Raw genomic sequence first — 64,272 nt, 5'->3', positions numbered from 1 at the left:
TGTTTATCATCAGTGTGAGTCCAATTGAATTCAAGTTTTGTCCATTTATGAACAACACTAGCTTCTTTACTAGACTCTAGCTGGCAGCCACTTTTATCGACCAATCAAGATAGCAGCCACTTTTTTCCAGCAGCCAATTTTGACGATATGTCTAAAAATCAAAAAACTACATAAGACTCAAACGTTCCAAAAATCGCTAAATGTTTGTTAAATATAATTTAACAGCGGAATTCGATAATTTCGCGGCTTGTACTGATTTTAAAAGCATTTCATTACGTTTTAAATATGTATGTGAAGTTATTCGATATTCGATATACAATATCCAACTGGTTGCTAGCAGTCGATTAAATATTAAAATTTAGTTGAAAATCATTGAAAAGTATATTAAGAATATAAACCCTTATATAAGTTGCATATTTGTCTTTATGTAAGAAAGATTTTTCTCTAATTCTTCGTCAATTTATCCCTTTTTGCACCCATTGTATAAAAAAAATTTAATCAGCGTGTGGTGCGTTTGATCTCAGTACTTCATTGGTTAAAATCCGATTGTGACGTCGAATTTTCTTGCTGTCCTCTGAATTTCTTATTGTGACGGCATGAAAAAAGGCGACCATGTCTGACGACGTCACATAGAAAGAACACATCTTTTTGCAGATCATTCGAAAAGAAGGAATAAGTTTGCCAGCATAATGTTAGAAAATCATTAGAGAAACAGATTCCATCACCAAATCTCGTGTAATACGATATTTATCCACTCTCGACAGTTAAATTATCAATTTTAAAGTCCTCGCCGAGGCGGCTCGGACTTTAAATTTGAAAATTTAACTGTCTCGAGTAGATAAATATCATATAACACTCGATGCAGTGGTAGAATCTATATTTATCAATAAAACGACATCAAAGATTCATCACAACATATTAAATCAATGTGGGTAATGCGACAATGAGACAACAAGCAAACTCGAGATCCTGACAATACTTTTAAATCTTACACATTTAAAGATAACATAGATATAGGAAGATGTGGTGTGAGTGCCAATGAGACAACTCTCCATTCAAATAACAATTTTAAAAAAGTAAACCATCATAGGTCAATGTACGGTCTTCAACATGGAGCCTTGGCTTACACCGAACAACAAGCTATAAAGAGCCCCAAAAGTGTTAAACCATTCAAACGGGAAAAACAGCGGTTCAATTTATATAAAAAAAAAACGAGAAACATACCTATTACATATCAGTTTGAAAAAGTCCTTATAAAAGTCGTTGTTTGCCTGTTTTCTCATGTTGGTGTTGAATTCTATGTAGGTTTTAAGCCATGCCTTTTGTTGAAATCCTAATACTCTATGAATTTTAGTTATTTTCATTCCAAGTTCTGTATAAAGTTGTAAATTCTGACAATGCACCACATACATGTAGTTTGTCTTTTTCTTCAGAGTTGGAATTAATTTTCGGGTTTAAATCCTAGGTATCACTTTTTCCACACCATTTGCATTCTTCACAGAATTTAACTTTCCCCATAAATCAGTACTGTATTTCGATAGATCTTTGTCTTCAATGAGTAGATGTTCGGTTGCCAGAGGATAATCGTTATGTTTGTTGTATAGATGTTCAGGATATTCTATGTCTACTTCTAAAATGTAGCCTTCTCTTGCGTCTGACTCGACTTTCTGTAACTCAAAATGACTAATTTCATCTTCATTTAAAAAATGGAAAAAAAAACATTAGGCAATGGTTGAGACATTGCCCAACCGTACAAATTGTTAGCATCTAGATACATGATGTGTTTTTTTCACATCTGAATCATTAATGTCTTCAACATATTGATGATTAGCTCGACTGTATTTTTTGGTAACCATACTGACCCCACCTCGTGTTTCTAGCTCTATCATGTTGTACATGACGGGATCAGTAATTAAATCCAGGCAGACACCGCTTATTTTCAATGCTGCTTGCCATGCTAAACCTGGACTCGTGAAAAAGTGACTAGCATCCAACTTGCAATATTCAAGAGTCATGTCACGGAATCGTTCGAAAACGTTCTAGTTACATAGCTGCTCTACCTGCTCTACCTGCTCTACTGTTTTCTTATCCCTATTCTACTACTACTGTTGCTTTTACCATTGAGGCCATCTATTTTTATTGTGGGGTTTCACATATTTAAATCGGAATTGTAGAAAAAATGGAATGTTGTTAGCAGAAGCAAAAGAGTAAATAATGAACACTTGATTATTTTCAGCAATACATAAATTGGATTGAGGGGATATGTATCCACATAAGTTGTAAAACTCTCCTTATTCATGTGAAGCGTGTGCTTACATCGAGGCTTGCTATGCTTTACATTGACGCAACAGTACTTCAACCAATCAGGGAATGTTTATTTGGGGCATTCGACCTATTGAACTCAGATTTTGCCACATTTTAATCGAAATTGTAGAAAAATGGAATAGTGTTAGTACAAATTAAATAGAAAAAGATAAATATTTATAGCTAAAGAAAATTTGGATGGGGGTTCTGTGTATTCACATTATTTGTACAACTCTCCTTACTGATGCCATATTTTGGAATTTCCGTGACCTAAATGGTTCGCGAAAATTAATATTTTTATATATAGTATAGTAATCAGTGTAGTAAACCACACATAAACCCTCAAATTTATATGAACAAAAGAAAGATCATGGCAGGTCATAAAAGTTGTCAATGAAAAGTCTTATCCTGCGATTTTCAAAAGGATGTTCCCTCCTAGGATAAAGGTGAGAGGGTTAAAAATATATGTCCCCATTCAAAAGTATATATCTTAAAAAAAAATAAAAAATTCCAAACCTCCAACCCCAGGTTTGGTTTTTTATGAATGCTTTTAAACTTTGACTTTGGATCAAATATGTCGGTTTTTTTTGGTCATACAATTGAGAATGGGAATGGGTAATGTGTATAATAGACAACAACCGGTCAAAGAGCAGCTGACAAAAGCCGAAGGTCACTAATGGGTCTTCAATGCAACGAGAGATTCACGCACCCGGAGGTGAGCTGCAGCTGGCCCCGAAACAAAATTGTATACTAGTTCAGTGAGAATTGACGTCATACACACAAAAAATCCAAAAATTAATCATACAAAACTAACCAAAGACAGAGGTTGCTGACTTGGGACAAGCGCAAAAATACGGCGGGGATATACATGTGTTTTTGTATCTCAAGCATCCCCTATACCTTTAGCCAATGTAGAAAAACAAACACACAACAATACGAACAGTAAAACTCAGTTCAAAAGAAGTCAAGAGTCTGATGTTAGAATAGGTAACAAAAGAAACTAAACAGAATGACAATGATACATAAATTAAACTAGAGACTCTTAAGAGCCTGTGTCGCTCACCTTGGTTCATGTGCATATTAATCGAAGGAAACAGATGGATTCATGACAAAATTGTGTTTTGGTGATGGTAATGTGTTTTTATATCATACATTACTGATAAGTCTTGCTACTTACAAGTTTCTCTATCTGTAATGAACTTGGCCCTTTAGTTACAGAGGAAAATATTTTGTAAAAACTTGTTCCAAATTAATAAAAATTGTTAAAAATTGACTATAAGGGCAATTACTCCTTTAGACCATAATTTGCTGAACATTATCGCTGTTTACAGTTGATCTCTATCTATAATAGTATTCAAGATAATAACCATGAACGGCTAAATTTCTATCAAAATTACCAATGTGGGGGGGGGGGGGGGGGGGCAGCAACCCAGCAACCAGTTGTCCAATACATCTGACAATTTTAGGGCAGATAGATATTTACTATATTAACAAGTTAACCCCTTGTAAGATTTGCCTACCGACCGTGCAAGGGCTGTATAGCCAGTCAAGGTCGTTAAAAACTTCATTTTGTTTGTTGTAAGATTTGCATTAAATGCTTTGGTTTCAGAGATGTAAGCCAAAATCTACATTTTACCCCCATGTTCTATTTTTAGCCATGGCTGCCATCTTGTTTGTTGGCTGGGTCACCGCACACATTTTTTAAACTAGAAACCCTTATAATGATTGTAGCTAAGTTTGATTAAATTTGGTCCTGTAGTTTCAGAAGAGAAGAATTTTGTAAAAGATTACAAAAATTTACGAAAAATTGGAAAAAAATGACTATTAAGGGCAATAACTCCTTAAGGGGTCAACTGACCATTTTGGTCATGTTGACTTATTTGTAGATCTTACTTTTCTGATCATTATTGATGTTTACAGTTTATCTCTATTTATAATAATGTTCAAGAGATAATAACCGAAAACGGACAAAATGTTCTTAAAGTTACCAATTCGGGGGCAGCAACCAAACAACGGTTTGTCCGGTTCATCTGCAAATTTCAGGGCAGATAATGTAGATCTTGACTGATAAACAATTTTACCCTGTCAGATTTGCTCTAAATGCTTTGGTTTTAGGAATATAATCCAAAATCTACATGTTACCCCCTATGTTCTATTTTATGCCATGGCGGCCATCTTGGTTGGTAAGCCGGGTCACTGGACACATTTTTGAAACTAGATACCCTAATTAGGATTGTGGCCAAGTTTGGTTTAATTTTGCCAGTAGTTTTAGAGTAGTTAACAGACGACGACGACGACGACGGACGCAAAGTGATGAGAAAAGCTCACTTGGCCCTTCGGGCCAGGTGAGCTAAAAAGGACTACTAGCAGTTACTGACATGCCTGCTCCAGACCTCAATTAAACTGATTGAAAGATTACGTTTTTATCATATGAATGCAAACATTTGTTATCTTGCATTTTAAAACCTCGTCTGTGGTGAATGCAGTGTTTATCTCATTTGCTACGGCCATGAAGCCATTTTTCTTTCCGTTTTTATTCATGACAGTAAATTAGATTACCTGTTTGGGGTGCCTACCCATAGCGTGTAAGGATAAAAGTCAGAACCCAAAAAAAAATGAAAGATAGAAATTTGAAATATCTAAAACATTCAATACGGAATCTTAAACACACAGGCAAAGAAAAAAAAGATAGGTCCATGTTCACATCATCTGATACATCTTTGCTAGGAGGGGATGGGATCGAAAATGCGTCGAATGATGTACATGTATATGGAAACTCTGCATGATGGTCTGTATGGGGTCCCATATGTCGGTACTACTATTGTTTTAAGCTGTTGGGTTCAATTCTTATATTCCCCCGTCGTAACGGAGTGGCCATTACGTTTTACCATCTTCCGTCTGTATGTTTGTACATCTAATGGACGTCCCGAAGTTGGTTTCCGTTCTCTAGACTTATTTTAGTTTGCTTCCACCAAATGGTAGGAAAACAATACACAATGGTTATTACTACAAAACCCATATCAAGTTTGAATTTTGTGTGTCGTCACTTTAACGGTTTTAGAGCTGTGCTCATTTGAAAATGGCTAATTTTTTTTATATTCGTACTCTATGAACGAAGTCGCCGTCCTTTTCAAATTTTTGTCCAACGATTATTGAGAAGAAGAAAACCCTTGTTTGCACAAATGATGACCTTAAATCGTCTCAAACATTTGTTCGGGTTAGTATTGCGCATACTCCCGTGTTATTGGACATTGCTTTCGTCGTTTCTTTTTCGATCATATAAAGCGCTGCTTGTTTTCATTTCGTTTTTTGAGGGTTTTTTTTTCGTTTTTATTTACATAACACCTGTTACACATCTGAAAGTTTATTGTGGCTTTTGTTGAAATTATACATGCAATATTAAATTTTAACATTTAAACTGATTCAGTGTGCTAACATTTTATTGAGTTTACAACAAGAGCGGGGAAAATACGGCAATATTTGCAGCTACATGTATTTATAAACAACGTTTGCATTTGATACTTTCATAACATATTTATTTTCCTTCCAAAATTGCGAGTCTCTAGCGCCGTCAATGCGTTTTTGTATATACATGTATAGACGAAAAACGTGTCATATCAGTTAATATTTACAATCTTTCAACTTGACCTATATTTTGAGGTTACTATATATGTATTTCTTAACAGTTAATGTTTATGATGCATTGTAAATTGGGAAGATATAATGTACTTGCTGTTTTTATTTTACTGTTTTTTAAATCTGTTGATGGCAAGGATCCAAATTGTTCTAATGACGACAGTGTCGAATCGTTTAGGGAAGAATTCACTGGAAGAAAAGGAGAGGCCTTTCAAGTGGTTAACACAGACACAGAAAGGGAAAGCCTACAGACAGACGCCAAATATCAAGCCCTACTGGAAAGGATACTTTCGATCGAAAAGCAACTTCAGACCTGTCAACATAACAACGGTGCCATGGAAGAAAGGATTCGTAAACTAGAGGACAATACATTTGGTAGATATTTAGTTACTCTAAAGATCGGTCAAAGATGTTAAAAAAATATTACTGAAATATCAAAACATAAACAAAGAGTTAATGTTTTAAATCTTAACAAAAACAGCAAATACATAAAGATAAAAATGCTGGTTGCATGCAATCACTTTGTTATAGTCAATTATTGTACGGGTTCTCAACGCGAATATTGAGTTATCGCATAACACTGGTTCTCCGTTAGGGACGTCATCAAAAGATCGATGTAGGATTAAAAAAAACTTAAATCAAATAGTTTTTTTTTGGGGGGAGGGGGTTAAAATTCTGCAAGTTTTGTATATCTAAAATCGATTTTTACATATATATCCCTATTGGTAAATCATTTTTTCCCAAATTAAGTTAAGAGGGGGTGTGGGGGTCAGTGAAAAAACTATGTGAATTAAGTTTTTTATGCTACATTGAACTTTTGATGTTGTCCCTTAAAGCGCCCATTTTATGATGTTATTTTGTCCCAGCGTAAGAAAGCAAACCTAACGACTTCCAGTTATATACCCGTACATGTAGCTTTTTATACTTATATCTGAGAATTTTAGATTTCTTTATTATCTTATTTTTTATTTTTATAAAGTTTAGTACATATTGAACAATGATTGTGATCGTACCGGCCGTCCATACTATTTTCTTCGAAAGCTGAAATTTCTGTTGATGGATAACAAGCATGACAAAATATTTAGTACACTATAGAGTGTAATAAGAGTTAAATTTGATCATAAGGTTACCCTCAATAATTTTCTTTATAACAATGGTCGTTGGTTCTAAGTTACATCAGTCTGAAAAACGAAGCAAAGTTGAAAACTATAGAGATTTGTTAAGGTAGCAACCATTTGATTTTCTGGGGGAGGCTAACCATGTTATCTCCGTGGAATGGCCAATTCTTAAAAAAACATCAATTTTGAAAAAAAAATCAACATCCAACAGATCGATATCGGTGTCAACATTAAATGTTAGTACAACTTCGATCTTCAGATATATATAGTATGGTTCATAAATGACGAAATTGTCGAAATGTAACATCCGTGAAATGTAATCTCCGTTTCAAGACATTTTGGTAAAGAGTGTTTTCTATCACGTCCGCACTTTTATCGAGTATGGCATGCCAAATAAACATGTTAGATAGTTATATTGGATGGCAGATACAATGTATATCATTTACTTATTAATAAAATAATATAATGCAGATGACATAAGATTACATCATGTAACAATTTGTATAAAAAAATGTTTGAGTGTTACATAGTTGCTTCTTTCTCAAATCTAGAAGAAGAAGAAAAACGAACCGGATGTTTGTAAATCAATTGTAATAAATTAGACCTGTTTTCAATATTCAAGATATGAAGCTTCTATGATTAATATAAATTTGATACCGAATTCAATACGATTTAACAATTATGCAATCGCAAGAAGCCATACAAATTGCTCTTTTTTTTCGTGTTGCACAAGGAGAGAAGCTTTTAATTTCTTTCATCGAAATTAGGACGTCGGTTGAAAGGGCATGATATATTGTCCGCTACATTTATTAACAACACCTTGTACAGCATTCGTTATGAGGAGCTGAATGTTCAATTTTATAACAGTGACAGGACCGGTAGCTAACCAACATTAAGAGAAATCTGAAATCGGATAAAAATAAAAAAAAATGATCAGTTCTTTATCAACGACAACGCATGTGACATCTTATTTATTTTTTGAATATTCTTCTCCCGGTCATAAATCTGCATGAAATATATGCCACTGTACGTTCAGAAAACATAAATCAATAAATAATATCTACTCTAAAATTGTAGTAGTATACTAACTGTAAACATTATCAAATACGTGATTCGTTTACATTTTAGTCAGATATTATCAGTTACACAGTGTGTAAGTGACCTAATACGATTAATTCGGGGTTGGTAAATACCATAAGGGGTTTGCGCGAAAGTTGAACCTCATATGGAATTTACTGACCCTGTGTATATCGTATTAGGTCACTACCACACTGTGTAACGAATTTATCTTGCCGACTATCTTTATTAGTTGAATTTTAGACTTGAGTCTCATTTGAAATCATACCACATCTTTTTATTGTTATATTAAAGTGTTCAAGTGTTCAATTTTAAGAAACATACTCCCATTGGTCTGCTAAAAAAACTAATAGGCACTTTTCCTCTCTCTCCTACTTTTTTCTTTCAAATGTCCGATACAATGAACAAAAAGGTATTCAGGAATATCAAAGAAAGTAACCCACCAACGATACAATATTATACAAGGGTTGTGCTTCGGCTTCGAAAGTATTTTCCAAAACAGTTCAAAGCAAGAAATTCATGCGTTATACGCCATACTTGTAGATGTTCTGTGTTCTTGATGAACAAGTTTCGCTGCAATTTATATTTTATCATTTTTTACTCTGACGTTTGGCGCTTTAACGGAGAACTAGTTACTGGTGTACAATATGATAATATAATGCCGTATCGTAAGTCAGTGCGCTATGCTTTACAAATTCTACACAGTGTTACATTGTTAATTCAATGAGCAAATATACACATACTACCAAATATAGTTATCACTGAATCGTAATTAAGAGCAAAACACAGGGATGCGGGATAAATTTCAGGGAAAGAATTTATCAAATAAGACAACAAGAGGAACGATTAAAAACTTTAAAAAACATCGTATTTATTCTTGTAAATTTCTTTTCATTTCCTCTTTTTATGTCTCATTAAACACATATACTGCATGACCTTAACACTTGTACATGTATATCCATATTGACAGATTCGAAGAGAGGCCTTAACCTTCGTGTTCGTGCAACAACTCAAGTTGCTTTCCATGCCAGACTAAAGAACGACCTAACCTCCATCGGTACGAACCAACCAATTGTCTTCAATGACGTAACACTTAACAATGGAAACGCCTATAATTCAGGAGATGGAATTTTCATCACTCCGGTAGCTGGAATTTATGTTTTTGCATTGAGCGTTATGGTGGTTCGCGAACATCATATCAGTATAACTTTAAAATCAACAGACGGTGTGATTGGTGTCATATACGTAGATGATGGACAATTTACCTTTAACTCAGCGTCAAATGTCTTCCTGGCCAGGTTAAATAAAGGTGTCCATGTCTGGGCAAGGAAAGAAGGTGCTAATGGAAACTTTCTTCATGGTGGATATTCCACAATTTCCGGATTTTTGTTGTTTGAATAAATGAAATCGGTCTTTGTTTTATTTTACTAAAAAGACTAAAATGATATGTTGATGTTCCTCAGCATTTTGTTTGTTTGTTCGTACATACAAACCAATCATTTGAAATAGGGTTAACTTCTTATATTTGAAATGAAAATGTACGTAGATCATTTAAACACAACAACACTACTTTACCAAAAAAGGATGATAAATACCAAAGGGATAATCGACCTCAAATTCATTAGTCGAAAAAAACTGATTTCACAATGGTAAAAAGAAATAATAGAAACGAGAATATTACACAAAACACAACATAGAAAACCAATGACTGAGCAACACGAAGGTTTAAACAGATCTATCAGTATAATAAAACTGTTATCACAGAGATAAGTGTCACCTTTTTATCATTTTGATAATGCAAATGCTGAAATTAAAATAGGAATACTTTAACATGTAAGTTATGCAAATTTTCAAAGTCGATGATTTTTCAATGAAGGTACAGGGCTAAACAATCTCCATGGAATGAGATGTGCCAATGCCAATACAACTGCATACCAAATACCATTGACTCAGTATAAGTCGTTCCCTTTAAATAAACCTAAACACAAACATTAACTTGTAAACTATGTAAAAGTTTCAAAGTCAATGAACCATGATCAGGGGTGCATGGGGCTATATAATCTCCATGGACACGATACTTTCAAATTCCAATACATTTGCATACCACAAACTAATACATGTTAACTTAGCAACATTTTCAAAGTCTATAGACCATGAATAAGGGGGCGGCGTAAAAAAAAATTCCATGGAAATGAGATATTCCAATGCTTATACAACTGCACACCAAATATCATTGACCTACCACTAGAGGTTCCGCATAAATTGACCTAATCACAAACTAATATATACATGTAAACTATGAAACGTTTCAAAGTCAAAAGACCTTGACTAAGGTGGAGAGGCCAAATAATCTCCATGGTAATGAGATGTGCCAATGATAATACAACTTCATACCAAATATCATTGACCTACCACTAGTGGTTCCCCCTGAACTAGAACTAATCAAAAACTCATACATTGTTGACGCCGTCGCCGCCGCCAGAAACAGCATACCTATGTCTCGCTTTTTGACTCCGTCAAGGCGAGACAAAAAAGTGGAGATATAGTATGATTGCCAATAACACACTTACCGACTGGAAATCGAGATCATTATTCTATATGAGAAAAGGTACAAAGTTATATTCATAGATATCTTAGATATGGTCATGATTTCTTAAAATTTGGTATGTCTTAAACCACCAAACAAACTGTTATTTTCAACTTCAGTGGACTAGGTTATGGTTATATTTTTTTGCTGAGTTTTCTCTCTTTATTTTGTTTCTGTAAAAGACTTTTATTTTATTTTTATTTTTAATGTTTCACGATTGAAAGAGCAAAGGAGAGGCTTTCTGTGTCGTCACTTTAACGGGTTTAGAGCTGTGCTCATTTGAAAATGGCTAAATTTTTTATATCCGTACTTTATGAACCAAGTCGCCGTCCTTTTCATATTTTTGTCCAACGATTATGGAGAAATAATTACATTAGATGTAAGTTTCATTATAATACGTTATTCTGATTGGCTTACATGTTATTCCGTAAACAATTGCATCAGACAATAACATTTATCATGCATGATGACACGAGGTCCCACAAAAAAGTGCACAGGTGAATTAAATAAAAGTGGATAAAAATCGTGTTTTCATGATTTTAGCTAAAAAAAATGTAATTATAAGTATTGGATACTTCTTTTTGAAACTTTATAGGGTTGTAAAAGCGTTGACCGTGCGTACATTTTTAGAATGAAGCGCTTCCGCGCTTCATACAAAATGTACTTCGGTCAACGCTTTTTACTTCCAATAAATTTACAAAAAGAAGCATTCAATTCTTAAGAAGAAAAACCTTGTTTGCACAAATGATGACCTTAAATCGTCTCAAACATTTGTTCGGGTTAGTATTGCGCATACTCCCGTGTTATTGGACATTGCTTTCATCGTTTCTCTTTCGATCATATAAAGCGCTGCTTGTTTTCATTCTGTTTTTTTAGGTTTTTTTTTTCGTTCTTATTTACATAACATCTTTCATACATCTGAAAGTTTATTGTTGCATTTGTTGAAATTATACATGCAATATTAAATTTTAACATTTAAACTGATTCAGTGTGCTAACATTTTATTGAGTTTACAACGAGAGCAGGGAAAAAACGACAATATTTGCAATTACATGTATGTATATAAACAAGGATCGTATTTGATACTTACAAAAATATTTATTTTATTTTCAAAATTGCGAGTCTAGTGCCTTTAATGCGTTTTTTTGTATATAGACGAAAAACGTGTCATATCAGTTACATGTACAGAATGTTGACAATCTTTCAACTTGACCTATATTTTGATGTTACTCTATAAGTATTTCTTTTTTCATTTAACAGTTAATTTTCATGATGCATTGTAAATTTGAAAAAGTTACTGTTTTAATTTTACTGGTTTTTAGTTCTGTTGTTAGCAAGGATCCAAACTGTTCTGATGATGACACTGTCGAATCGTTTAAGGACGAATTCATTGGAAGAAAAGGAAATGCCTTCCAGGTGATTAACACAGACCCAGAAATGGAAGACGTACAGACAGACGCCAAACACAAAGCCTTACTGGAAAGAATACTGTCGATCGAAAAGCAACCTGTCAACATAACAACGCCGCCATGGAAGAAAGGATTCGTAAAATAGAGGACAATACATATGGTAGATATTTAGTTACTCTAAAGATCGGTCAAACCCCGCCACATTATTTATGTATGTTCCTGTCCCAAGTCAGGAGCCTGTAATTCAGTGGTTGTCGTTTGTTAATGTGTCACATATTTGTTTTTCGTCCTATTTTTTTTACATAAATAAGGCCGTTAGTATTCTCGTTTGAATTGTTTTACATTGTCTTATCGGGGCTTTTTATAGCTGACTATGCGGTATGGGCTTTGCTCTTTGTTGAAGGCCGTACGGTTACCTATAGTTGTCAATGTTCGTGGGATTTTGGTCTTTTGTGGATAGTTGTCTCATTGGCAATCATCTTTTTTTATATTAAATTTTTTTTTATATTAAAAAAAAAATATTACTGAAATATCAGAACATAAACAAAGAGTTAATGTTTTAAATCATATCAAAAACAGCAAATAAATAAAGATAAAAATGTTGGTTGCATGCAATCACTTTGTTATAGTCAATTAGTGTACGGGTTCTCAAAGCGAATACGGAGTTATCGTATAAGGGTTGAAATTTGCTCTTTTATTTAATTTATATTATCGTTTATCACCAAACAATTAAAGTTGAACCCATCACCGTTTACTTGAGCAGCATAAAAACACATGTATTCCAATGCGAAAACTAGTGTACAATATGATAATATAATGCCGTATCGTAAGTCAGTGCGCTATGCTTTACAAATTCTACACAGTGTTACATTGTTAATTCAATGAGCAAATATACACATACTACCAAATATAGTTATCACTGAATCACAATTAAAAGCAAAACACAGGGATGCGGGATAAATTTCAGGGAAAGAATTTATCAAATAAGACAACAAAAGGAACGATTAAAACAACTTTAAACATTCGTATTTATTCTTGTAAATTTCTGTTCCTTTCCGCCAGACATGTCTCATTAAACACATATACTGCATGACCTTAACACTTGTACATGTATATCCATATTGACAGATTCTAAGAGAGGCTTTAACCGTCCTGTTCGCAAAAACTCAAGTTGCTTTCCATGCCAGACTAAAGAACGACCTAACCTCCATCGGTACGAACCAACCAATTGTCTTTGATGACGTAACACTTAACAGTGGAAACGCGTATAATTCGGGAGATGGAATTTTCATCACTCCGGTAGCTGGAGTTTATGTTTTTGCATTGAGCGTTATGGTGGTTCGCGAACATCATATCAGTATAACTTTAAAATCAACAGACGGCGTGATTGGAAGCATATACGTAGATGATGGTCAATTTACCTACAACTCGGCGTCAAATGTCTTCCTGGCCAGGTTAAATAAAGGTGTTCATGTATGGGCGAGGAAAGAAGGTGCAAACGGAAACTTTCTTCATGGAGGCTATTCGACAATTTCAGGATTTTTGTTGTTTGAATAAATCGGTTGATTTTTATAATACTAGTTCTTAAAAGACTTATTAAAAATACAATATTGATGATATTCTACAGCCAATCTTGTGTTTTGTTTGTAAATAAAGAGTTCAAACCCGCTGCATTTGTTTGCCCCTATCTTTATGTCAGAAACATGATGTTCAGTGGTTTTCCTGTTTGAATGGTTTTCTATGGATTTTTTTGGAGAAAAAAAGTTTTGTTTCCTGTTGTTCTTGACCCTGAGAAAAAAAAATTGTTTGTTTCACCCTCAGCTGCCACTATATGTAATGCTAAAAATTGAAAGAAAAAAAATCTTTTCGACTTGCCGCGAAAAAAAAGATTGTTTTTCGCCGAAGGCCAAAAAAAACAAATCAATAGCCCCCCCCCCCCCTCCCCGAAAATCAAATGGTTGCTGCCTAAGCCAACAAAAAATGACAACGCAGTCGCAAAAACAAAAACATTCCAGCAGCACCTGCATACGGGGTATATATCTCCCAATTGATACGATATTCCCGTGCTTGCATTTCCTATCAAGATTTTCTTGATAGAGGGTTGCTGCTCACAAGGAAGCTATTAAACCAGGAGTTCCAAAGGGTGAAGTTGAAATCATCCCTTCGTAAATTTTACGGAAGCCATCACGAGTTGGTTGACCGTTATGGAACGTTTCACAAATGATATCGGATATGTTCTTTACGTCGCAACTACAATCCCCGGGTTCCCTTCCCTTTCATGAATGTGACCTACCGAATTAGACTATTTGCCGGATTTGTAATCACATAAGCAACACGACGGGTGCCACATGTGGAGCAGGATCTGCTTACCCTTCCGGAGCACCTGAGATCACCCCTAGTTTTTGGTGGGGTTCGTGTTGTTTATTCTTTGGTTTTCTATGTTGTGTCATGTGTGCTGTTGTTTTTCTGTTTGTCTTTTTTTCATTTTTAGCCATGGCGTTGTCAGTTTGTTTTAGATTTATGAGTTTGACTGTCCCTTTGGTATCTTTCGTCCCTCTTTCTAAGTTTTTTGTATATACTATAAGTATCATGGTGAAATTATAATTTTCGTTCTCCCACTTCTAACGTGGACGCTGTCTATTCCGCCATTTTTTTTACTTCTTTTAACGATTGAAAAAGATAAGGAGAGGCTTTCTGCTATGGAAATTAGTTAGCCGATTGTTGGAGTAGTATATAACAAAAAAACAGCCCGTCAACTTCAAAGTAGATTACATACAATTAAATTCAACATGGAGATTTATCTTAGATTAAATAAGCAAGCAGTTAATATTGTGTGTGCTTCGTATCGATCTGAACATTTAAGTCCTGTCAAACTGACCACATGAAAGGCCCCTCAACTCCTGCTTGAACCTGTCCAATTTCATTTCAGAGCTATTATGAATTTATTTACTTTCGTTGGTAGCAATTTTCGTGGATTGAGGAAAACTGAAAAATTGTGAATGGAAATTAATGTATCAAAGAGACAACAACCCGACAATAGAAAAAACAGCAGCAGAAGGTCACCAACAGGTCTTCAATGTAACGAGAAATTCCTGCTTGAATGTTCGTGGATATTTAATTTCGTGGTTTTGGCCAAGTCTGCGTTCACGCCATTAGAAAATTGGTAGTTCGTTGATTATTTAAATTCGTGGTTCAATTATACCCACGAATTCCACGAAAATTGGTATCCAACGAACATGAATGAACCCACCGTAACCAATTTGGCAAGTACAGATTCATAAATACAATAAGAATTAAATATATTTTCAATATAATTAAAAGTTCATACTTATAAAGCAAAGACATGAAAAACAACAAAGTCCAAACAAATTATTCTACTTTACCAAGCTCACTGGCAGTTTCCCGTAACCATATAGCTATTTCAGCAGACTGGTCGTATTTGTCAATTGGTTCAAAGTCTTTATCGAACAGCCCGCTTTCTGTTTGTATTGACAATAAAAATTCACAAATTATGATAGCCATTTGTTTATATTTCTCCTCTTTTGTTACCGTTGCCACAAGAGCTGCAGCATACGCTACTTTATGACTGAAACTAAAAGAGAATATGCTTTCGTGACAAGTCAAAGCAAAGTCTAAAATTTGTACAGCACTGTCAAGAAATCGTGAATCCGGTGTTGCTTGATATAACTTAGTCATAAAAATACCATGGTAACCAAGAAAGAAATAAAGTTGATTGGGACTATCCTTTTTTATCTTATAAAAGGCTCCATATTGTCAGGAACTGATGTGAGCAAGCAACAAGATTCAGCAGACATGCGTAGTAATAATTCTTTTTCAATGTTAGGATGTGCTTTAATGAAATTAAGTAAAGTTTCTCCACAATCTTTGGCAGTATTAATATCTGATATATAAATTTTAAGTTAGTTAATTGATTCAGAAAGATATGTTACTGTGATGTTAAAACATTATATAAAATGAAGAAAATCTCTCTTTATCCTCACCATTAACCTTTGACCTTCTACATTATGCCCACTGATAAGCAGAAGTGTGGCCAGTTTGTATTGAGAACACAGGTCACCGTTAACATTTTGGTCCAATAAAACACCATCTGGACCAACCTGGCTAGCAAGATAGCTGGCGGCTTGGTCACTAGCGTGCAGAAACTTTTCTAAACTCATGATCTTTTTTATCTATATAAACAATCTTAGGTGTGTACAGAATCAGTTAACTCCAATGACAAGATGCTTTGCTATAAATTCTCTATTGTATCTGTCATTTGACAATTGTGTTACAAAGATGTCTTTTTGAGACCTAATTTTAAACTTAGCACGATAGATGATTCTAAAACATAAATTCAACTTATAAAATTCCCTTTAGATTAACTGAGATAAGAATAATTACCAGTGTACATATGCAGCTCGCAGATATTTTTGTTTACCAATGCATTGTAGCAGCAACATATGCTCTCAGTGTTTGCTGACATATTGTACATTGTTGTCTGCTCTTTGGTCGGGTTGTTGTCTCTTTCACCTATTCCCCATATTCATTCTCAAGTTTATGTATAAAACCTGGTAGCAGTATATCTAACGTTAATATAATTTCCTGATAAAAATGGAAAAGACTAATTTGATAACTTCTATAATGTGTGAACAAGTTTGAACCGTGGTATACCTTTGCAAACTTCTTAAAAGAAACCAGTAATTGTTGTAGGATGATATAAACTAGTCTACTGCAATTTAGAAGAAGTTGTGTGTTCTTTAAGTTGTTCAGTATATTTTCATGCCCCATTTCATGTGTATTTAAGGTTCATCATAAGGAATTGAAAAATATGGCCTTGTTTACACCTCAAAAATTACTATGAGTACAGACAAACTGGTACATCCAGGAAAGTTTTAAGGCATGGCAGGAACTAGATATATAAAAGTTATATGAAGTCTACGTTTCAGAAAATTAAAAACTTACCTGCATTTTGATGTGCATTTTTTTCCAGTCTGCAAAAGATAGCAAAATAAACAAACACCCGAGTTTCATTTGATACGGTCCACTCAGCTACACAGTTTAAACCTGTTAAATCACCTATTTTGTACAGGTGTCTATTGTCTATCTATTGTCCATTTAAATCAATACTACTCACAACATTGATTATATGAGGGGAGCTTCTCAATCGTTTTCACTACTTAGTTAATTTTTGCACCTTCTGCAGGAACAAAAAAAAATGGATAGCAAAATCTAGAAAAGTTTATAATTTTCTGAAACATAAAATGCATTTAAAATGTATATATCTAGTTCCTGCCATCCCTTAAAACTGTTGCAGGTGTATAGGTTAGTCTGTACTCAGAGTAAAATTTGTAGTGTAAATACGGCCATTTTAGCCAAAAGGTTATGATGAACCTTAATTTTAATATATTGCATGTATGTTTATATTCTGTATCTCATTCTGTATATTGTATGCATACTATACCTTGTTTATCGATGAACAGTTCGATTTTTCTAATGTTGTGACATTGTTTTATAAACCATGCCTACTCTAAATATAAAGTTATATTTATTTATTTTCTTACTTCGTCACAGTTGGTCAAATCCGTGTATACAAACAAAAATCTATACCGGACTGGAGAAATGGACAATCTCGAAACTACCTTAATATTTAAAATCTAAGTTGATATTTTTTTTGTATAAATCTGATATTTATTTGAAATCTCATATTTTATAGTCTTATACTGCAACCAGTGTGGGTATAGATATCAATTTATAACATGTAAAACTCAGTTGCGAATACAGAAATATTATTGAGAGGGGGCACTCTTCGGTCATGCTTCAGTGATTCCCTATCTAATCAACAAAATCTTTCCAAAAAGGAGGGCTCCCCCTACCCTCCTCAATCAGCCTTTGTAAATCTTTCTATATTTTGAATTAATTGATGGTTGAACAGCTTTAAAACCTTTCCATTATCACTTATGAAAAGTAGTTCCGCAATTAAAGTAGTTCCGCAATTAAAGTAGCTTAAGTAGGGGATAAGTATATTAAATTTATCTGTGTTGTGCGGATATATCAAATGAAATTGAATTTTAAGTGATTTGATTTAAACAATAATGTCCGGCACTTATCAAAATTAATATCTATCATTGAAAAAAATAAGTATTCTTGAAAAAAAAAAACAAGTATGTCCGTATATCAATGGAACAATTAAATAAATATATGATTATGAACTTGAAAGGTCGATAACGTTTTTGATCAATAAAACGTTTACCACTTATATCAATGATGTGTACCACGTACGTGTTCTGAAGGATGAACTTACATGTAGGTCAAGTTCATACATTTTTATGAGATGTTCGGACTCATTGTTTTTTCCCCACAATTAATAGTACAAATGTAACATATTTTGCTTCATAACACCATTTTTTTTCTTTTCCTATAAGACTTTAAAAAGGCAAACGACAATTTAATCATCTCACGTGCTGTAGAATCTATTTCTGCTCCTTTAGGGTGACTGTTGTGTAATCGTTGCTCAGGCAACCAAAATAAGAGTGGTAAGTCGAATTCGAACACTGTGTGTCTTTCTATGTTGTGATGTTACACCACTGTTTTAGATAAGGGTGAAGGTTGGTACTGTACCTATTAACATGTTTAAAACGCTGCATTTGTCCTAAGTCAGAAATATGATGTTTAGTAGTTGTGATTCGTTGATGTGGTTCATAAGTGTGTCTTGTTTCTCGTTTTTTATATAGATTAGAACGTTAGTGTTCCCGTCTGAATGGTTTCACACTATTTGTATATAGCTTAGAACGTCTGAATGGTTTCACACTAGTCATTTTAGGGGGCCTTTTTGGCTTGCTGGTCGGTGTAAGCCAAGGCCCCGTCTTGAAGACCGTGCTTTGACCTATACTGGATTTACTTTTACAATTTGTGACTTGGATAGAGAGTGGTCTCATTGGCACTCATAAAACATCTTCTTTGTTCTATTCACTAGGACAAAACGACAGGATTGGGTGTAAACGGAGAAATATATTATATCTCTGTTGTCAAAATAAGCGAAGATCACCAAATATCATATTTTATTTCCGTATAGAAAACAACAGCTTTGTTTGCACGCGATATACTTGATAAATTCAATAGCAATTTAATTAACCAATGAAATAATTTCGGTATCAAGCGCTTCATGATATCAAACGTTTTGATAATTCCTTTATTGTAAAATATGATGAACCAATAATTCTACATTGATGTGTACGCAGGAGTTATCGTACAGGTTCCATTAATGGACAGACGAAGTAGTGTATGGATAGACACCTCGCTATTACATATAGGTAAGTTTTGTTAACTATGCGACGTTGAAGATTTAAAATGGTGATATGGCCCGAGAACACAGTTATTTCGTAGTGCATTTCTTTTAGACAATAAATTCAAATTAAAAAAATCGCACCTGCTCTTTCTCAAAAATATTTTTACACCAGTGAGACAAATAATATCAAAATTATAGAAACTTCTCCCAGCTCTAACTCAAAATATTGACAATTCTGTGTTAAGGGGGTGTAATATTCAGTTTGACAGCTTCAGACGTGATAAAATTTGACCTTTTAGAACTGGACCAATTCACTACTTGACATAAAGTTTCAGCACCCAAATTTTTTTGACATGTAATTACATCCCCCTACTTAATATTTCATGCATTTAATATAAAGAAATAAATTGGGAAAGTGTATTAAATAAAACATGCAAGTTATACACTGTTTACACTAGGGACTATATTGACAACGAAAACCAAAGGACGATAACTGTGTCCTTGGACCATATATGAATTTAACAAATATTGTATGCGGGTTTGTAATTATACCTAGCAACCATGGCAACTATCAACTAACTGTAAAACATAAACTTGCAGAAGAACAATTAAACTTTTTTTTTATGTCAGTTGTTAAGAATTGAATGCTTCGTTTTGTAAATTTGTTTGAATGTAAAAGTATTGACCGAAGTACATTGTTTATAAAGCGTTGAACCTCCTCATTCTAAACATATGCGCACGGTCAAAAGATTTTACAACCCTTATGATATATAATTTTTAAAAGAAGACTTTAATACGTATAGTTTTACTTTTTAAAAGGCTTCTCTATTTCTTCCTTCTTTGATTTATTTGCCAATTGTTCTCTAATCGTTATAAATTTCGCTATAAAGTACTCACTTTGGCAGTACAAATACAGTCATGGGACAAAAGTGAGTTCTCACTCAAAATTTGTCCTATCATTTCAACCAAAATCGATATTTTTCAAAACAATATTACCAAGTAACTGTAATAGCGATTTTTATAAAATAGATACCAAAAAATGTAAACATGTCTAAAGTTTTATTGTTTATATAGTTATAATTTTATTGTTTTCATCATCTGATGAGTTAAACACAAATGCAATTTTTTTTGCATTGTTATTCACACATTAAGACAACTCTTTTCATTGATATAAATATCTAGTTTGTTTTTTGATAATTACCTTTCAGCACCAAATGAAAACCTAAAATGGAAAACTGTATTTCTAATTGATTTCTGAATGAAAATGGTGAGTAATGACTTTATTATTATGATCCGTCTTTTATTCTATTTTATTTTATGTTATTCTATTTCTTTATAATTTTATATTGTTGAACTACTTGCTTAGGGGACAACCATTTGATATTCGTGGGGGGGGGGGGGGGGGGGCGGGGGGCGGGATTTTAAAAATAAATAACTCATCCTTGATAATCCCAAAAATAAAGGTTTTTTTCTGTGGAAGTTTGAACACAAATTACCTGACTTGCAATGTATTTAAAATAAATAACTCAGCAGGTCTAATCGATTTTATTTTTAGAGGGCAGTAAAAACATTGAGGCAAACAGCTCATGTAGGAAATTTCGAAACCAAACGCTTGTCTCCATCAAATTGTGTTCACGGTCAGTGCCTTGCAAGAAGCAAGTTCTGTTTTCTTTCAGAAGTAGCCCTGATTTTTCGGGATCAATGTTTCATATTTTTTTGTCTTTTGTTCATTGATTGCCCTTCTGTATTCTGTTAGTGTTGCATTCCTTTTGTAATCTAGTAATTGTGCTATAAACTTGATCATGAGTTTAAAAAAACGCAGCCACAGACTTTAAAAAATATGTTAATTCCATTTTTGCTTTATCATGCACATTGTTTTTTTGATGATGTCCCTAGAAACTTAAGTTGAAATTAAAATATTGTCAAAAAATTATTAAAACAAAACAAGCATTTTAAATTAAAAAGGGTCTTCGGAACACCCAGAAAGAATGATTTGTTCTATAGCTTCTTGGCCTTCAGGGGCTCCAAAACCCTTAAAAAAAATAACTCTCAACAATTTTTTTCTTTTGATTTTGGCATTACATATAGTGGCAGCTGAGGGTGAAACAAACAAATTTTTTTTCTCAGAATCAAAAACAAATTATTTTTTTCTCCAAAAACTGGAAACCAACTTTTTTCCCCAAAAAAACCATAGCCCCCCAGAAAATCAAATGGTTGCTGCCTTACAAACACACTTTAATACTATGTATGTATGTTCCGGACCATATGAGTATTTGGACCATACGCGTATGGTCTTGACCATATGCGTATACTCATATGGTCCGACCATACGCGTATGGTCCGACCGTACGCGTATGGTCGGACCATATGAGTATAATACTCGTTTGGTTATTAACGGGCCGGACCATATGAGTATTTGGACCATATAGGTATATATATTTTTTTCAAATTACATTATAAACGTTTCAATAATACAAAAACTGTATCTAAAAAAACAGTGATGGTTTAAAACATGACAATTTTTTTTAATTTTATAATAAAAAAAACTACGTAAAAATTTAATATTGATGCCATAGTTAGTTTTCATCGCTAGTTACATTCCTGCATTTAGGTTTGGATGACATTCACTTCCACACGGTATCATAGCTTTTTTGCATTTGCAAGAAATTTGTGCACGATCTTTTTCATTTACACATTTTGTTTGCGAGTGAAAAACAAGCCTTTTTTGCAGCTGCGTTCAGTGATACCGAGGTCTTTGGCAATTCTGATGTCTACGGTGTTTTTAAGAAGCTCTAGATCTCAAATATCGTAAAATGACTGCAATACACCATCTTCACAACACAACTTATATAAATTAATAGTATGCTACTTTCCAGTGACTTCTTATGTAACAGTTCATTAAGAAATTTTTGGAATTTAATTTTTTAGTCGACATATTGCCATTACTCGTAATAACAAATCGGTAATGACCATCGGTATAAAATGTGTTGACTTTAAATTTGACAATTAAGTAAAATTAAGTAACTATATGAAACTTATTATTATTATTTAGCTTATCTTTTTATTATAATATAATGATAAAATTACCTATATGATAGCGTATTTTGAATGAACGGTCATACCATATGAAGAGTTTAGAAGTATGAAAAGTAAACTGTAACAGAGTGTTAATTACCCCGACCATACGCGTATGGTCCGACCATACGCGTATGGTCGGACCATATGAGTATATACCCATATGGTCATGACCATACGCGTATGGTCCAAATACTCATATGGTCCGGAACATGTGTATGCAGTTGGGAAAATAAAAGATTCATTTCTGCAGAGCATTGTGATTAATTACTTAATGACTTGACTATACATGTATTGTTTATAACAAAACAATTCCTCCTGCCCCCCTCCCCAGAATATCAAATGGTCTCCTTTCTAGTTTTTGAACGAGAAGAATGTAATTCAAAATATGTCTCTTTTATCCATACATTTTCGAACAAACACTTTTTATATTGATCTTCCACTTATTGAGATATTCAAGCTCCGTAGTTGTTTAGCTGATAATCTACTTATAAAAATAAGTCGAAAAAACTTATTTTGAAATCGGTCTCACGCATGTTAGTACGACAATGATTGAATGTTTATTTCTTTCATTTTATATCTGATTAATTATAAAATCACAAATGCATCAAATAACTGAATGTTATAATAAAAAAAGACAATAATGAATAACCAAAGCAACCAAAAGGATTTATCTGAGAAAAGTTTTTAAAATAATGATGTATATTCTGTAGAATAAATTTTCGTTACAATTCTTTGTAAAACTTTTTTTTTCAGGGTACAACAGAAATATTTCTTATTTTATTCATTTTCCTGAATGGTAAGTTTAAATTAAATTACGAATATCATATTCAGACCATTGACTGTTTTCCATAATTCTTTTGATTTCTCCCAAAGTGCGAACCTACTAAATCCATTCAATATATCATAAAAATCAAAAGATGTGGTATGATTGCGAAAGAGGTCAATTGTCACAGATATTGACAACTAAAGGTCACCATATAACTTTCAACACTAAGTTTAACACATAGTCACGTATAACAGCCCCTAAAATGACAAATGTAAGGCCGTGTTCACATTGACCTAAATTCGGTGTTGTGTTAGTGTAACTCACACGTAAACTTAACACAATTGCGTTCCCATTGATAAAACTCAATGTTTAAATGTAGTTTAAATCATGGTTTATCTACACACAGTCGATAGTCAATGTAGGCCTTGTGTAGGTTAAGTGTACACAAAACTAGGCATTTCGGACATTAGTTTTACCGTGTATACATTTAAGGAGGAAACTATTTTTGAGTAAAATTGATATTTTTGATAGGGGGGGCTATTATAGTTGAGTATAAAACATAAAAGCAAGGGGGTGTGGAGTTTAGCTATGGATTTGGTTTTGGAAACAAAACATGTTTCCAGTTTTTGGCCCTGAATTTTTTTTTGTTTGTTTCACCCTCAGCTGCCACTATATATAATGCTAAAATTGATTTCGAGTAGTCACCAAAATTTGTCCTGAAAAAAATCAATCGCCCACGCCCCCTACCTCCGCTCCTCCTCCCCCTCCACAAAATTTGAAGTTAATAGTTGCTGCCTAATTCATTTGAAAAGGTCTTCCCGAATCGACTTGACGTACACAGAAATATTCGCCACTGGTCTTTACTCAAACAACAATTCACGCATAAATGAATGACTAAAAAAAGTGTGAGGTGAATGATATGTTTGTCTAGTATCTCAGATCCGTTAAATAACACTTAAAATAGATAAAAAAAAAAAAAAACGTTACCATTTTCCTTTGCCAAATACTCCTTGGAGAAGAAATGCCTTTTGAAACGAACAGAAAAGATAAAAATGTAGTGATCCCTAATATCTCAATCCATTTTCTCGGCTGTAAGCACGCTGCTGCAGCTAACGTTTTCTAATGCGTAATCGAGACATCTCTAGTATATTCAAACTAACTACTGCAAATTATAAAAATGGCTTTCATAAAGTACCAACCACTTAACTTAAAAAGGGGAAGGTTATTTTTTTTATCTGGGTCAGATTTATTTTCGCGATTACGTTTTTATTCCTTTTTTTTTATGCTGGTGATCAAATACTTTTTTTTCAATATTAAACACTATAATGTGGGGAAACTCTTGATTCAGAATATTTTTTTTATCATCTGTATGACCATTTTTTTTTTTTTTATCAAATTTGGGATCGGATTATTTCCATCCCCACCCCCTTTTGAAGACAAATGGTTGATCCCTTACCGCTAGAAAAATTGTCCAAAAATTTTGAATTCAGTTCTACGTAATGAACATTTAAATGACATATTGTTTACAAGTGGGAACAAATCTTATGTACAGGTAGCTAAACAAGGTGTATAGATGTGAACAGATGTAATGTGAAACCAGTGTACATTACACTAAACGAATTGTAAACATGTTTACTCTACACGGCGTTTGGTGTGAACACGGCCTAAGACAAATCAAACAACCGGATTGATGTAAAAAATAATGAACAAAAGACAAATATAATATATACAGCAACAAACGACAACAACTGAATTACATATTTCTGATACAATCAGAATGAGGTGGGATTAAACTAGTGTGAAGGTATTAACCCTCCCAAGACATGTGACCGTGATGTTATTTTACAACAATACAAAACAATCAGTTGAAAAAAGCTTTACTCATTCAAATGGTACAACACAGAAATACATCTAACACTTATACAGAGAGTGGACGTGACAGAGTACTTAGGCATCCCCACAAAAAAAGACGTACTTATATGACAACTAGTTAAACGCCAATGTCGACTAAAAGAGTATCATGCATCTAAGACTAAACAAAAATAAGTACGTACCCAATCGCCAAATAGTGTAAAGACGCCATTATTTTTAGAGCAGATAAAAAGATGACCTTGAACGTGGCCAAGATACAGGTATCTACAGATTGCAGAGAAATGCGAGACCCGTTCAACGATTGTTTGAATGAGTGATTGGTTTGTATTTATCCCTACCAGTATTTGTGGTCCATGGTATTGTGTTATAAATTCATAAATTAGATCCAAAATTGATAGTCTACTCTATATTCAAAATTCCATTTACATACAAGACGGTTAATCAGTTTTTTTCTTGTGTTTGTAATTGGTAATTACAGGTGGACAGTGCCTTCCCGGGATTAAAGGTTGGAGAAGACTAGTGTATACCACACCTGGATCATACTTACAAATTAATATTAGTGACTCAGAGCAATCTATCGAATGTAAACTCAATGCCACAGATACACATACAGAGAGTGAAGTAGAAGTTTCACTTGGGAAACATCAATTCATTACAAGTGAGGTAACAACTATGAATATTCAGGCACCACAACAACTAGGAAGTTTTTACCTAACGTTAACAGATCATCAAACGAGAAAACTGATTGATAATGGTAAGACGCTGTTATGGTTGATAAGGTATTATTGTAAACTTATACATAAACTTTGACCTATAATTCGAGAGTCACTGACAAGCCCCTTCGAAGACAAAACGTGCGTCTGGCGTTAATACAAAATTTAATCCTGGTATCTATGACGAGTTAATTTACTTTTGCAAATTGTTACTTGGATCCAGAGTTGTCTCATTGGCACTCATACCACATCTTCTGACATCTATTAAATATGACCAAACGAATAAAGCTCAGTCAGCAAACTGTTCAGGTTCATTAAAGGCATTTCGCGTGTTGTCAAATAAGTACTAAATGTTAACTCGTTGTTTTCAACATAGATCAATTAACAATGATAAATGCTAGTACGTAAATTATCCTCTGCGAACTCCAAAGTATGTTTGTATTAAGGTAGTACCCAACACTTTCACTAGAATTAATTTGGCTCGCTTAATTTTCATAAAATTTTGGCAAAGTATTCACTTTGACCCTTTGACAAATATATAAAAATTTCAAAAATTTTAAACCAACCATTTTGTCAGAAAAAATACACTGGTTATATAGCAGTTTGACACACACTAATTTTTATCACATAGAAGCTTGATATTCCCTTAACAACAGAACGTTATTAAAACGTTTCGCTTATACAGAGTTATCTCCCTGTAGTGTTAGGTATCACCTTAATCATTGATATTCATTTACAGACACACTACTCAAGACAGATGACGATGTTTATAGAATGGACGGGTCAACCATAGATCTGATGTTTACATTTAATGTATCTCTCTGGTCAAAGGAACATGAACTTCCTTCCGTTGACAATTATTATCAATTTCAACTGAGGATAATAAATGCTTCATCAAATGATCTCGGCAATTATACATGCTCTGTAAATGTCCCTATCGAGTTCAGAGTTGCCCGTAAGTACGTTTATTAATAACGACAACTGCAGTATTATAGTTATTAAGCACAATAAGGAAACGTATACAAACAGTAGTTCAATCTGTGACGTATTTTGAAAGAGGAGAAAAATTACCAAAAATATCTTATAAATCCGAAGTAAAAAAAATAGCTCACAATAGAATGAAAAAAATCAACAACAAACAAAACATCCCTCAAAAAACTCAAAACAACAGTTACAAACTACAACATAGACAGTTACTAAAGACTGAGCTACTCAAACCCTACAAAAAAACCTGGGGGTGATATCGGGTGCCTCATATCTGTTATCAGATGCTGTTCCACAGGTGGCGACTTCGATGTTCTCATGTAAGCACAAACCCAGTGATAGGTAGGTTACATTCGATGGCATCTCAAGATACACGAAACTTTCCTTTAAAGATCTTTTTTTTTGTATCTCCATAATGTCCCGTACCTGGGCGTAAAACATTGTCTAAATGACGTATTTGACCTTTTTTTTACAACAATTGAGCACTACTTACACATAACAAAATGAAGACGTATAATTCGCCTTTTCATAATCTAAAGGACTATGGGAAATCTCATTGTTCATACACCAAAATGAAAATAACGTTACGTCATTGTTTTATTTTTATTTTTATTGTTTATCATTAATGCATTAGATTCTAAAACGGCGAATTTCCATGTGATTAACTGATCTGAATATCAAAAGTAGAGTGCCTTAAATGTTTGGTCTGAAATATTTAATATTTCTGTACACATTTTGGAAATTGAAATTCAAAGTTTTAGACATTTATAATGTCATTATTCTCAGTTGAATCATACGCAAACATACATATATAAGTGTATTTAAAAAGTTAAATTACAACAATACTGAACTCCGAGAAAAATTTAAAACAAAAAGTCCTAATCAAATGGCAAAATCAAAAGCTCAAACACGAATGGACAACAACATCTATGAGTCTGTCCATAAAAATGAGAATCAGTTATTTCTTCTTCCGCATATTACATTGGTTGAGGGTTTATATGGCATTTAATTTGAATTTACCATAAATTGCTCATCTTAATGATAAAACAGCAAACTAAATGTAGTCGAAGCTATTATTGTTTTCGATTTATTAACAATCAGGTTCGCTTTCTATCCTCTAAATATAGTGTTTTTTTTATCAGAATGTGCGTGGTATATCTTTCTAGCTAACAATAATGTATTGCAAAAGAAACATATTATTGAGTCAATACACATATTTGGGATACGATCATTGGAAGTGCAAGGATAAAACAGAATAATAACATTAACAGTAATATTGTTCATTCTTGACATTTTAGCAATACAATTTCTCGACCAGAACGATGACAATATCATATATGTACAAGAAGGAAACACAGTTGGTATATCCTGCGCTAGTATAACAGGCTACGAAGTAGAGAAGATGTCAATAGAAGAAAACTTAGTCATATTAGCAGAAAATAACAGTAGCTTGGTGACTTTCTATTTCAAACCGGATAGACAAGATTACTCCAGGGAGTTTGTATGTAAGAGTAAACCAAACTGGTTATATGTCAGGGTTAATGTACTCGTCAACTGTAAGTAGAATAATCGAAGGCAAAATACATTTATCAATAGTCTTGTATTTAGATTTTTTAAACGACGTAACACCAAACGGATTTGAGAATAAGACTAAACTTAAAAAGCTGAACAAAATGTGGTAATTTTTTTATTTTTTATTTTTTCATTTCTTACCTTAGGGATGTCATACTTCTAAGTTACACGCAATGGTAGCATTTACATTTTTATAAAACTGTGCATATTAATTCGGATTCTTGTAAACCGACATATAGTCTTCACGATTTAGTTTCAAATGTGTGATTACCGGGATGAATTATAAATGTAAGTGAAAATCTAATTTGATATTATTTATTTTGAGTGTTCAGATACACAACTTATTTATAACAACGAATTATAATGAAACTAGTGGTGGGGGTATGGTTGTTTCTGAACATTCGGTTATCTTTCCAAATGACGCTACACTTTAGAACTTCTTGATTGACATCTTATTCATAGACATAAGCATAATCAGATCAATATTGTCCTCACTTATTAAGTATATATCTCTTCTCATGAATGTCATTGCATTGTAGATCCACCTGGTGTAAAAATGTTACTCGGAGTAAATAGAATTGACTGTTTTCCTGACGGTTTCCCGGACACGTACATATTTTATAGATGGGAACATCAGTCAGAAATAGGGGAACATATTCGTTTCTTAAACGGCTTAGGAAATGGGACATTGATTCTTCAGACACTTCCACAACGTTATCAGATTAGCGGTATCTATGTTTGCACGGTTAGCAATGGTATAGCTGATACGAATGGTAGCAAGTTTCAAAGAGGTTTTACACGTGTCAATTATCAAGGTGAGACAACTACATGGTTTACAGCAAGACGTTTTGTTTGTTTAACATTATTTGGTGAACATGAAATAATGGGTACGGTGATATCAATTTTCCTTTAATTCCTAATTGTGACAAATAATAGAATAAAAATTCTAAATAATGTGGCAAGTAAGATGTAAAATGTCTCTCTGAAAAGCTTTTACTTTTATAAGGATTTTTACTCTTTTCATTAAATAATAAATGCATCACCTATACTGTTATCGTTTAATCCTTCCGTGTATGTATTCTAAAACATAACTTAAAGCCTGTATCATTTGCAGGTGCGCCAATATTTGTACCTGGACATAGGAATGTCAAGCATGATGAGCCTGGCAAACCTTTATTACTGACATTTCTCCTATACAGTGACCCTTTGTTAGATGACATATGGATTAAAAGCGTCGGAACTGATCGGAACCAAAGTGAAATAAATCATGAGTTTAGAATTTCAAACACAACTTTGTCGTATACGGCTTTTGAAAACAAAGGAAATATCAGTGGATATAAAATTACAATTGAAACAAACATTTTAAACAGTAATGACATCAGCATGTATAAGATATGGGCAAAGAATAAATTGGGAGTAGCTTCTTACATATTCGAAATCATAGCAGTTGGTAATATAAGCTTAACAAGTAACATAGATATAGGAAGATGTGGTGTGAGTGTCAATGAGACAACTCTCCATCTAAGTAACAATTAAAAAAGTAAACATGCTTATATTTTATTAAATGGCAGATCTTTTAATAACATTCTATGGAAAATACATTAAAGAGGTGCAATCTGGTTTAAACACAATGATTCAACAGATTGTTATTAATTTAACGGATTAAAGCAGCTAGCTATCAATGTAAAGCACTTAACAATGAACAAAGCCAATGATGGAAAATATATGTTATGGTTTCTATATATACCGCGTTAAAACGTATTTAACATTTAGTTTCTGCTATTTATTGCAAAATGCGTTTCTCAAAATAACGATACAAATACCCAATAGCAATGTTCAAAGCACCTCCTCATCTAGAAGAGTATTTATTAATATTTGATATCAATATCTTCTATTAGTTGAACATAAATAAATTTGAGAATGGAAACGAGAAATATGTCAAAAAGACAACAACCCTTCAAAGAGCAGACAACTTCCGAAGGCCACCTATTGGTGTTCAATGGAAAATCCCGCACACGGAGGTGGAACTCGACTGGTCCCTAACTAAAATTGTGTACTAGTTCAGTGAAAATGGACGTCACAATGAACTCCAAAACATATAGAATAAAAATTAAGAAAGATACAAGACTTACAAAGTCCGAGGGCTCCTAACTTGTGACAGGCGCAAAAATCCGGCACGGTTTAACATGTTTTGTGAGATCCCCATCCTCCCCTATACCTCTAGGCTATGTAATTATCAATGTCAAAGTTAAGATCTTACATTTTGTCATCAGTTTTCCTTTAGAAAATTCACCAAAGTTGTTGTATCTCGCAAATCTATATTTAAAATTCTAATACTTATAATTGTTATATTAGTTATAATTGATAAGCTATAAAACCTATTTAGCAAAATAAGTCGTTAAATAATTATTGTATGAAATATTGTTATACTTGTTTTTAGAATCTCAGAAAAGGAACGACGTAAACACCAAACACAACGTTAACCAATCAACTCGATCTATAACAATAAGCACCATAGCTACCTGTTTGTTTGTCTATATAGTCGTAAGTCACATCTATGTTTGTGTCCGACAGAGGAATGAACAAACCAGGCGGAGTAATATATCAGAATCCTTGCTCGAAGAGATGTACGATGAAATAGGAACCATTTCTTATCAAGCTGTTAACATAAGTCCGTTAGAAACTGAACAGTCAGAACGGGTTCAGCAATTCAGGGGGATTCGTAGTCTCCAACCTGAATCAGACACAGTAAATGTGAACAATCAGCTTACTACGGACCGTACTTTTAATACATCTTCACGATTATCCGTTCAAGAATATCAGCTTAATGCATTGCACATAAACAATGTATTAGGAGTAACAAGTAATGTTTCGCCTGTGATAGCTACTCATGATATTGTTCACATTCAAAGACGTCAGCATTCGTCAAACAGTAACAGACTCTCAACAATTTTAGTAAGCAGTGACGAATTAAGCAGTGGATCAAGTGGTGCAACACAAGTTGCCTTTGATATCGACGAAGGGTACGAAAATCCGTACCAAATAGTAATTAAAGAAGAACAGGACAGTCATACGTATAGTCAACTTACCAAGCAATCCGAGCAACTTGAGGATTATAACTCATTATTGGCAGTGCGGAAATATCAAGAAATAGTCGATAAAATATTTCATATTCGAAGAAAATAAGAAATGCAAATTCCAAAATAAACGAACAATGCATAACAAAGATATTTTTTAAACAGACGTTTGTGAACAGATGGATTATTGTAGTCTGTTTTTGTTTTTTGGCTTTTTTGTTTCTATGTTTCATTTTCTTTGTTTAAGATTAAATAATCGATTTAAAAAATTCAGCTTGATATTCATTATACGTATTCTTGACGTTTGATACGTCTATTGCTATATAAGAATAATAGGATATTTGATAAATTTTAGATATTTTTTTTCGCTGAATGCATGTGCTATCGAAGCAAATGTGCATTCATCATGTTCATTTTAAAGAAGCATTTGCTTAATATAATTCCGAAAAAAGAGAGATCAATGCATTATCTTTTTGATTTTTAGTTATAGGCCAAAGTTGTATGCCAAATTGTACGTAAGTCTGTGGCAAAGCCTATTTAGTGTTCGATGTCCTTCAACGAGATAGTATGGCGTTGGTGGAGACATCGCAGGAATTTGAATATACATTATAAACTCTTCATCGTTACCAGGTTAAAATTTTGTAATCACGACAGACGCGCGTTTCGTCTTCAAAATACCCATCAGTGACGTTCGAATCCAAAAAAAGTTAAAAATAAAAAAGCCCAAATAGTACGAAGTGGAAGCGCACCGAGGACCAAATTTCCTAAATTGTTTGCCAAAATAACTGAGCTCCTCCTTGTTTTTATCTTCCAAAGGTCTTTATGAATTACAACACGGAATATAGTGCGCTAATTACACCTAGTATTACGATGATACATTATGGTTTTGATCATAGTGAAGTAGCTATCCCATTTATAATCTTTAAACATGTCCTTTTGATTTGTGATTTTTCTTTGCATCACGGTTCATTAGGATTTATTTCAAATACAACTTACCTTTCATTTTGCATCATAAAATGTGCATGTAAAATTACGTGTTTTGTCTATATATATTGTTTTTTTTAAATTAACCAATTGTTTTCTACTGAATAACAAAATATATATACCAACTTTTTTTTATTTTCCTCTTTGCAAAAAAATAAAACTGTTACGAACAAAAATGTTTTTGAAAATACCTATAGAAGTAAAACAAATGTTGCAAATAAACGATATAATCGTCTGCTCATACATCCCGATAGAAAGGGTCAAAGAAAAGGGATAAACCATGGGTTGTATTCTAACTGGTGGGGCTATCCATGAGATAAAAGAAAGAGTATGTTGTACACATTTGATTCACTTCACGCACTGCAGAACAGCAATGATCGATACCAAAGTAAAGAAAGGTTTATCGATGTTCTTTCGTTCATCGTCGTTACATGGGGAAAATATTTAGAACGTTTGATGGAAATGTTTATGCCAAATAAGATGAATTTTAGGGATAAATTACAGTGAATATAAAATAATCGGGACAATGTCAAAGTACTATTTTAACGAATATTTTTATATGTAAAAAAAGACGGACGAAAGATGGCACAGGGATAGTCTAACTCGTAGATTGAAAATAAACTGACCACCCCATGGATGAACATAATAAGACAAACATAAAAATATCAGTACCGAAGATTCAAGATAGAAAACTAAAGACTAAGTAACATGAACCCCACCAAAAACTAGGGGTGATCTCAGGTGCTCCGAAAGAGTAAGCAGATCCTGTTCAACATGTGGCACCCGTCGTGTTTTGTTTTTGTTTTTACAAATCCGGTAAATAGTCAAACTCGGTAGGTCACATTCGTGAAACGGGTATTCCAGAACGGTCAACCAACTGGTGATGGCATCAGTAAAATTTACGAAGGGATGATTTCAACTTCACCATTTGAAACTCTTGGTTTAAGAGCTTCCTTGTGAGGGTATCACACGCCCAGTAGTCAGCACTTAGGTGTTCATGAATATCAATTATGTGGTCATTTTTAATAAATTTCCTGTTTACAAAACTTTATTTTTTTCGAAAAACTAAGGATTTTCTTAACCGATGCATAGATTATCTTAGCCGTATTTGGCACAATTTTTTGGAATTTTGGATTCTGAATGCTCTTCACCTTGGCACTTGTTTGGCTCTAGAACTATTTTGATATGAGCGTCACTGATGAGTCTTATGTAGACAAATCGCGCGTCTGGCGTACTTAACTATAATCCTGGTACTTTTGAACACTTTTTTGTGAGCAGCAACCTTCTATCAACAATAAGTTACGACCTACTGCAAACAAAAATGCAGTAAATAGATTTTGTTAATACATGTATCTTATACAGTTTCCATCGTGAGTAGCGATGCTGAATTTAAGTAATAATATCAACATGACCTTAAATCTGAATACATTAAGTGTCTGCTACGAGTTATCAGTTATATCTCTATACATAGACTTATGTCTAATACAGATGGATGAATATCTTTCATATTGAGTGTTTTATCGCTTCTAACAATATTGAACAAAACAACCTGTAGGATTTAAGAGCAACTTAGAAAATATGTCGATTTCTTTGAAGGTTGCGAATACGTTGTGTACTGAAGATAAACAATGTAAGGAGGGATAACTCTTACAAACAGTATCGCGTAACATGTTTATATTATATACCAATTACCTAAACGTCATCCCGCGAACATGTTTGGCGGAAGAAAACAATTATAAAAAACAGAAGTAAATCAAAAGGTTTTTCAAGGTAAATAAGGAAAGACCAAATGAATCCGTTTAGCATTAGTTTTCAATGTTTTTAGTTTTTTTCAATCTGATCATGTCTGGATGATAAATTAGTGGTTTTTTTTCTCACAAATATCAAACCAATACGTTTCGATGTTAGCAATGTTAGCGTTTTGGTTTGTGGATGCCGTTTGGTTCAAATACATTCATAAAAAAATCCATATTTGTAAAGTACACTAAATACCAAAAACGAAATACGATTTAATCACCACAAAACTATAACAATTGACACCCATATTACATGAACAAACATTTTTTTAGAAAAAGAATGCAAATACCACAACATTGTCCATCGAAATATATTTTGACGTTTTGATTATAGAATGACGTATATTTTTTACAAAAACAAATTTCAAACTAGTAAAAACCATTCTTCGAAAACGATAATGGCATTATATCAATAGAAATGTTTCCTGTAAAACACGGATATCACTTACAAGTACCACTTACAATACGATACATATACAATAATATACTTCATACCATACTCAGGAAGTCCTTGACGAGATAGAGACCGTTAAATATAATCTATAATGAATTTTAGTTTGAAAGATGTTAACTGATGGGAAACTGACAAGAAGGGACATCCAAGCCTTTTTATTTTCTATATTAGAATTTAAAATTGGATATTTTTATATAAAATTTCAGTACAGTGTATTTATTAAAGTTTAAAAAAAAAGTTGAATAAATGAAAAGTTTATCCGTGAACAATAATAAAAAGAATTGCTTTTTAATGTTTAGAAACGTTTATTAATTGTAATCCAAAACATGATACTTGGCAGTAAAATATCTATTTTCAAATATTTGTACAAAACAAGATACAAACAAGCACAAAACAAACACAAAGTAAAATCTATTTACATTTGAAGCATTTACCATTTTGTCACTAAGTGCCTAGTCACAATTGCTCATTAAACAGCAATGAAACAATAATTTAATTTGAGCATAAACATCTTACTGAAGTCTTGAATGATTAATGGAAAGAACATAAAAGTAAAATTAAGAAATTTTATGTTGATTGCTGTAAACAAAAATATTGCTTATTTTATTTGGCACTCACACCACATCTTCCTATATTTAATGATTATTTTATGACTTGTATGCTAACAATTCGATTCTGTGATAAGGTACACTTATACGAAATATAAAACACATGAAGGCATTGAAATTAAATAGGTTTCATTTGGCTTCTCTAGATCACATATGTAAGAGAAAGAAAGAGCTATAACATAATGATATACTAATCATGCATGCTATTGTACAGACAGAAAGAAATCACAAGACAAAGCACCTAACACGATCAAATGATAATATAAAAAATTGTTGAAAAAATAAATAATTCAGGAATGCTTAACACAACGAAATAAATTTACAAAAATAAATAAATAAAGGATTCATTTTAAGTAGTAGTATATTACAAATGCAATTATATAAACAGATAAAAAATATAATAGATAAAAACAAATAATAAAAAATGTTTATCCATAGTATACTAAGCATACTTTTACAATTCAAGTATAGTTGTCAAATCACCAATATGTATCAGCATGCCAATTTTCAATATTTTTTATAAAAAATTACCTTACGGAAGATACGTGCTACTAAACAAGTCTTAAATGAGTATATAATGGAAGGGGACAGCAATCCTCAATTTGTAATGCAAACTCAAGTACTGAATATTGGCTCAAAATGGCCTTAATATATTTTTCATTCACCCAAAAATGTCATTTCTGCAAAGGAGGGACGAAAGATACCAAAAGGGACAGTCAAACTCATAAATCCAATACAAACTGACAACGCCATGGCTAAACGTGAAAAAGACAAACAGAAAAAAAAATAGTACACATGACACAACATAGAAAACTAAAGAATAAACAACACGAACCCAACCATAAACTAGGGGTGATATCAGGTGCTCCAGAAGGGTAAGTAGATCCTACTCAACATGCGGCACCCGTCGTGTTGCTCATGAGATTACAAATCCGGTAAATAGTCTAATTCGGGAGGTCAAATTCATGAAAGGGAAGGGGATTGTAGTCACGACGTAAGGAACATATCCGATATCTTTTGTGAAACGGTTATTCCATAACGGTCAACCAACTCGTGATGGCGTCCGTAAAATTTACGAAGGGATGATTTCAACTTCACCATTTGGAACTCTTCGTTTAATAGCTTCCTTGTGAACAGTAACCCTCTATCAAGAAAATCATGATAGGAAATGCAAGCACGGGAATATCGTATCAATTGGGAGATACATACCCCGTATGCAGGTGCTGCTGGAATGTTGCTACTTAGAAATGGAAAGTTCCCAATTGGAAAGCTGAAATCATCTCTTTTGTCGTAAAGTTTTGTCTTCAACCGACCCTCATTGTCAATTTCTAGATGTAAGTCAAGATATGAAGCCGACTTAACTGTATCTGTAGTATCCTTTATCTCCAATTCGATGGGATAGATGCGTTCCACATAGTCACCAAATTTTGAATTGTTTAGTGAAAGAACGTCATCTATATAGCGGAAAGTAGAGTTAAAGGATATTGCTAACTTCTTATATTTCTTCCTAAAAAGTTCCTGCATGACGTCAGCCTCATAATAATAAAGACACAAGTCAGCAAGTAGAGGGGCATGGTTTGTTCCCATTGGGATGCCGACAGTCTGTTGAAAAACACGTCCTCCGAACGTAACACATATGTTGTCAATCAAGAAATCAAGCATCTTGATAATATCGGTTTCAGGTAATTTTTTGTTTGAATCAGAGTGATTTTTTACAAAGTAGGATTTATCCTTCCCTAAGACTAGATACTTGTATCTACGTTGGCCATTCTTTTTTATGAAGCAAAGTAAAACCAACTCTTTTTATTTGTCTTTTAATTTGTCTTGCAAATGTATTGGTAAGTTAATGTAAACAATGACATCAAAAGTACTATTTTATGTCAGAGTAGGGCTTCTGTTACCGTTATGAATTGGTGGTCTTGTTAAACGTGTACAAAACCGCCATATTTTATTTCGGCTGTCCAAAGCCATAATTTAGTGGTTCATTTTCAGTCATAGTTGTTGTTTTTTTTGTCGTAAATCGGGTTCTTGTTTTTTTTTTCATTTGAATTCAGTCACAATTAATCATGTCGGGGAATTTAATTGCAGACTACGAGGTAAGAGTTTTACTCAAATTGTTGAGGACCGTTATGCGACTCTAAGTTGCTTAGATCTCCCCACCGAGTTGGACCCTGTTGACCAGTTGTTTCATTGGCGATCATACCTCATTATCCTATTGGGTTGAACATCACTGAAGGACCATTTATTGTCGAAAAGTGCATTTCATGTAGAAAATGAATTTTACATTGAAATAGATTCCTGTTCCAAGTCTTCTGTTGACCTTCCTATATGTTGAGCAAATAGTAATATGCAAGTTTATGTTAACGTGAAAGTTAATTTGGGATCTTTTTGAGGTGATTACAATTAATTGGATATTAAAAGTTTGACATTCAATCGAAGGATTGATGAAATTTTCGTAAACTGTTGGTATATATCAATCGAAGCGTATAATGATAATAAAGTACATTGTATAGTTTAATACAGAATTTTAACTACAATTCATAAATGTAGAGGCAGAACATAGAGATAGACATTGAAGAGCACGGTCATGATGAAATTCAAGTCTTATTTACAATGACATTTCTGATTTTGTTGTAAGTGACGGTTATACTTCCCGAATCTTGGTGAATAATTTGTTTCATTTTCATAAATGGATCGTCTGAAAGTGAGGAATCGGAAGATTGTTGGCCATTTAATGATTCAGTAGAATCGCTATCATACGCAGCACTCGCTCGTTTATCATTGGAATCCGGATGATGGCATGTAGAGAGGGAAAACATGCTGACTGATTGTACGTTTTGGAGAGTTGCTTGATGAAATTTTCCAGGATGACATCTATTATCCCTACTATTATAAGTTTTCGGTTTAGGGACGGGATTATTATTTGGAGACGACATGTTCCGTATCGCGCTTGAAGCGTCTTCATATTCTGCGTCAGTTTCCGAATAATTACAACCATTGTCATTCCTGTTGTTTTTTGTTTGGACACCGTTACGTGGATTTTTCTTCTGGGCAAGTTTTTTGTTCATTTCAGTGATGAATTGGTCACGTGCTTTATTTCCTTTCCCATTTTGTCTATCATCTTCATATATGTTAGAAGTTGATTTGTCGCATGACACATTCGAATTGGCATACCTCTTATTTGACATCCCTTTAGATGTGTCGTTTGTTCCGTTATCATCAGCAAATTGTTTGTTGATATAACAACGTTCATTGGAATTCTAAAAATAAATAAAAAGAAAAATATACTGAACCTTAAATATATATATAAACTTGCAATCATTGCAAAATAACAATTTCAAGGCAATTCCAATATAAGTTCCTGAAACGTAAAATTTAACATTTCCTCTTTAACAAATTTTATTTATTTTAGTTTGTTTATCGTGCATTCTGACACATTATTTAACTAGGATGTGTCCAAAGAACACGGATTGTGTGTAACTCGCATTATCATTTTCCATGTTCAATGGATCGTGAAATTGGGTAAAAAATCTAATTTTGCCTTAAAAGTATAAAGATCAACCAATGGGGAACATGTGTACTAAGTTTTAAGTTGATTGGACATTAAATTCGTCAACAACAGATTTAGACAAAAACGTGAATACACAGATGAAGATTAACTTGATCGTCAACTTCAAGCAAATCAGTTGCAGAAATAACATGAGTATTCCGACACCCTGCTTAATCCAATATTTTTCTGGTCCCCCAGAATACACTGTATTAATCTCGTTATATACTAACCCGAACTATTTGTCTTTGTAATTTTCCCTCAATGTCATTAACGTCAACGTAATCATATTCTAAAGATTTCTTCGAAACTGTTTGCTGTAAACAAAAAAGTCATTATGCAAGTACTTAATTAATACACTACACACTTGTAATAGTATATACATGATTGGTTTTCACTAAATTTAATAGTTTTGAGGTTATTATATCATTTTGTACATACAAATGCATGTTCTTACAATCAATCTCTAACTAAATGTCAATGTGTATTACTCAAGAACACAATAAACTGCACACATAACCTGAATGGTAGTTTTGGAAGCTTCTAGTGTCATAAGTTATAGAATAAGACACCTGTAAACTATCATAAATGCTATTTAAACTCCACGACAAAAATGCATGCGTGAAACATATTGACAATTTGAAAGCGAAAGCGATGCGATTTATGCCGTTCCGATTTTTTAAATGTTCGAACAGAACAGATTGTGATATTGCATGACTTTAAAGCCTTTTTTGTAAGCTAAGTGTGCATTATAGCAACACAATTTGGAAATGCCTTAAATACTTAAATCATGTTTCACTCTGGATAGAAGTATATAAAAAATATCAAATTAATACAAATTGTTTCGTTTCAAGTACAAATTGATATTCAAATTGGTGTAGGATTCACCACGTGAAATTCATACAGCGAAATGGGTTTCTAACTCTGTTTTAAAAGATATACTCAAACACTGTTACTGAACGTATATGTATAAGAACATTTGTTGAGAACATATGTGTATCGCCTTAAAACCTAGGAAATGTCTCTTTCTATTAACCGGTATTTTGTTAACTTTCTTGGTTTTGATATATACCGGTATGTTAAATATTATCAACTGAAGGCAACCATAAAAGAGGGACGAAAGATACCAAAGGGACAGTCAAGTGAGGCTATTTTTACCGCGCATATGGTAGATTGCGTTGATGTACCAGTTGTAGAAAACATAAATTGGCTTTACCTTGAATCGAGGATGAATAACACCATCGATTTACACGAGTTGGTTGACCGTTATGAAATAACCGTTTGACAAATGATATCGGATATGTTCCTTACGTCGTAACTACAATCCCCTTCCCTTTCATGAATGTGACTTACCGAATTAGACTTTACCATATTTGTTAACACATAAGCAACAAGACGGGTGCCACAAGTGGAGCAAGATATGCTTGCCCTTCCGGAGCACCTGCTATCACCCCTAGTTGTTTGTGGGGTTCGTGTTGGTTATTCTTTAGTTTTGTATGATGTGTCATGTGTACTATTGTTTGTCTGTTTGTCTTTTTTCATTTTTAGCCATGGCGTTGTCAGTTTGTTTAAGATTTATGAGTTTGACTGCCTCTTTTGTATCGTTTGTCCCTCTTTTACATGAAAATACACATTCTAAAGACTTTAGCTATATCTTGAATTATATAGCAAATAATTGTTTGTATTAAGTATAGACATTTTCGATGAATGTTTTAGATATCAATAAGTAATAGCACAAATGAGCTAGAATTTATAAACATTATTATATACCTGTTTTGTCTGACCACCGCTATGAATACTTATATGACATGATTCAGCATTAGCGTAGGGGGATGATTGAAGTCCCTTTTCTCTCTGAAATAAAAGGATAAGTGTGTCTCTTCAGTGATGCTCGTGGCTAAAACATTTGAAATCCAAAGCATATTAAACAGTTATGAGCTTTAATCCAAAAGGTCCAAACAATATAGGCCTATCCGTTAAAGGAATCAGATATTTGCATGAGGGAGATACATTCCTTAGATATAAATAATGTCTAACATTGGATAACAGCAAATTTAAATAACACAAAAAAATCCGTATTTTCATGCCAGTACCGAAGTACTGGCCACTGGACTGGTTATATCCTCTGGACTAACATCGACCTTAAAGTGTATAAGATGCAACAGTAGTATACCGGTGTTCTAAAGTCATAAATTGATTAAGATAGAAAGTTGATGGCATTGCAATGAGGTAAATAACACCTGCAATAACGACAAACAGCATATACACAAACACAGTGGACAGGGACACTGCAATTACAGTGGAAAGCAATACTGCAATAAAAGATACCACCCTTACTCTAATAGCAGTGGACACCACAACTGCCATAACAGTGGAAAGCAACACCACAACTGTAATAACAATGGACATCAACACCACAACTGCCATAAGAATAGACAGCAACATCACAATAAAATTGGACAAAACCAAAGCATTACACGGAACTACCGTTCCGCAATAACAAGGGAAAGCATTACCGTTATAGCAGAGGCCACACTTACGATGTGGACAAAACCACCGCTAAAACAAAGGACAGCCCATCCGCAATAACAGTAGACGCCATAACCGCAACAACGGCCCCGCAATGTCACAGGAATCATAAACACAAAGAAATGGAAACCCATACCACAATCATAGTGGCAACAGTAGCACTGCAATAACACCAGACCTCATTACCACAACATATGGAACTTTCATACTGCAATGAAAGAGTGTGATCTGATAATAACATTAACAGTGGAGCTCTTACCACAAAAACACAGGACAGAAACGCCCCTTAAAACAACAACACACAAACATAGTAGATATTTATATTTGTAATGACATTGAACTGCAGGATATGGTACTGAAATGAATGTGGTCATCTAATCTTTAATAACAGTGGACAACAGTTCGCACACTTACTTGAACCATCCCACACTTGCTTATGCATTTTTATCATATTCGAAAGCTATTTGAACAATTATAAAACTATTTTTGATTTTTTTTTACCATTAACTCTACAAATATGGAAACAGTATTATCAGAATTAAAAAGTTTCAAGGGTCATGGTTATAAATAAAAATATAAACTTTTGTTAGTCGAAATGAAAAACCCCAAAGTATTTTCCAATATCTAATTATAGAAGTGTAGTGTAGACTAATATATGTTATTTAGATTGACAAAAAATAAAAGTTGCATGTTTTAATTATATTTATTTTATAAAATTTTATAAACAATAGCAATGTTTCACGTACAAATCCGGCAAAATTATATGAACCACTTTCTTATAAAGGCGATTGAATGTAATATTTTATAGACTAGTTCACGTTTTTATTTTATTAACATTATATAAGCTAAGTTTGTTGTGATGTTGTACTGTTATATAAAAAAAAATCAAATCTTTATGAGTGTACAAGTCCAAAGTTAAACTCCTGTAACTCAGTAATTATCATTGGCTGCTGGATATCATATCTGGATTTTGTTATTTGTTATATTCATCAATCAGGCCATTAGTATTCTCATTTGGTTAACATTTGTTTTATCGGCTAGCTAATTGTTGAAGGCCGTACAATGACATGTAGTTCCTTAATTCTACGTCATTAAGTTGCTGGAAGGCATTTGTATAATTCAAAAATATACCTCCTTTCCTAATTTTAAAATACAGCATTTTCTACATAAGAAAATGGCTGTACCAAGAAAGGAAAATGGCAGTTGTCATCCATTCGTATGATGTGTTTGAGCTTTTGATTTTATATATCTTATGTATAAAAACAACTAATTAGTTAATGGAATACTGGGAATGAATATTGAATAATTAAAAGTTGATGGTAATGCAATGACCTGAATAAAGCATGTACAACAGCAGTTAACAACATACACGCTACATTGCAGATTTGTCACAATAATATGGGACTCTCATACTGCAATAAAATTTCTATAATTAAGGAAACTTTTATTGCAATAACAGTGGACACTGATGCTCTAAGAATAGAGGTTACCGTTATCGCATTAACAGTGGACAGCAACACTGAAAAAAAGACAGCTCCAAAGCAATACGAAAGGACACCCATACCTCAATAACAATGGACAGCAACACCAAAATAGCAGACCAAAGCATTACAACAATATTGGTCAATAAATTCATAAAAATAGTAGATATCCAAATTCGAATTGGACATCCGTACCAGCACACCATAATATCATACTACAATGACTGTAGACACTCACTATGTTATGACTGTGGACAACAATGATACATTTACTGTGACAAAACATTTACTGTGACAAACCTACTTTTGTATATCCATTTTTTTACATAGTTCATAACTATTTCAACAATTCTAAAACTTTATCTTTGAAAAACTTTTTAATAAGTAACGCTGCAAATATGGACAAAACGATTCTCAGAATTGAAAGTTTTGAGGGTCATGGTTATAAATATAAGTATAAACTTTTGTCTATCGAAATGGAAATTTAAAATGTATTTTCCAATATCTAATAATAGAAGTTTCGACTGATGTTTCTAATTTAGATGAAGAAAAAGAAAAGTTATACTTTCTACTAAATAGTCATTTAAGGAAGAATTTTAGAACAATAGACATGTTTCCTGTACAAATCCGGCACTATTAATAACTATATACTTTCATGTAAAGGCGATTGATTGAATAGTTTATATATTCCTTTTTATTTGATTGTGAATAAAAGTAACGATATTCTTTGATTAATAAAAATTCTTAAACATTATCTTAGTTTAAACAACTCTCCTTCGCCTCTCGTTTTTACATGACGTATATGTTACATAACATAAATGTAAAATGAGTATAAAGCAATTAAAGAAAACAGGCCATACATGTTAGACTATTTACCGGATTTGTAATCACATAAGCAACACGACGGGTGCCGCATGTGGAGCAGGATCTGCTTACCCTTCCGGAGCACCTGAGATCACCCCTTGTTTTTGGTGGGGTTCGTGTTGTTTATTCTTTAGTTTTCTATGTTGTGTCATGTGTACTATTGTTTTTCTGTTTGTCTTTTTCATTTTTAGCCATGGCGTTGTCAGTTTGTTTTAGATTTACGAGTTTGACTGTCCCTTTGGTGTCTTTCGTCCCTCTTGTATTCTAAGTGCGCGTTCGTCAATTCATCCGGAATGGTAGAATAAGGAAAGCCAAAGGAAACAAAGAAATAAGTTGAAGAGTACTGAAGACCAACAAAATTCGATTAGTTTTCTCCCATACATTTTAAGTTGTATATATCTGGGGCCAATATCATTACTGTTTCGAAAAAAAAAGTCAGCCATCAAAAATATAATAATACAAGTGAATAGTGTAAAGTACTGAAAAGAAAAAGAGGATCATGTTTGTTTGTCTAATAAAAAGAGCAAGGTGTCCTTGATCGAATTCACTATAAAATGATGAATCATATTAAAGACGATACTATTTACAATGTTTGACGTCATAGTAAATTATCGGTATATTTTATTCATATACAAAATGCTGATTATCAGATATCCAGTTTACATCAGTAAAACTTGAAATTAAACATTGAAATATAACTACGGTTCAGAAGCAAGAACAGTTTAAACGCAAATAAACGAAGGTTTAACAGTAATTCACGCAGGTGAAATTTCGACGTATTATAAGCGTTTACAATTCTTTAAGCAAAATAAAGTAAAAGTTATACAAGGTATATTAAATTCCACGTTTTATGGTTATGTTGATTATAAAGTCCGTACGTTTAAGGCACAATCTGTGTAATCTTAACGATCATTCAATAACTTATTCCAAAAGTCTTGTCATTTAACACTTCAATAAGATCAAAAAATGTGATATTTTTGTCCTTCTGGTGAGTTAAACCTTTTTCAACTGATTTATATATTTCGTTCTTGTATTGTACTGTTATACCACTGTCCCAGGTATGGGGAAGGGTTGGGGTCCCCCTAACATATTTAACCCAGCCTCATTATTTAAGTATGTGCCTGTCCCAAGTCAGGAGCCTGTAATTCAGTGGTTGTCGTTTGTTTATGTGTTACATATTTGTTTTACGTGATTTTTTTTATATAAATAAGGCCGTTAGTTTTCTCGTTTGAATTGTTTTACATTCTCATTTTTGGGCTTTTTATAGCTAACTATGCGGTACCACATTTCTTCATTGTTAAAGGCCGTACGATGACCTAAAATTATTAATGTCTGTGTTATGTTGGTCTCTTGTGGACAGTTGTCTCATTGGCAAACATACCACATCTTCTCTTTTTTATACTCATTGTAAAGACATTGATTTTGTTATCAATTAATTAAAACATAAGTACATTGTATTGATTTACCGGTATGAACACTAACTACTCAGCAATTATGTTTTTATTTTGTATTTGTTAAATAGATATATATTTGTATATATAGTGTCTCATAAGCCTTTCTAGGCTGGGTAGTTGTCTTATTTTATTATTGTGCAATGTATATTATATAAACTGTATAAACAATCTGTAGACAAGTATGTGACACTTTAATAAAATAAAATATTATTAATTATTATTATTTGTAATCGTACATTTTGGCATTACACAAAATCATATTTCCCCTGACTGTCAATTACAGCTTAGAACATAATCCATTATATGTGTATACAGATTGCAATCTAAGTCATGATAATTATACTATATAGTTTCTTGTAATTTGTGTTGCATTACATTACAATAACAATAAAACTCAATGGCACCTTTTTTATTTTTTTTTAGGTTAGTTGTTTGTATGACTGTGTGCGTTGTAATGATTTGATGTCAAGCCCTTTCGACCGATATTTAGGATGTTTACGTATGTATTACCCTAATACCACTATCTAGTTCTAATAGAGGGTTTGGTGAACTAGAACTTTTAAACACAGAAGTCAAGCTCCTGTAATTCAGTCATTGACGTTTGTTTCTTTTGTATTTCTTTTGTCCAATTAATCATGACCTTATATTTTTTATTTGATTTGGTTAACATTTGTTGTGTCGGACCTTGCTATGCGGTTTTCATTTAACTCATTTTTGAAGGCCGTACAATGACCTTTAGTTAAAAACTACTACGTCATTGTTTTTTGTGGGATTTTTTATCATTTGAAATTATACTTCCTTTTCTTATTTCAAGTAGGTAACAATATCTACAATTAATCGGAAAATTAACACTATAAGTTAAAAGTTAAAAGTTGATAAATATATTAGAAATAAGAAGATGCGGTATTAGTGCGCATATGCCAACTCTCAATCCAAGACACAATATGCATTATGCATGACTGTTATGTGTTTGATATAAAAATAAGGGAATGATAAATGAAGAAGATTCCGTATAAAAATTTCTGACTATTTCAATAATGCTAGACAACTTGACTCTTTCGATAGTATCCAGGCTTCCTCGATCGAATACAAGCTGGTCACAAAAATTAACGTTAGTAAAGGAACGTGGCATTTATACATTGTATCTACAAATTAAAATATCATTACGAAAAAAGAAAATGCCTTATTTTACAGCATCCACTTACGTGTGTATTTAATGCTTTCCATTTTTTATTTGTAGGTTGATATTTTACAAAACAATAAATGACTTTTAGGCCATTCAAATTTTAAAAAGTATTTGGTTGAAACTATTGCATTTTGTATTAAATAAGATACAATGTATGAAAGGTCAACTTTGTTATTATATAAAATCACCTTAACCAGATTAAAAATAATCATAAAAAAGAAACTAGTTTAAAAAAAAATATAAAACAGGATTAATCATCATGATCATAGGGAAAATAGTTTTAATCAAATATGCAATTTCCATAATATATAAAAGAAAATCACATAGAACAATTGTTAGAAAAAAGCAAGAGCATCGATTTTTTGTCTGTAGTAACTCTTCACATAATTTTGTTATGTACTTTCCATGCCTTGTATCTTTTTAATTCAGCTTACCTGAGTTGGGTCCTTATCATAGCGCCCTATTTCTTCATACTGTGGCTCCTTATAAGTATAAGTAACATCATATCCGTAATTCAAGGAAGAATTTTCCTTTCCATTTTCAATAGTGTTGACGTACTTCTCCTAAAACAATTGAGCTCAGCAAATGTTATCATTATTAGTTTTATTTTCAAATATTAAAAAAATGTTATCAAAAATATAATAACATAATTAACTGCGTTTTGTATATTCACCTTTTACTTTTTTTTGATGTCAATTGATTTAGTTGAAATATTAACAGATTAACAAAATATAACTTGTTCTTTTGAGGAAAAATAGCTATATTTAAAACAAAAGTATCCTCATGTCACAACACCAGAATTGGCATTTGCTAAAATTTATAATTTCATTCACAAACTATTCACCATATTAAAAGTTACCTCTCTGACAACAAACGATGCATTACGTCTATATCTTTTATAATGTGCAACACAACACATAACAAACGATAGGATAAAACAAACAATACCAATGACACCAATGATAAAAGCCTCTAGTCCACATATTGTAGAGTTGCAGAAGTCTAAGTCATCTAAGGCAGTCGAGTTATAAGTCATCATAATTGAGTGCGTGTCATTAAATGTTTTTTCTGGTTTACATATTTATTATTTCTATTTCACACCAAACCAGTATTACGCACAAAAATTTATTTAAAAAAAATAGATAAAAAACACTGTGCAAATTGATCGTTAAAGCCTTATTTAATTTGTAAAAAACATGGAACTGATGTTATCTTTTATACCAACTTACAAGTAATTGATCTAAATATAATCAATGGAAAACCAATCGCATCTAATTATACATTACTATGATCTGTTTATCTAAACGACAACATTTTTTGAAATAGTTCATTGTCAAGGATATCATCAATGTTTGTTATTAACTGATATTATATATATATATCTATGTTTGTGAAATACATTTTCAAGGTTTATATCGGGAGTTTTTCTAAAATCTACACTATGTGTATCTTGTTATGATCTTTATTCTGAAGAATATAGTTGAACTAACGATGCTGACGCAAAGTGGAATAACATGATTTTTGCTTCCTGTTTTTTTCATTCAAAGCACTTCACATGTATTCAACTGCCTGATAGAAATATAAAGATGAATTTATCTGAGAGAAAAAATATTGCTTTCGAGCGCATCGATTGCCTAAGGAAATACGACATTCAGAGGGTGAATACTTATAGATTATTACCTGGCATTTTCCATATGGCCCTGGAATACAGCCCTAGACTCCCATATCAAGCCCGAGGGCTTTATATGGGTCGTGAGCTGATACCATGGACCATATGAAAAATGCCATGTAATAATCTATTTATCACATATTTTTAAGCAAGATAAAACAAATAGCTTACACCAAATTATTTTGGATATTTCTTAAAAAATCAAAAAGATATTTAACGAAAAAAAAAAAAAAAAAAAATGTATCACTGTGAGTTAACAAAAAGTTCGTATCACAGTAGGTAAACAACGTTTTGTGAAAAGTTTCAGAAATAATTAACAATAAATATATATATTCAAAGAATTGCAAATATATGTTAACAAATGCTTAAGAAGAATCCTATATCGCTACTCATTCCAGTGTGGCTTCATATATTTTCTAAATTCTTTATGTCGTCAAATTTTTACGAACACTTTTGAATTTCTTTACATTGTGTTCAACTTGTTTACAAATAGTATTGAAGTTACCGGAAGTTAAACTCGGGGGCTTAATATGTCGTTGGATGATATCGATAACCAACCTTGACTTCCGGCTATTATTTGCCATGCAAAAACGTACATATCAGTACAAAATATGTGATAAATCATCATACATGTATGCCCCTCAGCAGACCAAGGCAAATAAATATGTATTCCTGTAAGAATTTCAAACGCACATTTTTACACCAGCAATGAAAACCTTCTTTCCTTTACGGGTAGACTTTATCATGTTTATATACATAAATTAAGTGGTACAAGAAAAGCAAAATGAGTATGTTAAATTTGATGTATGCCTTTTTGTGATTCTTCGTTACATTTGTTGTTTTTATAGTGATATTAAGATGATAACACAATATTGACTGTTGTACCCCTATTTTTGACATCTTTACTCTTTGAGTATGTTTGTTTTTGTTCATACATCGTTGACAATGTAATGGAATTTGATGCGACTGTCATACAAGCGAGAGGTTTAGCTAGCTATAAAACCAGGTTCAATCCACCATTTTCTACATTAGAAAATGTCTGTACCAATTCAAGAATATGGTCAGTTTTTTTGTGTTTTTACTTCTTTCCACTCACTTATACTTTTATTCCTCCTTGAAAACAAAATACTAATGTACGCTGATTCAGCTTTAATAATTTATCTTGCAACATTCACTTTGAAAAATAATATCAAATCATCACTTTAATATTTAGTATATGACACTATAAAAAAAGATGTGGCATGAATGTCAATTACAACTCTTCATCCAAGTTAAAATATATAACAAATTAAAAAAGTATAGGTGAAAGTAATGCATTCAACACAGAGCCTATGGGCACACTGATCCGCTGGCTATAAAATGATTCCAAACTTATTTTTGTAAAACAATTGAATCAGAAAAATCATTGGTATAATCTACATAAAAAATCGGGAAACATCTATTAACCACTTCTACAAACGACAAACACGGAACATACTCCTGTTTTAGGACCGGTGTATACAAACGCTAAACGTTAAAACAATTTAACAGGAACTAATCTCTAATCTGAGACGTCAGCAATTATCTATCAAGGTCACGATAACACGGATAATTCATATGGCAATTGTATTGCTGTTCAATCGGAGATTGAAACGTTTTGAATATCAACAGCGCGAAGCGTCGAACAATGTAGTCCTGATATTCAGAGGAGAATATGATACTAAGAAATATGTAAATCAATGTCACGATGGATACTCATAACCTATCAACTATTGATTTCGCCATCAATTTTTATTGACAGTGGAAGCATATCGTACATTATTTTATTAACCTTCAATTTGTACATGTATCCGACATACGATTTTTGGTTGTGTCCATATTTTACAATCTTCAATTCTTCGATTTTTTTTGCTAGTCCTTTTATCTTTTTTTTTTAAGTCGTATTTATAAGTTTGATTTCGACTTATAAGTTTGGATATCCTATCTTTATATTTCGACTCTCTGTTACACACTCGCGAAAGGTAAAAGACAATACAGCTAAACCGTAGAAAAATGCGATCTAATTCGTAGTTAAACTATTAACACATCAATCAGTATATAAGCTAAATGATATAACAAAATGTTAATATTTTTTTGTGGTTAGGAACCTACGATATATTGTATGGTTCTGATATTTACCGATTGCAATCATGGTATGTGATACATTATTCCTTTTATTCTTGTTGACTGTTTATTTATAATGTTTATTACCAAAGATTGATCATACACCCAACAAGCTAAAAGTTTGTCCTTTTCTTGTATTGTTACACAACTTTTCATAGACCAATTGTTATATTATAATACCCTACCCTCTGTCTAAAACCAAAAAAATGTTGTCTAACAATTTTTGGTGGTCAATTGTTGCTTTGTCTTAATTTTTGATGTCATAAATCAAACAGCTGGTTTTCTGTTTTGAATTGTTTTACATGTTGTTAAATCGGGGCCTTACCTAAAAGATTGGCGACAGATTTCTCTATAATAACTTAATGTCGATACAGTATGTATGGATTTGGTCGTTCTTTAATTAGCTTTTTCAATATTTGATGCGAGCATCCCTGATGAGTCTTTTAAAAACAAAAAGAGAGACTGGTTTACAACATTATAAGCTGATTTCTTATATGAGTTTGTTTTAACAAGGTCTCTGGTTTTATATGAGACATTTATTAAATGTTCTTTTCGCCATTTCCCCACGAGTTGGTTGACCGTTATGGAATAACCGTTTCACAAATGATATCGGATATGTTCCTTACGTCGTAACTACAATCCCCTTCCCTTTCATGAATTTGACCTACCGAATTACTATTGTTTTTCTGTTTGTCTTTTTCATTTTTAGTCATGGCGTTGTCAGTTTGTTTTAGATTTACGAGTTCGACTGTCCCTATGGTATCTTTCGTCCCTCTTTTTTTATAACTCAACATAGTCTATAGTATCCTTAACTTTGTGTAGTACCCGCATATATTGTCAATTATGTGTGAAGCAATTGTACAATGCAGACGGTAAGAAAAATGTACATAATTTAAAATGAGTTTAACGGGGTTTGGGGTCTTCATTGACGTGTATTCATGACTGTTTAATTCTTATCGATATGTATCACACGTTAAACGTCAAATGTTTATCATTAAAATGTACAATAACACAAATGGTACGTAAAAATCAACACCACACAAATGTTACCATATATTTTAAATAACATTCTTAGAAAATCGTCAAAAAAGTAAAATGCAAATGTTCATAAGGGCTTATTGATATACAAAACAACTTTTCATTGATATAATTTTTTTTTAAATATACAGAGTTATTCCGCTTTGGTCTGTCATCTTTCAGATATCACAAAATGTTACTTTTTTTTTGTTCGCAGTATTTTGTTTCTCCCCTATCCCCTTCGTTTTGTTTCACGAAAAGTGAAGTATCTTGCTCTTTTTAAATAGTGAATTGCCATGCCAAAAATATAAATTCTGAAGGAAATCCGTTTAAACATTTTTAAATGATAAATCCGATTGTTATATTCAATTTTTTCTAGCATCAGTGGTGAAGACGCCTATTTACACTGCTTAGAACCAGTCATGGTTTTTGTTTTAAAAAAAGTAAAACTTACAAAAAATACTGAACTCAGAGGAAAATCAATTCGAAAAGTCCATAATCACATGGAAAAGGAAATAACAACATGTAAAAAGTAAAATAAAAACAATACTGATCTTAGAGGAAAATCAATTCGGAAAGTCCATAATCAATGGCAAAATCAAATAACAAAACGCATCAAAAACGAATAGACAAGAACTGTCATATTGCTTACTTGATACAGGCATTTTCGAATGTAGAAAAACCAGCTTGTTCATCTTTTAAAACACAAACAGTTATGTATTTTTTGTCAAAAAAAAAATACGTCCACAAATCCGAATTTTGAGCAAATATATAAAACTTTGACCTCATTTTCAAGTAATATATCTTAAACTACACAAATAATTGCCTTACTTGCAGTCAATGTGTTACCAATAAACCTTTAATATAATACAGTTACACTGTAGGTACTGACTTTGCTAACGTAAATTGTTATTTTCGCGACGTCAAACTATGACTTATTGGAAAAGCAGTGTTTGACTGATTTTTTTAATTCAAACTTATTTAACTAACAATTGAATTCATGGATTAGTCTTTTTTGAAATGCCTTTTGGTTTTATAACACAAGAAGATTATGTTTGCCAATTTTCATGAAAACCTCAACTTACAATTTCTTTGAATTTGAATTTGAAAAAATATACAGCAAAAAAGTAGGTTTGACAAATATGAGTTATTTAAAAAAAAAAAAAATAGAACAAATTTTAAGGACATTCATATCAAACAGAATTTACAAATAATTTAACAAAGAAACCCAGCTTGTGTTGATCTTTTAAAACAAAAAAGCTAAGTATATCTGAAAAAAAAAATACTTCGACCTCATTTTCTAAAAAAGCAGCACATAAAGGTATACTTTTATTGAATATTTGATTTAATGAGGAAAAACATAACCTTTATGCAAATTGTAAGCAACATTTCAATGTGGGATCAAAACTGTATCGTATGCCTTTCAAAACCTAAACAAATCATCTATAAATCATCAATAATACTTCGGACAATTACAGTTTCAATAAAATTCAAGAGCTTTCAATCTGCGAGATAATGTGGTAATTGCAAGGAATTGCAAACTCGATCTACTCGATTTTCAAAATACAATTATTGAATACGTATGTAAGAATTAATTCAGGTGAGCATATGCGGCTATATATATATATATATATATATATATATATATATAAATGCAAACACTACGTTTGCATAACATGGCTACACTTAGATTACATTAGATGATATGGAAGAATGTGTTTAGTCCATTATTGTTATATGTTTTAAACACAAGAAATTTGATCGATTGCAGTTTGAAATACCAACAAATAAAATTGTACATATTGTATTCAATTAAATTGTAAAAGAGTGGTTTGGAAAATACAAGATGGACATTCAAACTTATGTATAGAACACAAACAGACAACGCCATGGCTAACACATATAAAGACAAACAGACACTCAATAGTACTCGCGACATAAAATAGAAAAAAACCCTAATAAACCCGAACCCTGCTAACACTTGGAACAATATCAGGTGCTCTAAAAGGTTCTGCAAGACCTTCTCCACCCGTAGCAACCATTGCGTTACTCATGTTATAACAAACCCGGTAACATATGGAACATATCCGATATCATCTGTGAATAAACTCATCATATATACAAGGACTATATTTAGCATGTTTAGTATATACGCCAGACGCGCGTTTCGTCTACAAAAAATTCATCAGTGACGCTCGAATCAAAAAAAGTTAAAAAGGCCAAATAAAGTGCGAAGCTGAGGAGCATTGACTACAAAATTATTAAAAAATAATTGCCAAATACAGCTTAGGTAATCTATGCCTGAAATGGAAAAGCTTTAGTATTTCAAAAAAAAAATCAAAAATTTGTAAACAGTCAATTTATAATGACAAATCAGCACAGGGTATTACATAAAGTAAAAAAAAATCGTGATGGCGTTTATAAAATGTGAAACTTACCAACCAAAAATACCCGAAACGTAAGCTAAAATTGCAGTTTTACTGAAGCTTTTAAGAGAAGCTTCAAAATCATTAAAGCTAAAGAACGCGTATTTTTTTAGAAAGACGATTGAGTCCTCAATTCCTCAAACAAATTACACGTTCTTTAGCACTAATGATTTTACTAACTGAAAGTGACAAAACATTATCAATTTCTACCATGCAAATTTCAAAGAAGAAATAATCATGAGGACAATTCAAACGTAAAGTTCCTTATCAAATTTCAAAATCAAAAGCTCAAATACTAATGGATACCAACTGTCATAGTCTTGACGCGGTACAGGCATATGTTAGGTATCAAATTGTGGATTATACATGATTTCATAGATGCATTTTCCAAGATTATAAATTTTTACGCAAGCCTCGAATCTCTTCTGAAAAAGGCCCTCATAAAAGGACGAAGTTGAAAAAGACCAAAAAGAACAAACGTTTTTTCTAAGTATAGCTATTGTCATTCACTCCGGTAAAAGAAGATTAGTAGTATATGAAAGTGTTCAAAGTTCGGTTAAAGTTAATTTAAAAGTATGAAAATTATGTCATTACCGAGACGCTTTCTACTTGGCTTCAAATGTTATAATCCTGGTACCTTTGAAAACTATTTACACCACTGGGTCGATATTACTGCTAGTGGGCGTTTCGTCCCCGAGGGTATCACCAGCCCAGTAGTCAACAATTCGCTGTTGACATGCATATCAATTATTTTTCATGCCTTTATGCTTATTAGAAAAATACAAATTTATGTAATATGCTATACAAATATAATGTATATTCATGTATATAATGGAGAAGACGGAACTAAGTTGAAAAACTTGTGTCTAATCCATTTGTTTTGAACAATAAAATATGTTTAAACTAATCAATAATGTGTTCATTTTTATAAATTTCCTGTTTACAAACGTTTGAATTGTAACAAAAAAATAGGGATTTTCTTATCCCAGTCATAGATTACTTTTGCCGTATTTGGCACAACTTTTGGGAATTTTGGATCCTCAATGCTCTTCAACTTTGTACTTGTTTGGCTTTACAAGTATTCTGATATGAGCGTCACTGATGAGTCTTATATAGAAAAAAAATTATAATCCTGGTACCTTTGATAAATATTAGCACAAACATCCTTCCCTTGTCCGTTTGCCCCGTTAGACCAAATACCGTAACTGAAAACACTTAAATACAAATTCAACATGTAAGTTTGATTTCAAACAGTTTGACCACTTCACTTACAAGAAAAAAAATAACGGCACATGAAATTGATTCATGATTAAAGAGCAGAAGAATCTCATGAAATGTGATAAAATAAATGCAATTCATGGTTTACAGCAATTTTTGATATCGTATTTAATTCGATCTAACAACTGTTTGATTCGAAAGAGTAAAAAAACTGAATAAAAAATAAAAGGAATGATGATCAACGCAGATACTATTGTCATACACCATGAGAGTTTTAGCGATATAAAACCAGATTTAATCCACAATTTTCTACATTTGAAAATGCCTGTACCAAGTCAGAAATATGACAGTTGGTGTCCATTCGTTTTTGAAGTGTTTTGTCATTTGCATTTTACCATAATTAGGGACTTTCCAATTTGATTTTCCTTTTAGTTTTGTTTTTTTGTGATCTTTGGGATGAAATCTATAGGTAGTCTAGTATAGTCCCTCAGTCGACTTTCCATTATATTCACGATGTCCAAATATTTTATGATTTTGAATCCCCGACACTCAGACCAAAAACACCAAGGTGTTCAAATTCACGTAAAACATTCGACCAAATGTTAAATAGGCTTGTACAGTATGTATGCATAGAACCTAGTATTATACAATTTTCTTCAAAAGGACGTTTTACAACAGATGGATTTTGAATCCCCGACACTCAGACCAAAGACCCAAAACAAACAGAAATGATTTAAAGGTGCTCGAATATAAGTAAAAACATTCGACCAAATGTTAAATAGGCTTGTTCAGTACGTATGCATGTTACCTAGTATTACACAACTTTCATTAACAGGACGTTTTACAACAGATGGTTTCTGAATCCCCGACACTCAGACCAAAACACCAAAACACCAAGAAACAGAAACGCATTTAAAGGTGCTCGAATATAAGTACAAACATTCGACCAAATGTTAAATAGGCTTGTTCAGTACGTATGCATGTTACCTAGTATTATACAATTTTCTTCAAAAGGACGTTTTACAACAGATGGATTTTAAATCACCGACACTCAGACAAAAGAATTAAAAACTGAAATGCATTTAAATGTGTTCGCATTCGTGCAAAAATAAACGACAAAATGTCCAATCTTCATGTACGGTATCTGGTATTACACAACTTTCATCAAGAGAACTATGTACAACAGATCACCAAAGATCAATGCTGACGTGTGACTTTAAAATTATTATTGTTGCAGATGATTAGTCATAATCGCAGATGTTTGGTCAGTATCGCAGGTGTTTGGAAAATGAAAATAACATTTAAGAACTTTTGATATTAAACTATCACCGCATGCAAAGCCGTCGTACTTAAAGAACTGCAAGTGTGTAAATCAACAACAACGTTACATAAGCAAAACAAAACTGTGATATATAATAAAACAAAATAAAACTATTAAAACTGTATATAACCTATATAGTTATTCAATTATCAAGCATATTATATTATATTAACACATATTCCTCCATATGTTGCATTTTCATTTAACATGTTCAGGAAGAAGAATAAAAAGCAAATATTGCAGTTATGGAAAAGTGATTTATAATTGGAAATTGCTTTATCAATTATAAAATGTATTTTTCCATACACGCCATGTCTATTTAACCATTATTACTATGTCTTATATAGTCATTATTTCATTATTATACTTGTATTATCTCATATTCTTAGTATTCTTATATTTTTTGTATTATGGAATTAATAATCAAACAGAAAGTTTGTTCAAATAATAGCTTTAGTAATATCGGAGTTAAAAGAAACTAGAGACGTTATTTAAGTAGTTGACACTCTCTACGTCCATTATTATGATAAAATGTACCACATGTATTTTTAACCATTAATGAACATCTTTTTATGTACTCGCATTTACATTTAAGACAGTAACAAACATTTCAAGACAAATTTCCAAGATTTAAGAATAATGCCTAAGAAAAGTCATACTGTCTAGGCGTTATCTTATTTCCTAGCATTTAAGCTTAACACCCAATTTCATCCATTGCTGCTTATGTGTTTATTTTGTTATTTATGTTTCTATTTTCATAATTGGTTAGACAATTATACAATCATATAATTGTATGTGCTTAGTTTTTATCTTTAATTGTATTTCCATTACTGGTTGACAATTATGCATATAATATTATGTGTTTAGTTTTGATATATAATTCTATTTCGATCACTGATTTGACAGTTATACATTTAATACTATGTGTTTAGTTGTCATCAATGTTTTTATTTTAATCATTGGTTTGACAATAATACATATAATACTATGTGTTTGGTGTTTATCTATGTGTCTATTTCCATCACTTGTTTGACATCATACATACGATATCTTGTGTTTAGTTTTTATCTATGTTTCTATTTCCATTACTGGTTTGACAAATACACATACTATAATATTTAGTTTCATCAATGCTCCTATTTCGATGTGGTGTGAGTGCCAACGAGACAACTCTCCATCCAAATAACAATTTAAAAATTAAACCATTATAGGTTAAAGTACGGCCTTCAACATATACAACTTTTTATGAGGAAGTTGGAACATTGTTTTTTAATAACTTTTATCAGCAGAAATGTTACTTTCTTGGACTCTTGATTTTGCCTTTTGATTTTGAGTTTTCCTTTTTGAATTTTCCTCGGAGTTCAGTATTTTTGTGTTTTTACTTTTTACATGTACTCATGAACCAAATTACTACAATATGTATAAAAATGCTAAAAGCACAATTTCGACAACTTGTCATTATGAACGGAAAAATTGCTACGGCCAAACATTACAAAATCCCAGTCATGCATTACGGAATCTCACTCCTGCATTACTAAATCACAGCCTTGCATTATGAGCAATTAAAAAGTTATCAAAGGTACAAGAGTTATAAACAGACATCTAATACTAAACAAATCAAATTGTCGTTTGATTCTTTAAATAAGTTACAACTTTAAAAAAAAACTTAATATCATAAAAACAAGTGTAATGATGTTCAATGTTTTGTAACCGACTTGAAATAGAAATATTTCACAGCCTTTTTAAGTACGACTTTTGATTATTATCACTGTTTCAATGCCTTTGATCAATCATCAGAACGCAGAACTCAAAGATTAAGAATATTTAAACTGTCTGATTTATTCGTCCCATCTACTTTATATTTGCTAGATACATTTTTTTTAGCATACAATTAAGTACTTGGATGGGAAATCAGAAATAACATCTTACAGTGTTGGCCAAACATCCATCGTGAATGCGAAAAGATAAGCTCAGCTATGAAATGCCTTTATTTTCTTCACGGTAAGATTATTACTCTTTGAAAAACTACAACCATTTAACAAAAATGTAATTAACTGGGTTTTTCTGTATTTGTCCTGTTATAGATGTGTGGTTAGTTGTATTTGGATCCAAGACTCGAAGACTGTTCTTGAATGAAGTTGCCTTATAGTTGGTTAATAAAATTATCAATATATCGACTTTTTTATATTGGACCTGTAACATGCCCTTGATATTGATAATGGCCTCGGACAGTTAAAATTACCCTCGGCGTTGCCTCGGGGCCATTACAACCATCCTTGGCCATTATTAATACCTCGGTCATGTTACAGGGCCAATATGAAAAAGTCCATACAATAATACTATGTTATTATACTTAAATCTGCAATAAAAAAAACTAGGAAAACTGGCAATGTTCATAATTTAATCGCCTAAATCAACTTAATCTATTATAAACGTTTAAAAAATTTACATATCTATTCTAGTAATAATGTGTGTATCGAATAAAACAAAACAAAGGGTTAATAGTCATTAGTACGTGATGATCAATGCTCTTCAACTTTGTACGTGTTTGGCTTTATAACTATTTTGATCTGAGCGTCACTGATGAGTTTTATTTAGACGAAACGCGCGTCTGGCGTATTAATTTATAATCCTGGTACATTTGATAACTCTTTTTTTCTTTGAACTGTTTCTTGTCAGAAAATTTAGAAAGCACTCCCAGTAACCATCGGCATGGTTTAAATTGAAAACCATTTTTTGAACGGATGCCGTTATGCCGATATGTACACGTACCACTATTATAAATGTCATAAAATGTAGATGATACTAATCATTAGACATCTGTTGCAAAAGTAATAACAAATTCAAAAGAAAATGTCTAATTGGACACGACTTAATTGTATTGTCTAGCATTAATAGGTTAACGAGTAGGGTGGTGAAACGAAGATATGAATTACAAATATTTAAAAAAAAAACTGTACTTAGTCAGGAATATGACGGTTGTTATCCTTTTGTTTAATGTGGATGAGCTTTTGATTTTGCCATTTGATTAAATGCTTTCCTTTTTGAATTTTCCTCGGAGTTCAGTCTTTTGTGAATTCACTGTTTATTGGTTACTAACATTTGAATAGATATAAGAGGATGTGATATGATTGCTATTGAGATAACTCTCCGTCCAAGTCACAATTTGTAAAAGTAAACCATTGTAGGTCATAGTACAGTCTTAAACATAAGTAAAATGTAAATCCGCATAATAATAAATATCTCTGCCTTGCAGGTAAAAATCAATTTATATCAGATTAGGTATATAAAAAAAGTATATAACACCTTATATATATTATACTTATTAAATTAGCACAGTAGTATGCTATATTAAAAATGCCTTATTCAATTAGGTTGAATGAAATGTTGATCAGTCATGGTTTTAAAACAACTATTGGACCAGTATTGCGTACCGCAGAACGGCATTTGCATTAATCCATGCATACTTTTTACAATAGTAAGATATCCGAAATTGTATTTTAACCTTCAAAGGTCTAAACGATAATTAAACCAACGTTGATATATATCGCAGATGGGCTATTGATGTAAGATCGTCGACACAAGTTTAAATGGAAATAAAAAAAGATTGGGAACTATATAAAATAAAGGTGAATCAAATATTCAAAGTCTTTTATCAAAAACAAACTTACAATATCAGTGTTAAATACAAGAAAACGTTCAAAAGACAAACAGAATATACAGCACACATCATAAACACTATACTTAACAGTTCGAAACTCCAAAAAACACCGAATGTATTTATGTGAAATGATTTAAATAAAAATGTTAGAAAACCCTAACTGAGGTTGTCGAAAAATAATAACCTTTTCCAATGGATATTTCGCGCATTCTTTAGTCTTTTGAAGTGTACATTAGCTAGGTGACACTGATTCAAAACAACCAAAATGACGATCCTTAACTAAAAATAATCGAATATCAAATGTTCCTGAATGGTGAATAGATGCCCTTGTAGCACAGGTCATGCTGCTTATGAGACATAAGCAGATGACTTTATATCGGAAATTCAGAGTAATGCCTCATCATACTTATTGAGGTCAACGGACGTTGGTATCCAACGAATAATAATGAATCCATTTCGTGCACCTTTGATAACAGTTCGTCGTAATTGTCAATCTTTGTTTAATTTTTTTGAAAGGTGGTAAGCACAATTCGGTTTTTCTTTTCCCTGACCTTGACTTCATCACTTAATTTATTATGATTATGAGAAACTAAACGGATGATACTAGCAACCCTTACCTATATTGAACCCTTTATATCAACCCTAAGGGGTGTTGTGTTGATTTTTTTTTAACTTCAATGTCGGTTAGTTTGAATTATTATTCATTTATTACTGTACTGAGATTAAGTTGCTACCATACGCAATATTTTGTTTTAGTAGATGATTGTCTCATTTGATTTCATATAAGAACCAAAAATTTGCGAAAGCAAATTTACAAATCTAACATTGTTGGGTTGATGTTTAGACGATTTGTATATACATCATGTACAAATCCATGTATCACCATCATTGATGGCGATCCGATGGATACATCTGTTGTAGAGTTGTCACTGACTCAGACGTACTTATAAATATAATTATTTTCTGTGACTGTATCTTACATTAATTTGTAGGATCCTTTACTATAGATAATTCAGCTGATCTGTAACAATAACATATTCATGCCTTATATATCATGTACTGCAGTACGCCGATAGATTAAAACTGATGTGGAAAGGTAACACACGGCCAGCAAAAGCTCTATATTTGTATAACACGGAGCCTTGGCTCAAACCGAACAAAAAGCTATAAAGGGCCCCAAAATTACTAGTGTAAAACCATTCAAACGGGAAAACCAACGGTCTAATCTATATAAACAAAACGAGAAACGAGAAACACGTATATATTACATAAACAAACGACAACTACTGTACATCAGATTCCTGACTTAGGACAGGTGCAAACATTTGCAGCGGGATTACACGTTTTAATGGGCCCAAACCTTCTCCCCTTTTCTGAACCAATAGCATAACATCACAACATAGAAAAACATACGATAAAATATCAATTGGCAGACTTAACTCAATCAAAAAACGTATGATTACACAATGAACGAATAAATTTGATCTGCGATATCTGAATACAAATGCACAGTTAACTAACATTGTTGGGTTGATGTTTAGACGAGTTGTATATGTTGTGTACAAGTTATCATTTTGTACAAATTATAATTTGTACACAAATATTGTACAAATTATAATTTGTATTTTGACTTTGTACAAATTGTAATTTGTACAAAAAGTGCTTGTACAAATTACAATTTGTACAAAATTGGACAAAAAATCACTTATAACTTGTACAATAATTTATCATATGGATTTTGGAGAAACAGCATTGATACACATTATTGAATTGCTATCAAATGACAACACATTACACCTAGGTTTAAAAATTCAAAAGTCAGTACTTTATCATTTGTTTGAGCAGGTGATCTAGTGATTTATGGAATCTTATTTTGCAAACCATCAGTTCACTCTCAATTCGATGACGACCTGTTTTCCCTTTAGCTGCTTCACATATATAGAGAAAACGTTGAAGCTCAGGAACCGTTGCTGTGAATGAACATGTGTATTTGTTTATTGAAAAAATAACATTTTATGAAAATAAACCATTGCAAAGAGCGTACACCTGCTGGAACCTCTGGCTCCAAATAATAGACTGATTTTATAAGTTAACTTTCACGTAATGATTTAAAATAACTACCCAATCCATGCACCTCAGATTGAGTTTTCTGCTCTTTTTTAAAATTGTTATTTTTTATATTATACGTTTATGAAGGATTTAAAATATCAACTTTATGTGCTTGTCTCGATTTTGCTGATGTACTATGAACTTACTTACTTACTATTATTATTATATATGTAGTTTTGAATAAAAAAAAAACACCTCAAAAATAACGATAAGTACTATTCAAGCACTACTTTCAAATGATATTTTTTTAAGGATAAAGTAGTAGGTATAAACAATTTGAAAAAAATCTTTTTGTTTACTTTTTTTTCTCTCAAAAATTTCGAAGATCTAACTGCCTTTTATATTTGTGTAAAAACGGTGTATTTTGTTAATAAGGTTTGGTGTGTAGTCAGTTAACTACAATTATATTGTGTGAATCAGTGCATTTTTTCACCAAAATTCATAATTGAAACTGTTGTACAAGTTATAAGTGAATTTTGGTCAAATTTTGTACAAATTACAATTTGAACAAGCACGTTTTGTACAAATTATAATTTGTACAAAGTCAAAATACAAATTATAATTTGTACAATATTTTTGTACAAATTATAATTTGTACAAAATGATAACTTGTACACAACATATATATATATAAATATATAAATCATTGACTTCGTAGCAATACAACGTTATTATAGAAAAAAACAATTCATGTTGAATGTACACTGAATAAAATGTAAAACAAACTGGACTAGCTTTCGGTAATTCTGTGTTTTCAAAAGGACGACACATTCATGTGATTTTTTGTGTTCTTGTTCATCAGACGAATTCTTTTTAGTTTAATTTTACAGAGTATTCTGAAAAACAATCAATAATAAAAATACCGAACTCCGACGAAAATTATAAACAAAAAGTCGCTTAGCAAATGCCAAAATCACTCAAACACATCAAACGAATGAATAACTACTGTTAAATATCTAGGTGAAGAAATTTTCTTGGTTTAAAAATGGTGGATTAAATCTGGTTCAAAGCTAGCTTAAACTCTAATTTGTATGATGTTCGCTAAAAATCCCATTATAATGACAACGAAATATAACCAAAACAAAAAATCATTATAGGAAAACATGATAAAAATAGGGGTACAGCAGTCATAATTATTAACTAATCTTAATCATTTCAAACACAAGCAAATATGTCAACAAATACAAATAAATACAAGCAAATATGTCAACAAATACAAATAAATACAAGCAAATATGTCAACAAATACAAATAAATACAAGCAAATATGTCAACAAATACAAATAAATACAAGCAAATATGTCAACAAATACAAATAAATACAAGCAAATATGTCAACAAATACAAATAAATACAAGCAAATATGTCAACAAATACAAATAAATACAAACAAATATGTCAACAAATACAAATAAATACAAACAAATATGTCAACAAATACAAATAAATACAAACAAAAGAGTGTATAGAAAAAGCAAATAAGCAAACACGAAAGCAAAAATACCATGATAGCACGACAAATGACAGGATGCATAAGTTCCGAACAACGTCAAATAGATACTGCCAAAAATAGGTTTAACAATATATAGAAATTTATTTTCAAAAACAAATAAGAGAATACTATACCACATTATTAAGATCGTTTATTAATTGTAAAGTTGATACGAAATATTTATCATCATGTCTTGGTATCTACCGTTGAACCTTTTTTTTTTTTTAGAAAAAGCATGATACGATGTTAGTCATACATTGGTTATGTCGGTGGTAAAGTTTCACAAAGTCTGAGTAGCAGCTACAAGCCCTTGAATACCGAATGAGTTTGGGAATATATATCCCATACGAAGGTGATGTTTTGAATTGGCATATATGTTGTGTACAAATTATCATTTTGTACAAATTATAATGTGTACCAAAATATTGTACAAATTATAATATGTATTTTGCCTTTGTACAAATTACAATCTGTACAAAACAGTTCTGAACACTATTTGAACAAAATTCACTTATAACTTTATGATTTTATTTTTTTCAGAAACTTTAATAAAACCATACAAAGGACCTTTAAAGATCTGTTGCCGCTTATTTGTTTTCAAAATGTCCAAGAAAACCATCAAATATTTCTTTAATGAAACAAGTGATGATTTATAATTGAGATCGGTATATCAAAAGTTTGAATTTACTTTACTTTATTCCGCTTCACTTTTGTTTGTTAATAGCTAGATTGATAGTCCAAAGCATTTTACAATCCCAGTACAAAATCGGTGTAGTTATTTGCCCAAAGCTGCAAATTTGTAAATAGATTTGCAATTTATTGGTTAGACGTATTAT

General features: G+C 32.3%; 3 protein-coding genes across 3 annotated transcripts; 2 read left to right on the top strand and 1 right to left on the bottom strand.

The window, feature by feature from the left end:
• The first annotated feature begins 6,001 nt into the window (after positions 1 to 6,001).
• On the top strand, positions 6,002 to 12,276 carry LOC134691598 (heavy metal-binding protein HIP-like). Its single transcript, XM_063552165.1, has 3 exons — positions 6,002 to 6,315; positions 9,106 to 9,526; positions 12,045 to 12,276. The coding sequence occupies exons 1-3, from the start codon at positions 6,003 to 6,005 to the stop codon at positions 12,274 to 12,276; spliced, it is 966 nt and encodes a 321-aa protein (XP_063408235.1). The 5' UTR covers position 6,002.
• A 7,116-nt stretch (positions 12,277 to 19,392) lies between these two features.
• On the top strand, positions 19,393 to 31,587 carry LOC134691597 (uncharacterized). The gene is made up of 7 exons (XM_063552164.1): positions 19,393 to 19,441; positions 25,611 to 25,886; positions 26,585 to 26,800; positions 28,128 to 28,385; positions 28,941 to 29,216; positions 29,516 to 29,851; positions 30,842 to 31,587. Exons 1-7 carry the CDS (start codon positions 19,393 to 19,395, stop codon positions 31,585 to 31,587), a joined length of 2,157 nt encoding a protein of 718 aa, XP_063408234.1.
• Positions 31,588 to 37,358: 5,771 nt separating this feature from the next.
• LOC134691676 (uncharacterized) lies at positions 37,359 to 47,480 on the bottom strand. Its single transcript, XM_063552236.1, has 5 exons — positions 47,241 to 47,480; positions 46,816 to 46,944; positions 40,638 to 40,721; positions 39,101 to 39,184; positions 37,359 to 38,580 (listed from the first exon to the last, which is right to left on the bottom strand). Exons 1-5 carry the CDS (start codon positions 47,418 to 47,420, stop codon positions 37,918 to 37,920), a joined length of 1,140 nt encoding a protein of 379 aa, XP_063408306.1. The 5' UTR covers positions 47,421 to 47,480; the 3' UTR covers positions 37,359 to 37,917.
• Positions 47,481 to 64,272: the final 16,792 nt, after the last annotated feature.

Source organism: Mytilus trossulus, chromosome 11, assembly GCF_036588685.1.
Source record: "Mytilus trossulus isolate FHL-02 chromosome 11, PNRI_Mtr1.1.1.hap1, whole genome shotgun sequence".
Taxonomy (NCBI): domain Eukaryota; kingdom Metazoa; phylum Mollusca; class Bivalvia; order Mytilida; family Mytilidae; genus Mytilus; species Mytilus trossulus.
This window is presented reverse-complemented; position numbering and strand designations above follow the sequence as displayed.

Bases quoted from the DNA above. Each gene is read 5' to 3' on its own strand.
- LOC134691598 (XM_063552165.1), top strand. From the start codon at position 6,003: ATGCATTGTAAATTGGGAAGATATAATGTACTTGCTGTTTTTATTTTA. The intron at 6,316-9,105 runs GTAGATATTTAG...CCATATTGACAG, and splicing joins ACTAGAGGACAATACATTTG to ATTCGAAGAGAGGCCTTAAC. The intron at 9,527-12,044 runs GTTTGAATAAAT...ACTGGTTTTTAG, and splicing joins ACAATTTCCGGATTTTTGTT to TTCTGTTGTTAGCAAGGATC.
- LOC134691597 (XM_063552164.1), top strand. From the start codon at position 19,393: ATGGACAGACGAAGTAGTGTATGGATAGACACCTCGCTATTACATATA. The intron at 19,442-25,610 runs GTAAGTTTTGTT...TGGTAATTACAG, and splicing joins CACCTCGCTATTACATATAG to GTGGACAGTGCCTTCCCGGG. The intron at 25,887-26,584 runs GTAAGACGCTGT...ATTCATTTACAG, and splicing joins GAGAAAACTGATTGATAATG to ACACACTACTCAAGACAGAT.
- LOC134691676 (XM_063552236.1), bottom strand. From the start codon at position 47,420: ATGATGACTTATAACTCGACTGCCTTAGATGACTTAGACTTCTGCAAC. The intron at 46,945-47,240 runs GTAACTTTTAAT...CAATTGTTTTAG, and splicing joins CATCGTTTGTTGTCAGAGAG to GAGAAGTACGTCAACACTAT. The intron at 40,722-46,815 runs GTAAGCTGAATT...CTTTTATTTCAG, and splicing joins ATGATAAGGACCCAACTCAG to AGAGAAAAGGGACTTCAATC.